Source organism: Glycine max, chromosome 16 (genome assembly GCF_000004515.6).
Source record: "Glycine max cultivar Williams 82 chromosome 16, Glycine_max_v4.0, whole genome shotgun sequence".
NCBI lineage: Eukaryota > Viridiplantae > Streptophyta > Magnoliopsida > Fabales > Fabaceae > Glycine > Glycine max.
In genome coordinates, this window is record NC_038252.2 from 13,108,373 (window position 1) to 13,180,461 (window position 72,089).

At 35.4% G+C, this 72,089-nt stretch overlaps 2 protein-coding genes, 3 long non-coding RNA genes and 3 pseudogenes across 6 annotated transcripts; 5 read left to right on the plus strand and 3 right to left on the minus strand.

The window, feature by feature from the left end:
• Nucleotides 1-13,423: 13,423 nt before the first annotated feature.
• Nucleotides 13,424-22,593, minus strand: LOC102668327 (uncharacterized). Of its 2 annotated transcripts, none has more exons than XR_005889004.1 (8): nucleotides 22,286-22,593; nucleotides 21,940-21,991; nucleotides 21,665-21,743; nucleotides 21,475-21,520; nucleotides 21,284-21,385; nucleotides 16,648-18,361; nucleotides 15,079-15,159; nucleotides 13,424-13,599 (listed from the first exon to the last, which is right to left on the minus strand). It is a non-coding gene; the product is annotated as an uncharacterized lncRNA (long non-coding RNA). The 2 variants fall into 2 exon arrangements; XR_005889005.1 differs by lacking the exon at nucleotides 22,286-22,593 and adding an exon at nucleotides 22,155-22,193.
• Nucleotides 22,594-23,251: 658 nt separating this feature from the next.
• LOC112999776 (probable 2-oxoglutarate-dependent dioxygenase AOP1.2) lies at nucleotides 23,252-23,922 on the plus strand (annotated as a pseudogene).
• Nucleotides 23,923-24,099: 177 nt separating this feature from the next.
• Nucleotides 24,100-24,518, minus strand: LOC121173718 (uncharacterized). The gene is made up of 3 exons (XR_005889008.1): nucleotides 24,475-24,518; nucleotides 24,275-24,346; nucleotides 24,100-24,196 (listed from the first exon to the last, which is right to left on the minus strand). It is a non-coding gene; the product is annotated as an uncharacterized lncRNA (long non-coding RNA).
• A 5,320-nt stretch (nucleotides 24,519-29,838) lies between these two features.
• Nucleotides 29,839-38,660, plus strand: LOC102667932 (kinesin-like protein KIN-12D; annotated as a pseudogene).
• Nucleotides 38,661-51,230: 12,570 nt separating this feature from the next.
• On the plus strand, nucleotides 51,231-54,199 carry LOC100809595 (ninja-family protein AFP2). The gene is made up of 2 exons (XM_003547743.5): nucleotides 51,231-51,915; nucleotides 53,445-54,199. The coding sequence occupies exons 1-2, from the start codon at nucleotides 51,390-51,392 to the stop codon at nucleotides 53,969-53,971; spliced, it is 1,053 nt and encodes a 350-aa protein (XP_003547791.1). The 5' UTR covers nucleotides 51,231-51,389; the 3' UTR covers nucleotides 53,972-54,199.
• A 1,530-nt stretch (nucleotides 54,200-55,729) lies between these two features.
• LOC106796411 (probable serine/threonine-protein kinase PBL7) lies at nucleotides 55,730-56,570 on the minus strand (annotated as a pseudogene).
• Nucleotides 56,571-56,586: 16 nt separating this feature from the next.
• Nucleotides 56,587-58,176, plus strand: LOC121173714 (peroxisomal (S)-2-hydroxy-acid oxidase GLO5). Its single transcript, XM_041010421.1, has 5 exons — nucleotides 56,587-57,103; nucleotides 57,221-57,287; nucleotides 57,373-57,435; nucleotides 57,859-57,928; nucleotides 58,014-58,176. Exons 1-5 carry the CDS (start codon nucleotides 56,991-56,993, stop codon nucleotides 58,106-58,108), a joined length of 408 nt encoding a protein of 135 aa, XP_040866355.1. The 5' UTR covers nucleotides 56,587-56,990; the 3' UTR covers nucleotides 58,109-58,176.
• Nucleotides 58,177-59,163: 987 nt separating this feature from the next.
• On the plus strand, nucleotides 59,164-59,839 carry LOC121173717 (uncharacterized). Its single transcript, XR_005889007.1, has 2 exons — nucleotides 59,164-59,429; nucleotides 59,517-59,839. It is a non-coding gene; the product is annotated as an uncharacterized lncRNA (long non-coding RNA).
• Nucleotides 59,840-72,089: the final 12,250 nt, after the last annotated feature.

Consider the following 72,089-nt stretch of genomic DNA (forward strand, 5'->3'; position numbering starts at 1 on the left):
CCATGTGTGGCATCTCTTGTCAATGTCAGGATTTACACGCGATTTTCCTCAAATTTCAGCCAGCCCGCATCAATTAGACCTTGCACCTTACGCTTCAGAGCCCTACAATGCTCAATGGAATGCCTCGGGGCTTCTCCGTGACAAGCACACGTTGCGTTCGAGTTGTATTCTCAGAGAAATGGAGGTTGATGAACCTTGGCTAGGGTTATGGCTACCATTGAATTATCAAGTAGATATGGGAGAAAGTCAGCATAGGACACTGGAATTGGGGTGAATTCTACAGGCTTTCTCACTGCAAAATTCATTTCTTGGTTGGTGTTTTTGGTTTGTGCTAAAGGTGGTGTTCGTCATTGGAAGTGCGGTAGACAGACTTTGTGGTTGATTTAGGGATTGCCTTTGTGGATAACTGGGCAGTGGGTAAGGAGAAGGTTTGTTATTGGCTGAGTAATGACATTGTTGGGTTGGTAGGGGATTTTCTATTTAGGAACGACAGTCGCAGCATGGGTTTCTCCTTCATTCTCACCCTCTTCCTTTGCCCCAGTTTTCTCATTCGTCTAAGCAGGATGATTAAATTTGCCTCTTTTCAAACCCGCTTTGATCCTTTACCCGGCGAAGACCAAATCCGCAAAGCTTGAAGGTGTGTAGCCCACCATCTTTTCATAGTAGAATACTGGTAATGTGTCTACTATCATTGTCCTCATTTTTTTTTCCGTCATTGAGGGTGCCACTTGGGCTGCCAGGTCTCTCCACCTTTGGGCGTATTCTTTGAAATATCCGTGCCCCTTTTTGCACATGTTCTGTAGTTGCATCCTATCCGGAACCATATCAAAATTGTACTGATACTGCCTAATGAAGGCAACCATTAGGTCCTTCCAAGAATGGACTCGGGAAGGCTCCAAGTTAGCGTACCAGGTAACAGCTACCCCAGTAAGACTTTCTTGGAAGAAATGTATCAGCAGTTCCTCATCTTTTGCGTATGCCCCCATCTTCCGACAATACTTCTTTAGATGGTTCTTGGGGCAAGTAGTCCCCTTGTACTTCTCAAAGTCCGGCACCTTGAACTTGGGAGGGGTGATGATAATGGGGACTAGGTACAACTCTTCTAGGTTAGCAAAGGCATAATCTTCACCTCTTCAATGGCCTTGAGCCTTTCCTCTAGATGATCCAACTTTCCCATTTTTGCCATAGCATGAGGGTTTTTACTTGTTGTGGAATGCAAGAGGTGTTGCTGGGGATGATACTGAGGGCCCTCTAAAGGGTTCTGTAGGGGTATACCACCAACTGCTTGCCTTTCAGTGGCATATCCGAGGCAAGGCTCGAAGTCGGCTAGATTGTGGTGGGGAATTTCATGTGTCTCCCCCACGGTTTAAGAGGCATGTGCATGATCATTTTGGGGTTGTGGGCTCTCAATGGGTATAGGAGTGGAGTTATTGACATCCTCATTGGGAGTGTACGCCACATTGGGTGGTGTATAGTTGGGAGGCAGGCCATATGGCGGGAAGGCGTGCTTGTTTTGATTTTGCACATCATGGGGGCCGTCCCTACTTCCCAAATCTTTGCCTACCATATCTAAGGTTGGATGATTCATTTGGTTGAGGCCAGATGGGGGCATCGGGTTCACCTTAGCAGCAGTGCTGGTAGCGGCAATTGTAACTGCATTGGCTTCCATTATCTTCTTCATGCTCATCATGGCCTCCATCATTGTGGCCATTTTCTCTTTCATGGCCTCCATGTCGGCCTTCACCTTCTCTTGCACCTCCTCTGCTTTACCCATTACTCTAGCTCTAGCACAGGTTCGGTAAGGGCGCCGTAAAGCGGGTTCTTTTCTTTTTTATAACAATGATTAAGTTCTCTTCTTTTTTTTAAGGAAAGAATGCAATGAACAATGCAACCAATGAAAAGCATGGATGTATGCGAATGATGCACAGTTGAAGTATTATGAATTTTTACACAGGATATGGGGTTGAATAAATTTAGATTTTCAACATGGTCCATGACATCTTCGTCAAGGTGAAACTGGAAGTAACAAGGACATCGACAGCCCTAAATGTGTTTGGCAGTAGACGAAGTAGCGATGTAACACGATCCATCTTTTGCCCCAAATTTTTTGCAAGATGGTTACGTCCATACGTCAACTTGACTCGATGAACCTTTTCGTAAAAGCACGAGCTTGGTTCAACCCCATAACCCAGGGAATGACAATTTTGATCGCCAATACTTCATCAACATTTCATAGGGATGAAAGACTCGGGAATACGCATGCTATGCATGGAAAATGTAATTATGAGATTGAGATGCCGGAAGAAACATCCTTTCTTAGTTAACCATGCATTAGGTACCATGTTCAATCATTTTGTTTTTAAGTGAAATGGGTTTATGATCCCAACATGGTTGGCTCATGGTACCGAATATATGCAACTAAGAATGCAGCTGGAATTTTCGCGCTTTCTTTTTTGTTTTTGTCTTGCAGGGGAAAACGCAAGGGTCACGCATGAGCAAACATGTAGAACAAAAAGTATGTTGAACGCATATGCATGATGATGCAATGATTCATGCAAAATGTGAGGCTGGAATGTGATAACGGACAAATGCAGAAACGATATGTTCATTATGATGCTGAAGAAATGTTTAGGCGATGCATGATATGAATACATTTACGGACACGAGAGCCCGGAAAATCATCTCTCCTTACTTGCGCATTTGGGGGCGTAGTACCCCATGTGTGCAGTTAAGAAGATGATATGGATCTTCCGACTTCCCACGACAAAAGACGAGACCTACATACAACGCATGTGTGACGGCATGATGTAGATGTGCAACAGGGCGATTTACACAGCATGGCAATATCCTCAAATAATCATACAACAAAGGCGTACATGACATTTAGGTTATATGCATGACAGTGTTTAAAAGGCACGCAGCGTGTTCGCTTCGTGCCCCTATTTTAGGGACCTATAGGATAATATCTAGGGGTCTCTAATAACTACTCCCAATGATCCATATCTCACATGGCTGTTTTCTAGAGGTATCATCACTCAAGATAATAATATTGCGGCAGTATGGAATACCAGCGAAAACACATTATAAAGAGAGAAAGCTCTAGACGAGGTTTCACTATTATCAAGCAAGTCGGAGACCTAGCATGACCATAGATTCACCTCCACTCCTTAAATTCCCATGGACCCGGGTATAGGGCCCCTTTTTTTTTTACTCAAACCCGTGGGTGCTTAGAATGCGGTGTAAAAATGTGGAAAAGACAGCATTTATTATATTTACACAGTTCAAAAATGCACACACAAAGTTTCACAATTCCACAATTTCCTAAAATAGGCCTAACTCACAAAAACAGTCCCTAGTGGAGTCGCCAACTGTCGCAACAGTGCCCTTTTGCGGGCGAGCGAGGCGAGGCTCACGGGTGCGCTTTCCAAAGGAGGAAAGATGCGCGGAGTCGCCACCAACGTTTATTTGTGGAAAAAATTGGAAAAACCGAAGGAAACCGGTCAAAAAGAATATTCCAAGTTTGGGAGTTGTATTTAAGTTTGAGGAAGGTATTAGCACCTTTCACGTTTGTCTCAAAGGACAACAGCCTATTTTTTAGAATTGTGTGAATTTGTGTTACCTTAACTTTTATTTACTTTTTTATTTTTGAGGTCAACAAAAGCGGGGCTCTTGCTCCTACGTACCCTTCATCGAAGAGGAAATCAGACCTACGTAGTTCTTTTTAAGGGTGAATCATGCGATTCTTTTTACTTGGAAGGTGATCATTTTAAGCCGTTGGACCTTAAAAATGATCCATTTACTTGGTAAGAAAAACTGAGATATTGAACTTTCAAATCCTTTTTAGCGATTTTTTGTGGACGAGCTTGACTTTGCGAATTGATTTTAGCCTTAGTTTCACTTTAGTTATTAGTCAATTCAATTAAGAAAGAGAAATCCCAAAGAGAAACGTCTGATTGATTTTTTCGCTTTATTTTACTAAAAGGTATTTTTTGATTATTATATTATTATTTTACCTCTTTTTTTATTTTCAATGTGGTTACGGCATGACCGAACGGTCGGATTTCATTTTAACAGAAATTAACGGATATTACAAATCAAATGATCAGTGGAAATTTATTTTATTTTTTGATTAGGCGAGAAATGGCTTAAATAAATGACTAAAGCACGTGAAAAGGGGGTACGGAAAGTAAATGAAACGAGAATAAAAAATACACAAAACAAATGGGGACCACCACGGGTACATAGAATGAATTGAAAAGCTCGATTAGGGGTACTTACCGGTTGAAGACCGAAGAAAAATGAAGAACGAACGATGAATGTCGAAGAACGGTTGAAAATCTTCACGTAATTACCCACGGAAACGTTACGAAAATGTTACGGAAGCGCCTCGGCTTGGATTTTCTTCACGGAAACAATTTTCCTTAGCAATCTTAAGTGAATACGAAGTGCCAAGAAGGTTGAACCCCTTTCCTCTTTACTCCTCCCCCTATTTATAGCAAAATAGGGGAGGAGCATGCCACCCAGCTCGCTCAGGCGAGCCAAGTTGCTTCCTCCAGAAGCAACCGCCTTCTGGAGAAAGAATCTAGAAGGCCCAAGTGGGCCTGGTTACTATTTGCACCCCTTTTTTTACTAAATACACCCCCTTTACTTTTTTTGGTGATTCTTTTTCTATAACGTTACGAAACATTACGAATTTCGTAACAATACTTATTTTCTTTCCGTAAGGTTATGGAACCTTACGGATCATGTATTTATTCTTTTTTAGCTTTTGAAAAAGTTACGGAAACTCACGGATTGCGGAACAATACTTCCTTTTGGTTTCCGTCACATTACGGAATTTCACAGATTGCGTAACCACGCTTCCTTTTGATTTCCGGCACGTCTCGGGACTTCACATATTGTGCAAAAAAGGGTGCCAAGTACCTCGAAGCGGTCAATCAAAGGTTGTATGCCATCAAGCAATAGTCCCCGGACGAAATTAGGGTATGACACCATGTACAACTGTGTCTTTTTTGTGCAGGATTCCTGATGTAAGCTCCATTGGAGCTTGTAGGCCTAGGATCTTCTTCAGCAATGGATTCCTTTGCTTCTTGGAAGATGAATGGCAGTGGAATGGAGAAGGAAGAGAGAGAGGAGACGCCACTTCAAGGAAAAGATGAGTCTAGAAGAAGCTCACCACCATAGGAGGCCATGGATAAGAGCTTGGAGGAATAAGAAGATGAATTGAGGGAGAGGAAGAGAAGAGCACGAAATTTTGTGCTCTAAAAGAGCTATGAAATCTGAAGTTTAATTTTCAAATGATCAAAGTTCAAAAAACGCACACAGATGGCCTCTATTTATAGCCTAAGGGTCACACAAAATTGGAGGAAAATTTGAATTTCTATTCAAATTTTACTTGAATTTGAAATTGAATTTGTGGAGCCAAATTTTGGAGCCAAAATTTCACTAATTGTGATTAGTGAATTTTAGCTATGGTTCAGCCCACTAATCCAAGATCAAGTCCAAGATTCTCCACTAAGTGTGCTTAGGTGTCATGAGACATGTAAAGCATGAAGGACATGCACAAAGTGTGACTATATGATGTGGCAATGGAGTGTAGCAAGCAAATACTCACCTCCCCCTCTAAAATTTAATTGTATTGGGCTTCTCCCAATTCAATTAAATTTATTTCCAACCACACATATCAAATATTCACTTAATGCATGTGAAATTACAAAACTACCCCTAATACAAAAAACTAGTCAAGGTGCCCTAAAATACAAGGGCTGAAAAATCTTACATTTCTAGGGTTCCTTACCTATATTATGGAACCCTAAATACAAGGCCCAAAAATAATGAAGCCTTAATCTAATATGTACAAAGATAAGCGGGCTCATACTTAGTCCATGGGCCCGAAATCTACCCTAAGGCTCTTGAGAACCCTAGGGCCTTCTCTTGCATCTTTGGCCCTATCTTCTTGGAGTCTTCTATCCAATGCCCTTGCGGGGTAGAATTGCATCATTCCCTCCCCCTTGAAAAGGATTTGACCTCAAATCCCGAGGTTCTTGAAACTCTGGACTTTTTTCCTCAACACCTGTAAAAAGAACAAAAACATATGAATTAGTGGTGTTTGGTATGTTGAAGTAAGGTAAGGTCCGAAAACCCATTTCCTGGGCATCTTCCCATGAAGGAACATGGTTCCTCACCAACTCAATGAGTGGTGCTACAACTATAGAAAAATATGGGACAAACCTTTTGTAAAAGTTTGCTAATTTATGGAAGCCCCAAATTTTTCTTCCACTTGGTAGAGTGGGCCACTCAGGAATGACCTTTATTCTCTTAGGGTTCATGGGAACCCCTTGATCACTATTTAAAAACTTAAGAAAAGTAATGCAATAAAACATACCTTTTTCTGTATTTTCATGTTGATTATTCCTACCAAAAACTATGACAAACCTAAGGTGTCTCATATGAGTACCTAAGTTTGTATTGAAACTAAAAATAAGAACAAACCTACCTAATGAGTCCCTATGTACACAAATCATTAAGATGTTGGGTGCACCAGTGATTTTACAAAAGATTTTTGCACCACTCAAAGCATTCATCATACCACCTATTTTAGGGAGTTGGTGCCTAATAATACCTATTTTGGGCCCCTCATAATCATGGTTTTCTTGGTGGGGCATTGAGAAGTAATGTGCCCTTTTCCAAGACATTTAAAGCACTTTATGGAGCTAGTCTTCTCTTGCATACTAGCCTTAAGGGGTTGCTTTTCTACTGTCTTCCCCTTATCATCTTTGGGCTTAGAAGGTGTCACCCCTAAGATGTCTTGACCTTGGTCTTTCTTTGGATAAGAGTGAGAGCCATAAGATTTTGAAGTAGACTTCCTTTTAAGTTGTTGCTCTACCGTTATTTCCCAATCTAAGTTAGCCTCTACATTGTCCTTCCCATGGAAGTATAGGAGGTTAATGTTAGCCTCTTGAGGCTTTTTTTCCTTTTCTCTCCAATGGGAGTGAGGTCTAGGATGTGCCCTATGCCTTCCTTCATAATAGTCACGAAGTTCTTCACTTAGGCTCTTGCAAGAGTTATGACTACTATAGGAGGCATCTTTTTCTTTTCTTAACTCTTTTAGTATTTTCCTTCTTTCTTCTTCCCTTAATTTCTCTTTTTCATCTTGACTTATTTCTTCCACTCTTTTTTTCCTTTTTCTTTTCTCTCTTGTTTTTCTTTCCACAACTTAAGGAATCTCAACTCATCCAATATCTTATACAAGGGGTCCTTAGGAGTAGAACCCTCACCATTAACACTAGATGAAGAATGAAGACTCATGTTGGTTCCTAAGTTATGGTTCTTTCTTGTTGGGGGTTTGAAAACAAAAGGTAAAAGAAACTATGGTTGAAAATAGCCAAAATAAACACTAAAAGAGGTGTGAAAGATAAGGTAAAAAATAATTGGTAAAAGGCAAGCTATCTAGGCGGATTGACAATGGAGGGTAAAGGAAATAAGCTATGAAAGTAAGCAAAAAATTAAAGTGCAAGAAATGCAAACTAGGCGGATCCTAAGAGTGTTTGGATGACCTCATTTAAGGTTCCTAACAAAATACTAACTATCCTAAGGGAAAATTGCCTAAAATTATTACACACAAATGGAAGTAGGGTGACCTATTTGGAGGCTCCCAACTTACTTCCAATGAAAGGCCTTTTTGTTACAAAATTTGAAAGCAAAGCAAATTGCCAATTACAAAATTACAAAAAAAAATTCCTCAATTGTGGTGGCTATTCTCTCTTTAGTGTTTCACTCAATTTGGAGTACTTCTTAGTCCAATAGCTCTTAAGGTGGTTGGCCCCATGCTTCTTGACTCAAATTCTTCAAGGTATGGCACCAATCCTCCTTTCCAATTCCCTATATGGCAACTCACAAGCAAGGAAACAAAGAGACAAGCAATAACCAAAGACCAAAAAAAATGAAATTAAAGCTAAACCAATAGAGTTTCAACAAGACAAATTTTCAAGGATTATTCAAAAATTAAAGCAATGAAAAGCACACAAAATCAAGCTAAGACTCAAAGAGAAACTTAGAATGGCTCTAGAGTAGAGTAAAAAAAACTAAAAAAAAAAGAATCAAGAAACCTCTAGTTTTGGCACTTGTTTTCACAATAATTTTCAATTGAAATTTCATAACTAGGATTGGTATAAAATAGGCACCAATTATAGAACAAATTTTGAGCCAAAACAACAAGCACACTTCCCTTTCACTTTTTTTTCCTGGACACTGATTTTTCAGCCAACTTGTGTGATTTTTCTTATTTTTTACTTTAATCCAAATCGCTTGGTTCTTTTTTTATAATTTGGGTCCAGATGTCTATAAAATTCAGTAAAAATTTCAGCTCAAAACACGTAGTGACCAATTCCCAGTAATTTATACAAGTTCGTATGTTAAAGCTGCTAGCACCAATGATTTCAACCTAGAAATCAAGAGTAGTGTTTATGTTGCTTAAGGTTTGGATAGTTACAATTTGTGTTTTCTTATGCTGAATTTTCTTGAATAACACAATTCAAGAGAGCTTAAGACTTATTTGATTCACAAATCCAGCCACAACTCAGCACCACAACTCAACTTCATCATAGGCATCATGTAGGAATCTTAGGAAACAAAAAATAGTTCAACAACAAGACTACTTCTAGGAATTGATTTAGAACATGTTATGAACTAAATAACATGCATTAATTAGACTCAAAATTCAAAAGATAGGCTAAGAATGACAATAATACATGAACAAATGTATCTAGAATTCAATAGACAAAATAAAAATTCAACACAAACTTAGAGCATAATGTGACAATTACTATGACTAAACATGACTCTAAGACAACACGGATTAAGTGATTTACACTTAGATTTTTGTGTTTTTTTTCTAATCAATATTTTGGAAGAAAATTTAGATCTAAAGGTTCAGCACAAGAATATTATGAATGAAAATTGATAGAACCTAAAATCAACACAAAAACAAGATTCAAGAGTAGATCTACAAAATTTGAGCCATAGAAATGCTAGAACAAGTGTAAATCTAAGATTTAATCGGTTAATTTTTTTTAATATACTCTAAACAGCACCAAATGACAAGACAATGGAGGATATACATGGAGAATAAGATAAAGAACAAGGAATTAAAGAGAATTCACCGAACAAAAAGATAGAGGAAGCAAAAAAACATCACCTAGATGAAGATGTTTTCGATACCACATGATGTAAGCTCCATTGGAGCTTGTAGGCCTAGGATCTTCTTCATCAATGGATTCCTTTGCTTCTTGGAAGATGAATGGCAGTGGAATGGAGAAGGAAGAGAGATAGGAGACGCCACTTCAAGGAGAAGATGAGTCTAAAAGAAACTCACCACCATAGGAGGCCATGGATAAGAGCTTGGAGGAAGAAGGAGATGAATGAAGGGAGAGGAAGAGAAGAGCATGAAACTTTGTGCACTAAAAGAGCTCTGAAATCTGAAGTTTAATTTTCAAATGATCAAAGTTCAAAAAATGCACACACATGACCTCTATTTATAGCCTAAGTGTCACACAAAATTGGAGGGAAATTTGAATTTCTATTCAAATTTTACTTGAATTTGAAATTGAATTTGTGGAGCCAAAATTTCACTAATTGTGATTAGTGAATTTTAGCTATGGTTCAGCCCACTAATCCAAGATCAAGTCCAAGATTCTCCACTAAGTGTGCTTAGGTGTCATGAGCCATGTAAAGCATGAAGGACATGCACAAAGTGTGACTATATGATGTGGCAATGGGGTGTAGCAAGCAAATACTCACCTCCCCCTCTAAAATTTAATTGGATTGGGCTTCTCCCAATTTAATTAAATTTATTTCCAACCACACACATCAAATATTCACTTAATGCATGTGAAATTACAAAACTACCCCTAATACAAAAAACTAGTCTAGGTGCCCTAAAATACAAGGGCTGAAAAATCTTACATTTCTAGGGTACCTTACCTATATTATGGAGCCCTAAATACAAGGCCCAAAAATAATGAAACCTTAATCTAATATGTACAAAGATAAGCGGGCTCATACTTAGCCCATGGGCCCGAAATCTATCCTAAGGCTCATGAGAATCCTAGGGCCTTCTCTTGTATCTCTGGCTCAATCTTCTAGGAGTCTTCTATCCAATGCCCTTGCAGGGTAGGATTGCATCAATTCCTTTGAGGAGCAGGCGACACAGGGATCCTTCGTCCCCCATGTACGTCAGGATGTTCTCACCGCTGCTATTGGACGTCCAGAGCACCCTGGACGTGTCCGTGCTACTGAAGCCGATTTCACCATCAAGCAATATTTTGGATCGGCTCCATGGACGTCCCGTAGCTCTTCCTCCCTGCCTCCTGAAGAATTGCAGCAGTTGACCGAGCAAATCAGGGACTAGCTAGAGGAGTCGATCACAGAAAAAGTGACTCGGCAGCTCATGGCATCGTTCACACCTTCCTTGCTTGGCCAACACATCTGGTCAAATCTTTATCACTGCAGGTACTTTACTCTTACTATATGTTTCTTTTTTTTAATTAATTCATTCATCGTTCCTCAAATTAGGCCATTTAACTTTGTTTCATGAACAGGCAGCTATGTCTACGGCAAAGCCACCTCAATAGCCAGATCCGGAGGTCACTGATTCGCTTTATCTGATGACATTGACTATCCCAAAGCTTTTCTTAAGGCCTTACCAGGTTACATGGGATGCTACCAAGTTTTGGGTCTTTAATCCAGACTTCCTGCTCTACATAAAGCACAAAGACCTCTCCGAAATCGCACACGGTGCTCAATGTCTCAGCATATCAGTGTTACAGTTGTGGATTCTGTAAGTCATTTTAGATTACTTTTAATTACCTAAGTTATTGCTTTCAATTCATAAATATTTAACTTTGACTTAACATAAATAGGCATCTGACTGAAACAAGTATGCGATGTAGAAGCAAAGCTTCATGATGAATCAAGATTGATTCAAAGATGTTTTGATGATAACAAAGATGATGACAAAGGTGATGACAAAAAGCTCAAAGGTCAATCAAAGAATGAGTTCAAGATGTTCAAGATAGAATCAAGAACACTTCAAGATTCAAGAGGAAAGTTGATTTCAAGAATCAAGAATCAAGATTCAAGGATCAAGCTTTCAAGAATCAAGATCAAGATTCAAGACTCAAGATTCAAGAATCAAGAAATCAAGATAAGTATGAAAAGGTTTTTTTCAAAAACTGAGTAGCACATGGATTTTTCTCAAAACATGTTTACCAAAGAGTTTTTACTCTCTGGTAATCGATTACCAGATTATTGTAATCGATTACCAGTAGCAAAATGGATTTGAAAAAGTTTTCAAATGAATTTACAACGTTCCAATTGATTTCAAAAAGTTGTAATCTATTACAATGTTTTGGTAATCGATTACCAATGCCTTTGAACGTTGAAATTAAAATTCAAATGTGAAGAGTCACATCCTTTCACATAAAAGCTTTGTGTAATCGATTACACTGATTTGGTAATCGATTACCAGTGATTGTTTCTGAATAAATCAAAAAGATGTAACTCTTCAGATGGTTTTTGACTTTTTCAAATTGGTTTTAAGTTTTTCTAAAAGTCATAACTCTTCTAAATGGTTCTCTTGACCAGACATGAAGAGTCTATAAAAGCAAGGCTTTGTTTTGCATTTTCAATCAATCTTTCTATCAATCCAATCAATTTTATACAATCCTTTACAAGCCTTGAATCTCTTTGAACTTCTTCTTCTTCTTTGTGCCAAAAGCATTCCAAAGTTTTCTGGTTTTCTAAACCTTGAAAACTTATGCTATTCATTATTTTCCTCTCTTCTCCCTTTGCCAAAAAGAATTCGCCAAGGACTAACCGCCTGAATTCTTTTTGTGTCTCTCTTCTCCCTTTTCCAAAAGAACAAATGACTAACCGCCTGAATTATTTTGTGTCTCCCTTCTCACTTGTCAAAGAATTCAAAACGACACAGTCTGAGAATTCTTTTGATTCTCCCCTTTCCCTTATACAAAAGTGTTCAAAGGACTAACCGCCTAAGAATTCTTTTGTATCCCCATTCACCAAGTATCAAAGGTTTAACTGCGTAAGATCTTTGTCTTAACACATTGGAGGGTACATCTTTTGTGGTACAAGTAGAGGGTACATCTACTTGGGTTGTTGACTGAGAACAAGAGAGGGTACATCTCTTGTGGATCAGTTCTAATGGAGGGTACATCCACTAGGTTCAAAGAGAACAAGGGAGGGTACATCCCTTGTGGATCTTTGCTTGTAAAAGGATTTTTACAAGGTTGAAAGAAATCTCAAGGACCGCAGGTCGCTTGGGGACTGAATGTAGGCACGGGTTGTTGCCGAACCAGTATAAAAACTCTTGTGTGTTTGTCTCCTTCTTCCTACTCTTTTACTTTCCGCTGTGCACTTTAATTTCCACTTTTACCTTTGGTTAAGTTTCTCTTCTACTCCTTATTCTCTTAACAACATAGTAAAAGCCTTTGAAGAGTAAATTTTTAATTAGTAGAGGTTTAGGAATAATTAATTCAACCCCCCCCCCCTTCTTAATTATTCTGAGGCCACTTGATCCAACATGCGAGCGGGGAATTCGGATATCTATGGATTCCTCGAGCCACAGTCCATTCAGAGGTTTGGGCAATCGCAGCTTGAGACTGAAAGTTACATACACTACTAGAAAAATGGCTTTTTACGACGGTTATTAAGTGCATTTAATGACGGTTGTAAATCATCGTTGTATATAACGTCGTTGTAACGCAACTATTTTTTACGACGGTTATTACAATAACCGTCTTTGAAAGTTAAAACAATTCAAAGACGGTTATTATGTAATAACCGTCTTTGAATGCAGTGTCTGGTTCAACATTCAAAGACCGTCTTTGAATGCAGTGTCTCGTTTAACATTCACAGACGGTTATTATGTAATAACCGTCTTTGAATGCAATGTCTGGTTCAACATTCAAAGACGGTTATTATGTAATAACCATCTTTGAATGTCGCGTCTGGTTCAAAATTCAAAGACGGTTATTACATAATAACTGTCTTTGAATGTTACATCTGGTTCCACATTCAAAGTCGGTTAGTACATAATAACCGTCTTTGATTGTTACATCTGGTTCAACATTCAAAGACGGTTATTATGTAATAACCGTCTTTGAATGCAGTGTCTGGTTTGACATTTAAATATGGTTTTTGGATAATTCTGAATTCCCCACATAATCACTAAAATAATCTTTCAATATGTGTTATGACCCATATTTAGAGAGATCCTCAAATCCCATCCCTTCAACGGGCTTCAAAAATTTCTGTTCCATGAAAAGAATAACCAGTAGCCATACTTAAATACTACCAATGAGGAAATAAGAATATATTTCTATTTTACTTTTATACAACAAGCAAAGGCAACAAGTCAAGCTCTTCATATTTCCACTATAAATTTTGAAGATACATATCCTTGAAATCCTTTATAGTAACAGGAAATGTTGTTGAAAACATCAAGGTTTGACAAGTTGTAGGAAGAAAATGAATCAGCTGCTCTATAGAAGATTGAAACTCTGGGGACAGAAGCTTATCGGCCTGACAAACCCAAAAAGCAATCAGAAGCCTCATATTGATAAGTAACTGTTACTACTAAAGACATAAATCTTAATGTTACTACTAAAGCCATAGATCATTGATGTCATTTCTTTTTATGATCAATAATAGTTCACTCGGATAAAAAATTTCAGAGGGCAATCCAACCAGACAAGGAGCCATGCAAAACAAGGTAAAAGTGTCGTGCATTTCAGTTCTGAAAAGAACAGAAGCAGCAGCACATAGAAAGAAGGCCAGCAACACCACAACAGGACCTCACAATCAGGCTAGACAGACAATGGGATCTCTTTGATCTAGAGATGCCAAAAGAAGACAGGTTCCAGCAATACAAGTGTTATCAATGGCATATCACGCAAAATGACAAACCAATAACCCAGTATATCATATAACAGATAGTGTTGCAGGCAAATAGCAGAAGTCTTATTCACATATCGTTTGAAATTCATGATATATCAATTATTATACATGTATTGAAATTTAAGTTGCATGAAAATAAAAATTGGAATAATATTAACTCAAAAAATAAATGAACCAAATTAATAAAGCATTTACTGAAACTTGGAAATTTAAAGTTTGAATCGATTCAAGTCAACACAGCTGGAAAAACACTCAATACTAGTAAAAAGCCAAATAAAAAATTTTAGAACATAAATTGATGAACATAAGCTTTGTAACTCAAGTTTTGAAGAGTGGAGGGGGGACTGAGTAGAAAGTTAAAGGGCTTAGAAAGAATTATTAATTCCCTACATTTAAATTTTGTTAGCAAATAAGTACCTCAAGATCTCCAAAACTTGTATTATTTAGTATCTTCAAGGAACATTCAATCTTTTTTGCACGTAGACACAGTTGTAACTCATGTGATTCAAAATAAAATTATAATACCATGTTCTCGTGAAGCTTTGTAAACATGGTCTGAAACTAGTAAATGGGGCAAAATTAGACAATACACAGACTGAAAATACAAATATCAAGCCAAGTCTAAAGAGTTGTGGTTACTTTTTCGAGAAGGGTGAGGAATAGGATCTGAAATAAAAATAGGTACTATTGGAAGTGCAAATATTCAAGATATATGATGAATAGAAGTCCTTAACACAAAACATCCTAAAACGATATTTTAGACATGATAGGATTTCATGACCCCACCAAAAAAAAAATACACAACAGGATTTGATCTAAGCTACTGGGATTTATTTGTAAAATTCTCTGAAAAGCACAAGAAGCATGGAGACAAATTCTCAATCATCAATAAACAAATTTATCCCAATATAAGAATAACATTATATTTAATACAGTTATTAACTACCAGAACCCAGGCCTTAGTTTTGAAGCTTTTATTTCAGATGCTGATGATGCTTGATGAAATGAATAAAATATACTTGTCAAGACTTGGATTGAACTATTTAAGTCTGCATTATAATAAGTATGTATTGGCAATATAAGATTTGGCAATGCATTTGATACCTCTCAACGAGTCTCTCATTTTTTATCACTTCTAGTGAGGCAATTGCAACTGCACTGGCCATTGGATTTCCACCGAAGGTACTGTGAACAATAACAGAGAAGAAGAAAGCTTCAACATTATTAGTCTTAGCTTTCATACTTTAATAACATTGAATTGTATTGTACTAAATGAAATTATTGGCTAATTACATAAACAAGAAATGAATGCAAAACAAAAAGCAAAATTTCCAGAGTACACAAAGGATGGAATTTTTTTATAAAAAAAAGAAAAGCAATTGAAAGTTCTTAAACGAAGAATTCAGTTTAATAAGAAAACTGAGGGCTCTTGAATAGGTTCGTCAGCCTGGAGACCTTCCATCAAATAGGAAATGATTTTACCATCCTTGAAGGATCAAATATTTTCTTTAAGTGCATTGAAATAAAAATAGCTAACTATTTAATGTGCTGATGATGCTACAGTTCCTGTCCTGAACGTAGGTGCTTACATCCATAATGACTTTGCAATGGAACATTTTTTTTTATCAGCAACAATGGAACATATAAGAATCCTACCACAATAATAATCCCAATATTCTAATAATATTTATCTTTATTTTCAGATACTTCCTACCATTAGAACTTATGAGCACACATAAGTACAATATGAATGACCAAGCCAATGTTTGTAAGTATCATCAGCTACAAACTCCAAAGAATCACTTATGGGAATTTACGGTGCAGTAAATATTCTCATCTCAGTCAATTGTTTCTCTTTTGGAAATATAAATGGTTCTGTTCACAGATAGCTTTTGCAAATGGAGTAGTCTAATTTTGTCCCATGATCCTATCAACTTGAACAGAAGTAACATCCCTAACCCAAAATAAAACAAAGGCTTAAATGCAGTTTTGGTCCCCCTATTTTGCTCAATACGCAATTTTGATCCTTCCATTTTAATAGAGACATTTGGTCCCCCTGTTTTAAAAAATCTGCAATTTTAGTCCCAATATTTCAAAATAAAGACATTTGGTCCTTTTATTTTAGGAAATTCACAATTTTGATCCTCATATTTTTTTTAAAAAAAAATTACCAATTTTGGTACAGTCTTCAATTTTATTTACGTTTTGTTTCATTTATTTCTTACATTATAATTAATTAAATAATTTTTTGATGATATCTTGAATGAATATGTTAGGTCTAGGATTCAATTGCATCAAAATAAAATAAAAACGTAGGCAAAATTGAGAATTTGACTAAAATTAAAAATTTTATAAAATAGGCCGGCCAAATGTTTTTATTTTGAAATAGGGGACTAAAGTTGTGAATTTTTTTATAACAGAGGGACTAAATATCTCTATTTTAAAATAGAGGGACCAAAATTGCATTTAAGCCTAAAACAAACTATATACAATAAGATTCCAAGTTCCAACAGAAAGGAGAGTTGTGTCTCTTCACATGATCTGACAAATAAAGGGCTTTAAGGATGAAAACAGATGCCCGTCATAATCCAGAAGTTTGACAACTACAGACAAGAAAATGCTAAACAAAAGGAGCGAACTAAAATAAATTATAAATTTATAATAAAATGAAACCTTCCATGCTGTCCCGGTTGTATACAAAGCATCACATCTTTGTCTGCAAGAACTGCACTAACTGGTATAACTCCTCCACCCGATGCTTTCCCTAGTATCTGAGTAAAAAGACAGTTAAAACAGTTATGCATGGTGGTATAGAAAGGAGATAGAACCTTAAAAAAGGTGGGGGAAAAAATAGTTTGCACTTTGCAGCAGAGGCAGTAAATTTCTCATTTTCTTGAAAGAAAACACAAAATTGGGTGGCCAAGTCTTTCAAGTGGAAGGTAGTCAAATGCATCTAAATCCAACTGCATACTTGCTAAGTGCAATGGCAATTTCCATTGTCTATGATTCAGGCATGTTCATAAAATATATATTTATGGAGCTTCATCTGTCCATCGTGGCTAATGACTTCTTTTTGCTCCCAACTCCCTACAGTGAAACTGTTCTCCTCAAATTCAGGAACAAATGATGGACTAGTTGTGATATTTTCTATTTTATGCCACTGCAAGAACCATGTACACTTACTTAAATTGCTTTAAAGGTTGTTCTAAAATACAAAGGCAGAAGTTAAAATGGAAGAAAAACTACAAGTTGAAGAGCTCAGCAGCCTGCGATCATAGTCAATATCATGTCCACCCTCTTCTCCGTGTTTTTTTTCAGAAGTAGCTCCCCTTTCACCTTGGAAGATCTAAAGTGAAGTTTCCTTTTCCTCCAAGAAAGGATTCGGTGTTTTGAATTCTGATGCTCAACCTGATCACATGTATTATAATTCTCAACATGTGCACCCCCATAATCAGACTTTTGGCTACTATAGTAGATCCAGCACTCATGTTTACCATTAATAGTTGAACCTGAATATGGTGATCCTCCTGCATAGTTTCCAAAGGCCAGAGTCTCATAACTCAATGAATGTCTCACACAAGAATCCTCCTCATTCACCTCTGACTTAATTGCAGCATCATTATCCAGTGAATCCACGTCCGATGTATACCTATTTTCAAAATCTTCACTTCTGTTGGAGCTCCTACCATCACTTCCTTCATCTTTGGAGCTTGCCTTCTTGGCTCTTCCAGTTGATACATAATCAGCAAAGAATTTTACTCTTCTCAGACATAGTTGATGAAGGAACAACAGAACAGGGTGATGAAGGAACACACATAGTTGATCTATGCACTGCATCCAAATATTCTTGAAGGGCCTCCAGTTTCAGTAAACTAAGAGACAACTGAAAAGAAACACAAATGAAGTTCCATATAATTTCCCTTTTTGGATCAGGGAAGTAGGTTGTGCATCTAATCCAGTTAGACAAGAGAATCATTAAAAGTAATTATAATGAGTAAATAGTGCATACACTAATGGTGTAAAGGTTTTTACACTATCATCTAATCACAAAACATCATGTATGATAAGTTTGCTGATTTTTACATTAACTAAGTTATACCAGCGACGACTTCTTATTGGTTGACAGTGTACAATAACTTACATTGATAGTGCATAAAAATCGAACTCAATTATAATATTCTAATCAATTTCAAAGCATAAAAAGAAAAGGAAGGAGCAAAAAAGAACTTAAAAAAAGTGAGAGATTAGTAATATCATTGGTGCCAAGGACATTCAAATGAACCACAATTTCAGTCTCTTTATCTACAGCTGCAGGAACGTATTCAGCCAAGTTTATTGATGTAACACCAGCTACAGAAGCTCTGGTTTTTTGCCCTTGCTTAAATACCTAATTCAGTACAAAAGAAAGTAAAGAAAATTCAAACTATTATATAAAAGCAAGATGAGGAATTGGATCTTAGTTATTTACTCCAAAAATTAAATTAAATTAAATTTCAGCATAAATAAAATTCTTGGTTGAAATACTGTAAAATGCTAGTCAAACATACAAGAGTATGCAACTGCATTGGTAATAACACTATAAAATAATTTTTTTTTTTAAAAGTGAAAGATAAGAATATTGAACTGAAGGACAAGAACTTTTTCTAAGAAAACAAAACCAAGAAAGATAATAGCTCATGAATGAATACAAGAATCAGATCCCAGAATAATTTTTTAAGAGAGAATTGTCATAACAAATTGTTTTATTAATCCTAAAAGATAAATATTTTTTCATAACAGAACCAAAAAATCAACTAATAAAAAATTGTCTTTCCAAACACAGTGACAATTGATAGCATTTGGTAAAATGGAATGGAACATTTAGGAGTAGGACATGAGGTTAAAAATGATATATATTTTAGTTCCACTAAAAGGGTGAAACCAAAACGGAATAGCACAAGATGCTCCATTTTGTTTCATCCATGTGTGAATAAAAACATTTCATGTGCTTCATGGCCCATCAAATTACTTCATGTTCTACAAGCTCATTTAAGTCATTTGGCCATAAATAGGTGATAGATAGATCAATAACTGATCAGAAAAAGTTCCTGCCAAGAAAATTCTATTAAATCACATTTCCATTCTAAAGGATGTCTTTCTCCTTTTTTGTTCTGCAAGATTTTCTAGTGACAGCTTGAGTCAAGACTAACCCCTCCTCTGCCAGCTATCTTAAGGGCATATTCTCATGTCCAGGTGCATTTATAAGGGAATTACTTCCCTTACGTGTTGGTAAGTTTCACACCCAAGAAATCAAAAGTAAAAGCTTGCCTAATAAACAAGGACACAACAAGAGACAGGAATCTTAAAAATATAAATATAGATACACATGCACGGTAAAAAATTTAAATTATAATAAGAGGTGACAAGATCATTATACAATATATAAAATTAACATAAAAACATAAATGTTTAATTAAAGAAAAAATTAATATTTAATAAATTACTATCATTATTAGTTATTGCTGTTTTCATTTGTGTTTAATTATTTGTATTACTTTTTTTCTATTCAAACTAAACCTATTCATAAGGCAATAAAAATTCTAAAGGGTCAGTCACAGTTTTCTGCAATCTCTGTCTCTTACGTATTTGAAAGTGTGTGTATATATATATATATATATATATGAGATAAACTTCCACCCGTTTTTCATGTCTTAAAAACTCGTGCCTTATTAAAAGAGAAGGGAAGTGCCATTTCAAACACTAAAACTCACGAGTGCTGTTATATCTTTGTATCATAAAGGGAAGAAGCTGACTTCGTATACTTTAAGGTGACCCTCTCTTTCCAGCACTTCTGATATATTTTCAGTTTTCAGTTGGAAAATGCCTTTAATGACTTTTATGAATCACATTGAGAAATAAATATATCATGTGTTTACAAGGTTATGTTATGTTATGTAATTAGTACATATTTACTCCTTTGAGTTATATTGTTACTTTTTTTAATTTAAGGATGGAGTAATTTATCGATGATTCATTTCAGAGGTAGGGATTGGTTTCAAGCAAAATCCTGAAATCATGCTTGACAAATGTGCAAGCAAGGAATGCCTAAAGGGGCATTTCACCATGGTTCCTTCATGTTCTAATTCTACCAGCTACCAAGCGTATCCTAGTCCCCAACCCAAATAAAGTTCAATTATAGCCAATGGCCATCAAAGAACCTTAATTTATGAAACACCTCCAGAACTAAGAAAGGCACTGTAGTCTTGTTACTGCTTAAAAGACCAATGATGACAACCCAAGATTTAATATATATATATATATATATATATATATATATATATATATATGAAGAAATTTCAATATATGCGTAATGCATGGCCAGTTGTGTAACAACCAAAAAAGGAACTAATATTATTATAATTGAAATAAATAAATAGTAGAAAATAAGAAACAAAGTGGATATTATAATTTTAACAAGGAACTCACACTGGAGACTGTTAGCATAAATTTAACAAAGTGGTTCCTTCCACTTAATTTCAACCACCTTGGACTTCACCTCCTCAGCTTTCTCCATACTTGTTGACCCTTCAAGCCTACGCACTATGAAAACTACTTCAAATTTCTTAGATGAGAGAGGTGGCCATGGAGGCCAACTCATCATTGTCACCACCATTATTGGTTCAAAATTGGAAACTTCCAAGTTCAAACCAAGACCAACAGAAGTGGTACTACTGCTGTGGAGAGACCAATGGCAAGGAGATTGTGGGGTGGAAAGGAAAAGACTGTTTTAAAGGGTTACCTGAACCAAAAGTTTGTATCTTTTCAAATGGATTTGAAAAGTAAATATAATCCCAAGTTCATAATTGCAAATATGAAACCCATAATTCACAGAAGGATCCTCTTTTTTAGGTCCCTATTTAGTAATACAACAAAAGACCTGTTGAAACTTGACAATATGCTAAATCAATCAAGAAATTAATCATTCCAAATGTTTTCTTTACATGCTAAGTACTAACTACATGTGGCTGACTCGCTAACAACCCACATTTTTTTCCTGATAGTCTGATAAATCATTGACAACAATCATCCTTGCTGAATCCATCAAAGAAAAGACAGAGCAGGGTATGCTATGCCTAAATTTGAGTCTCAGCTCTCACATCTGAGCATTCTAAGTATATCAAGTTCAAACACATACAAGTAATATCTCAGTAGAAGAGCACAATCAACATCCAAGGACCAAATCCAATACCAAATTGCAAAACAATTGAAATCACAAACAAACAAAGAAAATTACTCCAATAATGTGACCAACTGAGACAAGTTTGCATACCTCAAATTGTTCTAAGGTAGTATAAGAAGATTCATTTCCCAACTTCTTCCTCATAGTGGCAAAGTCCATGGGATGCTTGATCACATCGTGATAATCAGGAAGCTACATGTCAAAAACAGAATTTAAACTTCCAACTCGGGTGTCTTCCAAAAGCAAGATTAACAACTCAAAGGAAAAATAATTTGACATACCTCTTTTGGATCAACAAGGTCTGCAAACACACCATAAGTGTCTTTCCTGCCATCATCGATACCCCCAGTAGTCCCAAGTCAGAAAACAAAACAGTACCCAAAAGGATGCACCGTAATGCAATTACTCATCGCCATAAACAGTTAAACACCAAAACCAAAGAAGAACTTTAAACCAGGAAACAAAACATACTTCTGAAGCTTGTCAAGTATCAATTCCAGAGTCCTCTTATCAGGCAATGGAATCCCAGATTGAAGAATCACCGGAGCTCCTACCAGTAGAAAAAAAAACAATAACAAAAAAACAAATTGATAAGAAAACACACAAAGGACGATGCAGAAACAAAACCACTAGTACCCTTTCAGCAGTCATCACTTCTTCTTTTCAAATTATCTATATATAATATAGAAAGAAAAAAATCACACCCACAACCACAAAACAAGTACCCCAATTAAAATCACACGAACCTGAAACAGGAACAGAGTGGAGCCCTTTCGATTCCACGTTTCTGCCCTTTACCTGTCATCATTAGAAACAAACAAACAAACGCACACACAATTAATAGCGTCCAAAGGCCAAACACTTCACTCATCACATATATTTATATAATAGAGATTGTGATAGAGACACAAACAATACAGAGACAGCTACAGAGAGAGAATATAAGCATAAATATACATACATATGCATAGAGAGAGAGCCTTGAAGCACGGACTCTAACACAACACAACGACATTCTAACTAAAGAAAATATGGATAAATATAACAATATTTAAATTGATAATATTTGTCATTGTTTTGCAAAACTCTTACATGCAGGTTGGCAGAGTACACAGTGGATGTGCGCAAAAAGAAGTAACTATTAAGGGAGATTTCATAGCAAATTGCAATTTCCAGAATGAAACCATTAGCAGCAACACCCTGCAGAGTGCGAACGATCCACCCAAGTCCCTGTCTACTTTTTTAACTCACTCTGACCAACATTAATAAAAAAAAAGGTATATCCTAGTTACGAAGTTTAAATTATAAAGCTCACTCGTGCCGCAAAGAAACACAAGAGGCAACTTAAGCACTCAAATTTATGCTACTTGATACAAGATTAATTCATTTGTTTTATAGACCAGTTTAGCCATTTTTTGTGTAGGGAAACAAAATGCCTTAACTTATTTTCCCTTATATCATCACATGCTCCTAAACACAACCAATTAGAAACTTAAAATAACATTAAAACAACTTCTACAAGGATTTTGTAGGCTTTGGCAATTTATTTTATGTATCTTGAATATTTAATTGGTTGTGTCTAATAGGCGCTAAAATTGCTCTCTTTTCCTATAGGTTTCTTAGAAGTGATAACAAATAGATAAGAGAGGAATTAGAGAGAATGCAGGCAATCAAATTGTAGATTTGCTTTGTTCAGAGATTGAAACTAGTTAATTAGACTTAAGGCAATATATTCTTAGCTTAGTTATTACATATTAGAAAGTAGAAAATAAGAACTGCTCACGGTATAGACTACCATAGAGAACCGATAGTAACCATGATAAAATTGACTAATTGAGATCGTAATCATACGTGAACTTTTTTTTGTTTCTCAAGCTTCAAGGAGTTGTTCAAATTCAAAGAAATCAATGTCAAATTAGACTCAGTAAAATAGATTCAAATTTACTAAAAAAAAATTTATTGCATATATAACTAAAATTTGATACAATCAAATATTATGAGTTACGTAAAATTGAATTAAATTTTTCTGCTCATTCTGCTGTTAACAAACCAAGTTACATGTTGGCACTGCTTATTTTCTGCTCTAAGGATGAAGAAGCTTTCAAAGAGTGTTTAGTTGAGATAATTAATAAGGATGAAGAAGCTTTCAAAGAAGCCATATTTGCTGCACTACAAGAGCTCTTTGATCTCCCTCTACAAACAAAGATACTCAATGTGTCTAAGAAGCCTTATCATGGTTATGTTGGGCAATATCCTATGGTCCCACTTTTTGAAAGTATGGGCATTGATGATGCAAATGTCTATGAAAATGTAGAAAGCATGACAAACATCATGTGGCCTCATGGAAACCCAAGTTTTAGGCATGTACCTATTAAAATTTAAAACACAGTTTTTGTAAACTATTCCATTTTTTCTTTTGCCTCTTTCTTAACTTGTCTTTTAAATTTTGTAGCAAAACTATACAATCCTTCTCTGAGCAGCTATCAGAGTTGGATTAGATTATCAGGAAGATGATTTTGGAGAGTTTGGGTGTTGAAAAGTACTTGGATGAGCACATGAACTCAACCAATTATCTTCTCGAGGTTATGAAATACAAAGGCCCTCAAACTAGTGACACAAAGGTTGGCCTCACAACACACTCAGACAAGAACATAGTGACCATATTGTACCAAAATGAAGTGGAGGGTTTAGAGGTGCTACCTAACAATATAGGTGCAAAATTAAAATAAACACATACTGTAGAAATGGAGATGATAAAATGATCAAATTATTACAGAGTGACTTCTAAATCCTTAATTGCGTCATGATTCAACTAAAATTAGAATGTGTTTTTGTATACTAAAATTAAATAGATAATAATGAGAATGGTAAACAGGTAGATAAAAAAACTAAAGAATATATAGCTAGTTATATACTCTTGATGCAACTTACATGGTTTTCAAACTTTCTATTTCTCCAATGTAGTTTGGAATGGGACCAGTTATTAAGCAATTCCTCAATTCCCTGAGTAACAGAAATATGATAGAAGCCTAAATGAATTATATAGTTCTTCGCGAAAGAGCAGTTAAGGTTTCAACTCACAGTCTTAGCAAAAGTTTCAAATTCTTCAGATTAGGAAATGTCATAGTTGGTCCCTTCAAATCAGATATCCTTCTGATATATAAATGTTTCATCAATGAAAAGAAGATGTTCCACTATAAGAGATTGCATTCCATTACGATTGTAAAATGCACACAAAATGTAATAATTTTGGAATACTCTTAAAAGGACAAAGTGCTCACAATTCTGTCAAATTTGTCAAGTAAGATATGACAGAAGGAATTGGGCCGTCCAAGGATGTGCCCTGCAAATCCCTACAAAAAGTTTTCTTACATAATACAATGCAAGTTAATCATGATATAACTTTGTTTTATTGTTCAACAGAGAAAAGGTCATGGATGAACCAAAATTTAGACTCAATCTATCAAGTTTGGTCCAGTTCCCAATAAAATTGGGTATTTTCCCAGATAAAGTGTTCCCATTTATCCTACTGCATGCAGAAAATGTTGTGTTATTTCACAATTTAACAAACATAAAATAAAGACTAACGGAAAAAAATTGCATCACATTAAATCACTTACAACTGAGTGAGATTCTTTAGATTTCCATATGTTTCTGGTATTATCCCTGTGAAATTATTTGCACAAAGAAGTCTGTAGATTCATTTAGTTAAAGTGAAAAAAAAAAGGAGTTAGGGATGTGTGGAGAAAACAGTATGAAATTGTAGATAATATGGAGACAATTTAATGATTTAAATTGATTATGTAAATCAAATGAAATTAAAAAAATGAAACAAATAGTCTCACAATCTCAGCAAGTTGCTCATTTCTCCAAGGCTCGGGGGAAGAGGTCCCTCAAGTTGATTATCTTCCAAGATCCTGTAAACATGGATTACAAATATAATTATTCCACCTCCAGTTTTAATCAATTAGCATCATAGTTTTCTCAAACGCTTACAGAGGATGATATAACAAATTTGGTGATTCACTGATTTTGGAGTCGTTTGCCTAGGGACAGCTATTCTGCCTACAAAGCAAAAGCCTCAACAAGGAAAAATTAAACTCATTGTATGTGGAGGCAGTCATTGTAGTTTTTACTCTCCTTTGCCTTTTTCCGAATTTCCTGTCATTGACAATATATTATTTGCATTTATTTAATTATTAAAAATGTACATTTCTAAAGAAATTTAAACTAAATTGAACAAACATGTTACCTGCCAATCCGGGGTCTTGCGACTTGCAACAAAATCATCCCAAGTTTGTTTATCCATACCATATTTTACTAAAGGATTTTCTTCCTGTCCGGCTTGTGTGTCAGCATAGACAAATTTAGTGGTTAGCGAAGACTTAAATTGCCTCCATCTAGTGCCCACCGTGGACATTACTTTTTTCTTGACCTTTTCAGCTTCTGGGATATCAAATTTAGCCTGCATTACATATTCATCATGTCAATTTTAGTGCATGTAAACATTTTTTTTGAAAATAAACTCAATGTCTCAATACATCAAACTGTTAACGTGACTTACCAAAATGTCCCCCCATACCATGTCCTTAAGAGTTTCTGGCACATTTTTCCAATTGCTGTGGACAATGGGGATCTTTTCTCGAGCTACAACCCCTAAAAAACTGTGGAACTTTTGCTTCTCTGGGCCTGATGCTCTTCCAGTTGCAGGATCCACATTAACTATTGGTCTAGGCTGATCTAAACTTCTTAAAGTCAGCCTTCTAAGATGTGTGCTTTGTCGTGTCTTCTTAGGTTGTGGCTCCGAATTACCATCTGACTGCGGAGGGGACCTTGGCAGTGTCACCATGACGCTGTCCAAATGAAACAAATTTAGATTAATTTGGTAGGATTAAAAATAGCATGTATGCAACACAAAATAAATATGAACATTACATATAACTCAATAACAAATAAAATAATATTGTAACATTACATTGATACAAGGCGGTTAAGGAGCAATGTTCTCCCATAAACCTTCAGCATGATCATGACGAATCGCATGTACGTCATCCACCTCTGCTTGTTCACATATTGAAGGCATTTTTGTGCAAAAACGAGGAGTCTCACAAATGTCAAGGGATGCATCATGAATTTGTTCCCTAACACCAATTGGCCTTCCTTGTAGAACCACTGATAATCTACGATTATTTGGATCTTGGATGTAAAACACTTGTCTAGCTTGTTCTGCCATAATGAATGGTTCCTCCTTGTAACCTACCTTGTTAAGGTCTACTAAAGTGAATCCCATTTCATCTCTATGAACACCGGTATTTCCATTAACCCATTTACATTTAAATATTGGCACTCTAAATTGATTATAATCAAGCTCCCAGATTTCTTCAATAACACCGAAATAAGGCATTGAGGCTTCAATTGGGTTGTTATCAGATGCTCTAGAAAAGTGCTCAGAATGAGCCTCCACAATCACCCCACTATTCTGCACACTACTTTTATCATCTTGTGACTTTGTATAGAACGAATAATTGTTTATGTCATACCCTTGCCAAGTAGGGACATTTAGATTCGGACCAATAGCCAACAATCTTAATGTTTTGGAAGCATTGTCATCACTCATAATTTTTTCTTTAAACCAGTTCATGAAAGTTCTATTATGCTCTTGCAACAATTTCATCATGTTCAATTTTGGGTTAATAGATGTCAGATATTGTTTGTGAGTTTGTATGTATGGAACGACCTCCTGTGTGTTATTCAAGATATACAAATGCGCTTGTGACACATCTTGTCGACTCATGGTAACAACATTGAAGCCTCGTGTCCCTTGACCTCCTCGTGTTCGGTCATGACGAATTTTCGGTACCCCCACAGCTTCAACTGTTTCCATGTACTGTGAACAAAACTCAATAGCTTCTTCAGCAACATACCTTTCTACAATGGAAGCTTCTGGTCGGTATTGATTTTTGGTATATCCCTTCAACATTTTCATGTAACGTTCAATTGGATACATCCACCGCAAAAAAACCGGACCACATAACCGAATTTCCCTCACAAGATGAACAATTAGGTGAACCATGATGTCAAAAAATGATGGTGGGAAATACATCTCTAACTAACAAATGACAATGGCAGCCTCATTCTCCAAGTCATCCAATTGATGAGGATTAATGACTTTACTACATATGGCATTAAAAAGAAAGCACAAATGGGTTATGGCAACTCTAACTTTGTCAGGCAAGATGCCGCGAATCGCAACAGGCAATAATTGTTGCATTAAGACATGGCAATCATGAGACTTCAAGCCAACCAACTTAAGATGATTGAGGGCGACAAGGCTCTTGATATTTGAATAGTATCCTTATGAAACTTTGACATTCTGCAGACATTGACAAAAACTTTTCTTCTCTGCTGTTGACAGTGTGTGGCATGCTGGGGGTAAATATGTTCGCCGACCTTGTGATATGGGATGCAACTGCTCTCGTATTCCCATGTCAACCAAGTCTTGACAACATTTCAAACCATCCTTTGTCTTCCCTTTAATGTTAAGAAGAGTACCAATTAAACTATCACACACATTTTTCTCCACATGCATAACATCTAGACAGTGACGCACATATAGACCAGACCAGTATGGAAGATCAAAGAATATTGAGCGTTTCTTCCACATGTTATTGGGAGATGACGTCTTCTTCTGGGACTTGCCAAACACGGTTACAATGTCCTTTACGCGATCATGAACTTGGTTTCCAGTTAATGCTTCCGGGGGGCCTTCATTCTCCTGACTTCCATTAAAAGCTTTTTTCAATCGTCGATAAGGGTGAAAAGCTTTTAGAAATCTTCGGTGTCTGGTATATACTGTCTTCTTTCCATGCTTGAGTTGGATGAAGCTTGTGTTTTTCTCACAGATAGGACATGCATGATACCCTTTCACACTGTATCCACTTAAATTTCCATATGCTGGAAAATCATTAATAGTACAAAACACCATTGTGCGTAACCTGAATGTCTGCTGCACATTTGCATCCCACACATCTACCCATTTTTCCCACAATTGTTTCAAGTCCTCGATTAATGGCGTAAGATACAGATCAATATCATTCCCTGGCTGCCTTGGACCCGCGATCATCATACACAGGATAATGTATTTACGCAAAATGCACAACCATGGGGGAAGGTTGTAAATCATCAGTAAAACAGGCCATGAACTGTGGTTGCTGCTTAAGCTACCATAAGGATTCATTCCATCAGAAGCAAGAGCAAGCCTTAGGTTCCTTGGCTCATCCCCAAACTCTGGATACAAACGATCAATTGTCTTCCACTGCGGCGAATCGGCAGGATGTCACAGTAATCCATCAGATTTTCGGTCATCCGAATGCCATGAAAGGTTTTTTGCATCATGTGTATTAGCAAACAATCGCTTAAACCTTGGTATTATTGGAAGATACCAACACACCTTGGCAGGACGACAATTTTTGGTTCCTGCATCATCAGTTAATTCATCATGTTGCACTTTGTATCATGATACCCCACACGTGGGGCATTGCCGTAGTTCTGCATACTCATTTCTATACAATATGCAATCATTAGGGCATGCATGGATCTTCTTGTACTCCATTCCCACTGGACACAAAATCTTTTTGGCCTCGTAGTGATTTTTCGGAAAAGTGTTTTGTTCAGGAAGCATGTTCTTCAATAAGACCAGCAATTCAGTGAAGCTTTTATCACTCCACCCAAATCTTGCCTTCAAGTTTACCAAAGCTAACACTGCTGACAACCGCGTGAAAGATGTGCACCCCTGATACAATGGTGTGTTGGAATCACGTTCTATTGTATCATACAAAGGTGCATGCACTTGCTCAAAAGTCTCTTGTCCAAGATCACGGATCATTTCCTCTATACGCTCTCTGTTGTCTTCGTGAACCGCCTGAGACTGAGAAACAGTTGGAATGTCGGTCGATTCCCCATGCCATATCCATTTTGTGTAATTCGGAATGATGTCGTAACATATCAGATGTGATCGGATTTCATCAACTGACTGTCGTCTACCATTAAGACATTTAACACATGGGAAAAAATAATTGTCCCTCAAACTTTCAGCATTAAGTTGCGTAAACTGTAGAAATTGTTCCACCTCGTTCTCATACTCATCACTGATGCGTTTTGCTTTCATCCAACTTCGATCCATGTTTCATCTTTGCTATTCATGACAATCAATAAGTTATCTGTGATGCATGCTAAACTCACTTTTGAGTGATTTGATGAAATTTTGGCAGCATTTCGCATTGGTCTTCAAGTACACAAGATGAAAGCGGTGAATGTGTGAACAATCACCGCGATCAAATATGCACCCGAAGAACAATGTCAAATGCAGTATACCGAAATTTCTTCAAATCATTCAAAAGATAATTTACCTCTACGTATGATTCAACTATAAAAATATGTCATCCCAAACTGTCCAAACGAACAATTCAAGAATCAATACATCGATTAATTCAAACTATCCGTATTAATCGATGTATCGAATCTCGAACGGGCAACTAAGGTTCACTCATAATGCAACTAACTAGTAACATGAAACAATACCGATATTTGAACAACGACATGTTACAATCATACCACTTTTTAAAAATAGAGACATACCTCGAAAGATGCTCAGTGTCAACGACAACGAGTGCAGGGATGCAGTTATAGGGAAAACACTAACACAAATGTTGTAATGACGACATATAATATGTACCATCAATGGGGGAAACTATCAGCTGGATCAATCATACTCAAATAACAATGCATCATGTTTGAGGTTTATAAAATAGTACAACCAGTAAAGAGGTTTATTTTAAGTGAAATAAGGATAATTTAAATATTTTGTCAAATTGAAACAAATTAAGTTTTGGCTAACATCTTAACTTGACCAGAACAGGGAAAAGCATACTCGTGTAAGCTATGCTTCCCCCTTTAACAGCTTCAAAATTCTATAAGCAGCACACTACTGTAATTTCAGTTCACTCATGTTAGGTGACATCCCTAAATTGGGAATCTATAGCCTGGCCATGCTTAAATGCTTATAATTTTCTAGATGTTCCAGCTTAAATGTTTTGACTGTTCTCAGCATGAGAATTTACTTCTCACAGTGGTCAAACAAGTGTGCTGGGTACAACTATAAAGATCTGAGTCAATGAGGTTGTTAGGCAAGCTTGTCTCTGGACCCTCTCTTTAAATTTGACCGTTTCACTTTTTCAGCTGCGCTGCTGAAACATTGAATACACTTAAATTTGCTCAGAGAGCAAAACTTATTCAAAATAATGTGAGTGCCATTCTATGATCAGTCTGAATTTCTTTCAAAGGAATGAATCTCATCAACCTATCACTATACATTCCATATATTGTTCTTGTAGGCTGTGGTGAACGAAGATTCTACTGGGGATGTAATTGCTTTACAACATCAAATTCGACTTTTGAAGGTGGTATCAGTTATTTCTTGTAGTATAAGTTTTATGTGAGTTGCTAATTTAACTAAAATGATAAATTTTTGGGCCAAGAAAAGCTTTCTATCCTCAAACGACGTCAGAATGTCTCTAGGTCTTTGTCATTTTCTTTGTCATTATTAGTGCAGATTAATTTAGGGGCATTTTTAAAAAATATGTGTACAATACTATAGCATAGCATGGGACCATTCATGTCATATAGTATGGTCCTCATCAATTTTTCTTCTCTCAAACGTTCTTTTGCTCTCTCTGTCTAACATTATCTTCCTGATTTCATGTTCATCATTCCCTATATTTTAAAAATTGTGCACATGCGAATTCAGTTTATTTACATAGTAAGAGGTATTGTTTCCTGTTGAGTGTTGACTAGTGTTTGTGCCCACCTCAGGTTAAGCTAGATTCTTTGTTTTTTGGATATCTGGAATTTTGGATGGGTATGTGTGTTAACCGATTTTGGTTGGTTTATCTGATAAACCCTATCAACTTAAACTGTACTGCACGTTGTTTGTCTGAGCTATTACAAAATTGTTTGAGAGTTTGAGGATAGCATAGCATAATTTTGATTCCTTCACATCCTAAGATTTTGATTCTCCTAGATAAATCTTCATTATTTCGGAGATTCTTGTTAATTTTTTTCTTTTGAATTACGTGGTTCATTTTAATATGGAAAAAAGATTTTTGGTTGAGAATATTCTGCAGACGCTGCAGCATAATTTTTCCTTAAGTTGAATACAGTTATAAGCTTAGGTTTTGACCGTTCTTAATTACTTCTTTGTGGATAACTAGCTGCTTTCCTGAATCATGAGTATGTAGATGTTGGAAAAGAAACACCATTATGTTGGTTACTGTTTCTACTCTTTTTTTTTTGTGTGATTGCTTCCTCTCCCTTTCTATTAGAAATAGCTGTTTCTAGCTGCTATTGATGTCATATATTGGATGGGGACTAACATGCTTGATATTGTGATTCTTGTAGGCAACATCAATTTGTTATTGAAAAAGTTAATTACCAATCAAACATAGTATTTGCCTATCTCTTTTTTGGCAAACATAGGCTTTGTTGCCACTTAAAACAAATCAACACCGTATTCATGCAGTGCCTAATTAATGGAAATTCACTTCTCATACTCCTGTTATACTACTACATAAAATCAAACGATGTTAATCAACCTCAACAGTGGCTTCTTATGGCAATGGTCCTTCCTACAGTTGTGAAGGTTAACAATTCTATTATTTTCCCTTTTCAATCGAATTTTATTGGATAGTAGAGATTAATAAGCCAGGGAGCCCATTTATTTCCTCAATTAGTGTTGTTAAGGTTTTCAAAACAAAATTTTAATGCAATTTTTTTAAAAAAAAATATCTTAGTTCTATATTTGTGGCATTATATGTTGGTTTGTATGGACTTTTGTAATTATTATAATTGTCAGAAGCCGTCATCTTTATAATGCCACAAAGATTTTGTAGTTTTTAGTTTCAAATAGGGATTCAAAGTTTCTAATTTCTATATGTTTATTTATTAGCCTTATAATTTATTTTTCTGGAGTTTTATCTGTAAAATTTGTACCACCTATCCTTTTTCACATTTATTTTTGGCTTTCTTTTGATGGAGACAATATATGCACCCCCATTGGCGAAAAGACAACTTAGAATTGGTGGATGTATTAGGAGTACGTGGCGGATATGCTTGCAATTTTATTATTTTTCCCTAGAATTCTTTAGCTTCAATTGTATTTATATTCTATGATCTGAAGAATATGTTCCATAATTTTCTATATATGACTAAAATGAGGACAAAATTTTAATGTTACCTTTGAATTTCTGTATTCGTCAGAAGTTTCATGTGGCTAACAGTTTTAGCCCACTGAACCATCAACAATAAAATATAGTTTTCTTTGTGTGTGTGTAATTACCTGATATGGTTTTCACATGTATAAATATGAATAAGATTTACTTTTCGGTTATATTAATTTGAAAACGATTTTTGGTTGTCAAATTGAATCAGAGATATTTATAAGTCCAGGTCTTTAAAATGCATCTACTTCACAATATTTTCAAGTCTGGTATCCACTGTACTTGTTTATAAATGTGTGGTCAATGGATTTCCTTTGACACTCTTACTTTTTGTCTTTCAATTTGGTTTGTGATTCTGAAAATAAAAAAGTAAAGCCTTTTGTGGAAAAAGAAATAATGAATATATGGTGATGGGTTATTGTAAGTATTTGTTATTATGCAATAATCAGAACCATAATCATATGCCGTATGGATTATTGATTTATAGTAGTTTGCTACATATTTCCCCCATGATTCATTAATTGAAAAACATTTCATTCATATATAGAAGATTCTATTGTTATTGTGGGTTACAGGTTGCTACTCAGCATCTAATGATTTTTGTCTTGGTATTACTGTACACACTGTAATTGTTCCCTACCTAGGTCAGAAAATCAAAGTTTTACTGCCACCCTAGCAGAGTCATAGCATCCTTTTAATTAGATTCGATTAATGATAAGTGTACACCCCATTTTTTGGGTGTATGAATGGAAAGAAGAGAAAAGGAAAATAATATATGTGAATTAGGAAAAGAGAGATGGGAAGAAAAATAAGGTGGAAATGAGATGGAAGACAAAGTGAGCAAATGTTAAGTATTTTTCCTTTAGATTCTATGACTTCTGTCCCTAGTGAAAATTGATTTAAACGGTTTGATTCCATGGCTTGCGTTTTGTATAAAAAAGCAGAAAATTTATACTGTAGAATTTAAGATTGCACATATATGGAACTGTGTAAATTCAACAAAGAATTAAGAGGCTATTTGTTTTGAGAAAACATTTTCTGTTTACACTTTTAATTACAAGCCTACATTTTAGTTAATAGGGTTCATTTTCATTTCAAATCGAGTTAAGTTATAACTTTGTATTGTGTTTTGATTTTTCAAAGAGTTTCACTTGAAATTGTGTTATTTTTTCTTTTCAATCCCTGTCCTGGCTTACAAAATGATTATTTTAATTATGTGTCCAGTTATATATGTTTTCTTTTGTACTTTATCATAATTGGAGACTATGTACCTGCTTTCTCTATATATGCTAAATCTTATCTAATCTTAGCAGGTCATATTGAATATTTCATCATTGTGAACCACTTCTTTTGATAAGACATTCAAATAATGATTGATATGGCTATATTTTTAAATTTGATTGTCCAATTGTTCTGTCTACAAATTTTTAGGCAAATGATTTAGCATCTTAACTTTTGTCTGCTAAAGAAATTTCTAGTGCACAAAAGTTACTTAACTTTACAGTGAAACTAATCAAACTAATTCAAGTTTTTTTAGGAAACATTACAATTTAGGATGTATTTGTATTTGTGGTGATTAACCATTTTCAAGTGACATTTTGGAGCTCAGTAATTAAGCATCAAACGGAAGTTGGGGACAATAGCTTAATTCATGGTGACATAACAAAATCTAACAAAGTGTGGTCAAAGGTTCCAGCAAAACCGGTAATTATGAATGTGTTATCTAATTGATACTTCCCAACCCCCCCCCCCCCCCCCCCCCTCAAAAGTCAAGTATTATCGTTTCAGAATTGACAATCACTTCCATCAACACTTACAAGCACAATTTTTATTCTTTAATTTCTTGTTTGCTCTCATCATCTTCTTTGTTGTCCTCAGTAGGTATTTGCATTCAACTTACCAATTATTATTAATATTGATTCATGTATTATTAATATTTGATTTGTTCCAAGTTTTAGCTGTGGAAGAAAACCTCTCTTATAGCGATGCAATGTAAATTTGGCCCTCCCAATATCCCATGATGGTGAATTCTTGTGCACGGGTCTGCTTGTGGCTAAACTAACATAATCTACCACTAGTCTCCTAAAAGCAACTTATATAATTGTTAGCATCTCCATGAAGTGACCATATAGTTTTTTTCCTTCAAATATTTATATATTCAAAATCATTTGTGTCTCAGTTGCATTCATTGGATACAACTCTTGCGGGTGCTTTGAGAAGGGAACAAATAAGTATGTCCACCATACCATACTATAGTACTATGTGAATTAATGTAAGGGTAGCTTATGAAGATAGGATGGTATTAACATCTCTACCAGAAAAAGCATGGCGACTAATTAACAGGTCACTATTTCAACCAAACCAGGACAGGATAAAGAGGGGGATTTTGACGAAAAGCTAATAATTTCATTTGAAATTTATTAAATGCAATTATTTTTGAATTAATTCCCAGAGTAGGAATTTTTATGACTTTTAGGTATGAAGTCATAAAAAAACTGATGTTTTTTTATAGTAAAATGGTAAAAAATCCAATGATTTTAGTTTTTCTTTTAATATTTATATAAAGCTGTAAAATTTTCACCACTTCAAAGTCGTGATTAATTTTGAATGATTTTAAATTTATTTTAATTATAATTTTATGTTTTGATTCTACTACTCTATTTTTCTATCATGCATCGTGTATGTTAAATTTGTTGTATAAGTTTATTTTTCTCTCTCTTTTTTCTTTTAACATACATATTTTTAATATGTTAATCAATCAATATAAAAAAATGTATTTACATAAATAATGAACATTGTTTCTTTTCTTTTATATTTTTATATCTGATATTATTGTGTTTCTACTACTCTGTTTTTGAAGATAAGTATATGATACAACTGGTTTTATTTAATATTTTTTGTAAATTATTATTTGTTAAATTTAGAAACGAAAAGGAACCTAAATAATTAAAATTAATTCTTTGTCCATTTTATCTAATTATTATTGATTAAGAAAATATTAATTAAAAAATAATTAATGGTTAGGAATAAGAAATAAAAGTCGATGGATTATAAAAGAATTAATCATTTTAATTATAATTATTATTTCAACGAGTTTAAAGTCATAAATTATAAAAAAAATACTAATTATAATTACTTTTAATTTTAAAATAATTGAAAAAATAATCATTAAATATAAAATTATTTAAAATTGTTAAAAATTATTTTAAAAATAAAAATATTAATCACAACTTTAATAATTAAAAAAATAAAATTATTTATTTTTTTACGACTTTACTATTATAAAAAAATGAAATAGTAAATTTTTATTATTATTTTATATTCAAAAGTTATAAAAATTATAAAAATTCCTACGACTTATACTTATTTAAAAATTAGTTAAAAAAATACTCTTATTTAACAAATTCGTACGACTTATATATTTTAACCTTTTTTTCCCCTCTCAAAATAGTGATGTGTGAGTGCTTCTGTTCATGGATTGCAACTAAGAAACACCCTTGATGAGTTACAGGAATGTAGGCGCAATTTAAATTATTGCTTAGAGGAGAATGCAAAACTCAATAGGTATTATTTTTGTACTCCTTTTGAAGTCCATTTGGTTGTATGCAAGCAGATTGGAGCTCCAAATTTTGGCTGTAAAAATTCTAATGTTTTTATCGCATATTTATACAGGGAAGTAGACTCTCTTCACTCAATGTTAAGCAGCACAAATAGTACAAAGGTAGTCTTGTTATTCTGGTTTAACATCTGTACATTTTGTCCTTTACTATATTGTACAAATAAATAGGAGGAGGAGCATGTGAATGTTTGTGTGGAAAGGCTTATGATGAACTCAATCATGTGAATTCTTTTGGAGTTGGACCTTATTTCATACACATTATGGTCTTTATCTTCAAATTTATTGTTTCTTTACCCCTTATTATGTATGATAATTCTGTGTCATGTGAAATAATATTTATTTTTTTCCGTTAATGTTTTCAGGTTTCTACCAAAGGACCATTTATTGAAGCTTGGGCAGTTCCAAGGATGGGGGTTAAGCATGAAACTCATCTGTCACAACACACAGATGATATTTTAAATCTGCAGTTGGATTTACATATAATAAATGTCATTCTGAAGGAAGAGAGGTCTTTCCGTGGCATATTGGAACAGCAAAAAACATGCTTAAATCAGGATTTTATGATGGCAAAAGACAAGCTTGAGCAGAGAAGCAAACAATTAGAAGATGCAAAGGACGAGCTTGGAGAGGCAAAATCTGTCATTGCAGCAAATATTATCTATCAAAGAGATAGAAGAGATGAGGAACAATAACAGCCTTTTTATGGAGCTTATGGGGAAACAAGAGCATGAAATCATGACCTTGAAGAACCAACTTGCATCTAAAGAGTTCAGAGATAATTTGCTTTCAAATAATCCAGAGTTTGAAAACAAGTCCCCCTTACAGGTAAAACTCAGAAGGATGCATGATTGTCTTGAAAAAGCAAAGCAACTGAACATGTCGTACCAAAGTGATCATGCATTCCAGATATCCAATGAGGAAGAGAGGGATGAAATCCGTCGGCAGGCAGAGGCTGAAACTGTTGAGGTAATTGTCTGTATGCAAGAAGAACTTGCCCAGCTCCAGCATCAAGTAAATGATAGTCATTTGAAGGAAACATAAATGAAAGAGAGTATGCTGCATCTGGAAACTGAATTGAAGGACTTGCAGAAAAAAATGCTTACTACTATTGATGATAATAGAAGTTTAAAGGAGGAGCTTGGCCAAAAAGATATAGAACTGACATCACTGGCAGAAGAATGGGAACTGTTAACCTCTGAGATTGAAGAGGTTCTTCTTGATGGATGTGAGGCAATAGTTGATGCCTCTGAAGAACTTGGGAATATAAGGAATTCATTTCCACAGAAAAGGATTAGGATTTTTGAACAAGTTGGCATGATAGTTAGAAAAATTTCTGAGAATGAATTATTAATTGATGAACTTAGAAGATGTTTGGAAGATGCAAGAAATAAAAGAAGTGATATGGAGTGTATGCTGAAGTCCTTAAGAAGTGCAGCGTTAGTCATTACTAAATCTTGCAAGAAGGACTGTGCTGAAAATGAAAAAGAAATTCTCCTATTGACCTCACAATTGAGTGAAAAAACATCTACTGTGACACAACTGAAGGAGCATTTGACTATTTTTATTCAAATCCGCTTTCTGTTGAAGAACATATAGTTGACCTGACTGACTTACAGTTGGTCAAAAGTGGAAATGATACGAAAGACCTAAAATCAAGAAAAGTTGGCAAGAATGTGCTTGAAAGAGATGCTACTATTAGGCTTTTGAGAAAAGAAATCGAATGTGCTCTTGAAAGCTTAAAAGAAGTGCAATATGAGATGGCCAGATTACATGAAGAAAAAAAAGAGATGTCAGTGTCTGAAAAGAAGAGTCGGCAAAGCATAGAGTGCCTCACAAATCACATACTTTTCCTACAAGAAGCTATGTATCACTTTGAGGAGAAATCTAAAGTCAAGATTGATGTACTCAGTCACAAACTTAGAGGCCTGGAGAAACCTCTGAAAGAAGCCAACTCCCATTGGTACCAAAGGAAAGAGGTACAGCGTTGAACCTCTGTTTTCATTTTTCCTCTATTCCATTCTCTAAAATAAGAAATTTGTGTTTGCTTTATGTCATTCTTAGTGTTGATTGTGCATTTACTTGTTTTTTTTATTGTCATTAACTTTCCCCATTCCCCATTGATGTTGATAGACACTTGTTGACTGAATAGTGTTAAGACAATGCTTCTAGGAATATGGCTAGAATACTTTTGGGGGTTGAATTAGGCCCGGTTCATTTATAACAATAGTGTTAAGACATGTTGATAGACACTTGCTGACTGAATAATGTTAAGACAATGCTTTTTTCTTTGCAGTCACTTGAACTTGAAGTTGGAGAGGCAAAGATCATTCAAGCTCAGAAAGCTCAAGAGGCATCTTTTATTCTTGCTAAATTTGAAGAAGCACAAGATACAATGAGAGAAACAGATATTATGATCAATGGATTGGTGATAGCTAATGAGTCAATGAAGATAGATATAGAAAGACTGAAAGACAGAGAAATGACTTTACTCAATGAGAAGGGTACATTAGTCAGCAATATTGAAAGCTTACAAACTACTGAAACAGTTAATGAAAAAGAAAGTAGTGGCCATTGAATGTGAGGCCGAATTTTTTATGGTAGATTGGTATGCCAAAGACTTTGAATCACTTACCATTTGATTCATGTAGCCAATCTCATTTAGTGGAAAAAGGCTTTGGTTTTTGTTGTTATTTATAATCTTTGATGCCATGAGCCACTCTTTGTCTTTCTTGGTGGCATAATAGTTGAAATTCTTTTTACCTTAACCATTATCACTATTTTTAAATAAGGAGTAAATCTGTAAATGGCTATTAATTTATTATTTTTAATTTGAAAACATAAGCTTACTCTTATAGTATAAAAAAGCTTCTATTTCATTTTGATTTGATATAGAATTCTAAACATATAAAGAACCCTTGTCACCTAATTCAATATATTTTTCCTTGGTAAAAGAAAGTGGCCTAGGCCCAACCAAAATTGAATTCTTCTACGGACTTAATTGGCTCAAATATCTCTGTAAATATAGAAGATGATTACAAAGTTAGGAGGATAAGAAATCCTCCTTTATAAGTAAAAAAAAAAATATGAAAACAGAGATCCAAGAATCAATGAAGCTAAGCTACCCAATATCCCAACATATCTGTAAGAAAAACCCTTGTAAAATGGATGTGTACTCCATGTAACTTACTCTTGTTTTTTTTTTTTAAGTATGACATAGAAATCTTGAAGCTATGTAATAAAATAGACAAATTTGAAACAAGGAACAAATAAAATTCCAATAGAAACACAAAAACAAATAGAAGCTATGTAATAAAATTAGTTTCCAAGATTCATTAATGAAATTGCTACTATGACTACCAAGAATATAGACAGTAAACAGGAATATCTACATTTCCATCTATTAATTAACACTAACGAGCAAAGAAAGTTCTACATCCATATCTAGTAATACAGGAAATTCAAAAATCAAGCAAAGTAAGCCCACAGCAGTGGCAGTGGTTGAATAGAAGCTTGCTATACACACTAAGTTTTCAGATCTCCTATGTAAGTATTAGCCCCCCCCCCCCCCCCCCTTCATCCTATTTTCCTTATTTTCTTCAAATTCAGTTTACCAGCATATAAAATTCCAATACTAGATATAAGCTCCACATCAAGCAAGAGAAATTGATTAGAAGCAATCAACTTGGAATTATCAGTCTCAGAATCAAAGAACTGTGACAAGGGTATTTTCTGAACTGAAATGCACTTGTTCCAAACTTCCAGTTTCATTATTTATATTGGAGATGATTTGCCTGAACTATAAAATCAGGTACTTGAATTCTTTTCAGACCAATTCTTATTTTCACATTCAGTTCTTATTGCTGAATGTCACCTAGACCTTAATGCTACAACCACTTGTTATGATCACTATTATGTTTTCAACTAGGAGAGCTTCCACAGTCCACATTACTCATACAAATACAAGCCAACTATGCTATAGTAGCCCATATATTAATGTAGATAAACGTGAAAAATATTACAATAGCATCATTAACATGGGATTCCAATTCTTTCCCATTACACCTTCTATTAGACAACTTCCGAAGAATATGGTACAAAAGCTATATACCTAAAACCAGTTTCAGACAGAAAATAATGTGACACCCTCATAAATTAGTAGTGTGAAGAGCTTTGGCATATTTTTCCTGGATGAAATGAAATTTTATATTATTTGGATGGTTTTATACTGTACACTAGATGGAGTAAATGCTAATATGGCAAACCATGGTTTGTACTTTTAGTATTGTCAGTGAAATTAACTTACAGGGTACTATAGTCTAAGTTGAGGGCCTTAGTTATGATGTTGAGACTCTGTTTTTAAAATATGAAGATAATTGTTAATGAATGATGCTTGTTTTCTTAGTCTTTTGAAAATGATTTTAAAAATCATGGTTTGGTGACCAAAATTATCATGCAGGTATATTTATATCTTTCTGCTATTGGGATGCTTTTGTTGGGAGGAGCATTAGCATGCTATAGTGAGCAACAACTATTCTATTTTTCCATTCTAAGTTTCAGTAGATTTGAATTTAATTCATTTCTTTTGCTTAAATGGATGTACTGCTTTGTTTGTCTTGTGTGTGGAAATGCATCAGTGTTGAGCAATGCACGAACAAGGGAGCGAAATTGAACAAATGGAATGAAGTTGATGACTTCAATCAACCATTTTAATTTAAATTTCACTAAAATTAGGATTCTACACTAACTTCTGGAAGGGATTCAAGACCAACAAATTAAGATTCAACTGTATATGAACAAAGTTGAACATATCAACAAAATATCAAATTTAAAAAAACATAATCAATATATCAATATAAATATAGTTTACTAATAAAACACCATACGAACATCAACCACAGCTTCAATAAGAAATAGCCACTGACCCGTTTGCAGCCCACTCAAAAATGCATCAGCTTCTTCATCAACAAGTCATCAATGACATGCACGTGTCTTCCCTGCAACCACAATTACCAAACATCACCATTAAAAGAAATTACATGGAACCCGCGACCTTTCTTCAACAGTACACGAACCAGTTAACCTAAAACAAGGTTAAAATAAGCTTAACCTAACAAAGTTAGTAACTCACTAACCAATCTCTGTCTTCACAAAACTTCGAGCCGAGAAGTTGGAGCGATGAAGTCGAAGAGGTGAGGTCAATGTCAAAGAAAGGAGCAAGGTGAAAGGTCTAGGGTTGAAAGCAAGGAGAAACGAAGGAGCAAGGTGCAAGGTGAACAAACACGCCAGGGTTCAAACGAAGGAGAAAGCAGAAAGGTCTAGGCTAGGGTTCATAGCAAGGAGAAAGGTAGCAGAAAGGTACAGGTTCGAACGAAGAAGGAGCAATTGCAAGCAGTTTGGCTTTTTTATTTTAAGAATTACGACGATTTTTTTATAAAAACCGGCATAAATTTTTTAAAACATAACATTCTAAGGCGGTTTTCAATAACCGCCTTAGAAAGTGCGTCGTAAAATGCAATTTGTTACACAATAATTACAAAAATGCCACCGCCCACCTTTCTAAAGCGGTTCCTCAAATAACCGTCGTAAATCACGTGTCTTAAAAAGCCATTTTTCTAGTAGTGATAAAGAGTTGGATGCAGAGTTCAGAACGCGATGTCTATCTTGGAGCCTACCTGAATGGGTAAGTCACACAAAATAACTGAATTTAATTAATGTTTACTAATATACTAACCCATATTCATCCCCGTTGCAGCGGACACTGGCAGATGGTGGTCATTGTGCCCAAGGAACACCTAATTGTCTGGTGTCATACCCTAATTTCGTCCGGGGATTATTACTTGTTGACATGCAACCTTTGGTTAGCCGCTTTGAGATACTTGGCGTCCTTTGTTGCACAATAAATGAAGTCCTGAGACGTGTCAGAAATCAAAAGGAAGCAGGCTAGCGCAATCCGTGAAATTCTGTGATGTGGCGGAAATCGAAAAGAGGTGTTTTTGCGTAATCCGTGAGTTTCCGTAACTCCTTCGAAAGCTAAAAAAGAGTAAATATATATTCCGTAAGGATTCGTAACCTTGCGGAAGGAAAATAAGTATCGTTACGAAATTCATAAAGTTTCGTAATGTTACGAAAAAAGAATTACCAAAAAAATAGAAGGGGGGTGCATTTAGTAAAAAAAGGGGGGACAAATAGCAATCTGGCCCACTTGGGCCTTCAGATCCTTCCTCCAGAAGGTTGTTGCTTCTGGAGGAAGCAACCTTGCTCGCCTGGGCGAGCTGGGCGGCAAGCTCCTCCCCTATTTTGCTATAAATAGGGGGAGGAGTGAAGAAGAAAAGGGTTTAGCCTTCTTGGTATTTCGTATTTTCTTAAATTTGCTGAGGAAAATTGTTTCCGTGAAGAAAATCCAAGCCGAGGCGCTTCCGTAACATTTCCGTAACGTTTCCGTGAGTAATTACGCGAAGATTCTCGATCGTTCTTCAAATATTCATCGTTCGTTCTTCGTTTTCTTCAGTCTTCAACGGGTAAGTACTTCAAACCGAGTTTTTCAATTCATTCTATGTACCCGTGGTGGTCCACATTTTGTTTCATGTATTTTTATTCTCGTTTTCATTCGCTTTTTATACCCCCTTTTGACATGCTTAAGCCATTTATTTAAGTCATTTCTCGCCTAATCTAAAAATAAAATAAATTTCCACCGATCATTTGAATTGTAGTATTCGTTAATTTCTGTTAAAATGAATTCCGACCGTTCGGTCGTGCCATAACCACGTTGGAAATAAAAAAAAGAGGTAAAATAATAATATAATAATCAAAAAATACCTTTTAGTAAAATAAAGCGAAAAATCAATCGGACGTTTTCTCTTTGGGATTTCTCATTCTTAATTGAATTGACTAATAAACTAAAGTGAGACTAAGGCGAAAATTAACTCGCCTAGTCAAGCTCGTCCACAAAAAATAGGGTTTTGAAAATTTATCATTTCAGTTTCTTACCAAGTAAAATGGATCATTTTTAAGGTCCAAAGCCTTAAAATGATCACCTTTCAAGTAAAAAGAATCTCTTGATTCACACTTAAGAAAGAACTATGTAGGTCTGATTTCCTCTCCAAAGGAGGGTACGTAGGAGCAAAAGCCCCGCTTTTGTCGACCTCAAAAAATAAAAAGAAATAAAGTTAAGGTAACACAATTTCCACAATTCTAAAAAATAGGTTGTTGTCCTTCGAGACAAACGTAAGAGGTGCTAATACCTTCCTCAAGCGTAAATACAACTCCCAAACTTAGAATTTTCATTTTGACCGGTTTCCTTCGGTTTTCCCGACGTTTTCCACAAATAAACGTTGGTGGCGACTCAACGCATCTTTCCTCCTTTGGAAAGCGCACCCGTGAGCCTCGCCCTCACTCGCCCGCGAAAGGGCATGTTGCGACAGTTGGCGACTCCACTGGGGACTATTTTTGTGAGTTAGGCCTATTTTAAGGAATTGTGGATTTGTGAAACCTTGTGTGTGATTTTGTTGAACTGTGTAAAATATAAATAACTGTTGTCTATTTCGCATTCTTTACACTGCATTCTAAGCACCCACGGGTTTGAGTAAAAAAGGGCCCTATACCCGGGTTCATGGGAATTTAAGGAGTGGAGGTGAATCTATCATCATGCTAGGTCTCCGACTTGCTTGATAATAGTGAAACCTCGTCTAGAGCTTTCTCTCTTTATAATGTGTTGTCGCTGGTATTCCATACCGCCACAATATTATTATCTTGAGTGATGATACCTCTAGATAATGGCCGTGTGAGTTATAAATTGTTGGGAAGTAGTTATTAGAGACCCCTAGATATTGTCCTATAGGTTCCCAAATTGGGGAAAAGAGCAAACACGCTCCTGTGCCATTCTTTCTCATGCATTTTTGGTTTATAGTTTTTGCTAGTGATGTTTGGTTTCTTTAAAGTAATACGTAACCTTTTTAATGCTACGTTGAGGCGCCATCATGTCCAAAACGTAGCATTAAAATTGGGTCTCTACAGTCTCGTATGTATGAATTACCCCTTTTTCTTGTTTTCTTTCCGTTTCATGCATACGCATCGCATCATTCATGTCGGAGTCTTGATCCACCCCTTTTTTAGGTAAATGATGGGGACAAATCAAAACGGCAAAAGGTTTTATCAAGTCAAGGTTAAAAGTCTAGATGTCACTAGCCTCAAAGAATTAGGACGATTGATGGGACCTCTCCAAAGGCAAGCCTTCCGCAAAGTGTACGGGAAGATTCTAGATTTGGCCGCAGCGGAGGTATTTACGGAAGCTGTCATATCCCTCGCCCAATACTATGACCAGCCGTTGAGGTGTTTCACGTTTGGGGACTTCCAAATGGTACCAACTATTGAAGAGTTTGAGGAAATATTAGGATGCCCTCTTGGGGGGAGAAAACCGTATCTTTTCTCCGGCTTTCTTCCTTCCTTGAGCAAGATTGCAGCTGTGGTTGGTGATTCAGCAAAAGAGTTGGATCGCACGAAGCAAACTCGGAACGGCGTAGTGGGCCTGCCTCGGAAATACTTGGAAGGTAAGGCAAGGGATATGGCGAGCCAAGAGAAGTGGGGCCCGTTTGCAGATATTTTAGCTTTGCTGATTTTTGGGGTTGTCCTCTTCCCGAACGTCGACGGTTTGGTAGACTTAGCCGCCATTGATGCTTTCCTCGCATATCACCATAGCAAGGAAAGTCCAGTGGTGGCTATCTTGGCAGATTTGTTTGACACCTTTGACCGGAGGTGTGAGAAAAACAGTGCACGGATTGTCTGTTGTTTACCCGTTCTCTGTGTGTGGTTGATTTCACACCTATTCCAACAAGACACGAGACACCCGTGTCCGCTTCAAAGCTATCGCTCATGCGCCGAAAAAGGAAAAGTCGATTGGGACCAACATTTGGCTGGGATAGGGGGCAGCGCGATCAATTGGTTTCCTCGTTGGAAGGAAGGCAAGGAAGGAGTTCTTTTCTCGTGTGGGGACTACCCTAATATTCCATTGATAGGGACTAGGGGGTGTATTAATTATAATCCTGCACTCGCCATAAGACAACTAGGGTACCCCATGAGGGGAGCGCCAACCGAAGAAAGTCTCTCGCCTTTCCTTGTGAGGAATCTAGGCGCACAAAGTCTCAAGGCGATACAAAGAGTCCACAAGGTGTGGAGAAGTCCGTTGAGGAAAGACAAGGAGCTTAGGGGCATCCGTAATGGCGTCATCGGAGGTTATCATGGATGGCTAAGAATTCACACGCGGGGGTTAGATTGGCTCTCCAAGTTGAAAGTTACCGATGAGGAGGACTTCGAAGCTCCAGAGGAAGATGAAGAAGTCCGAGCTCTAAAATTAGAGTTAGGGAAGGCAAGACTCGTTAAGGAGAAGTTCAAGTCAGCTGCTACACACATCCGGAAGGAGTGCACCGAGTTACAAGAGGAGAACGCGGCCACTGCAAAAGCCCTTGAACAAGAAACCAAAAGGGCCCGCAAGGAGGAATATGGTCGAGAGAAATTCCAAGGAGCATTGTGGGGTAGCAACAATGAGCTCAAGCTCCGAAGAGAGGAGAGAGATTGGCCACGGGTGCATGGCATGATCTTAAAAGAAGAGTTAGTTGCTTGCGCGAGGTCCAAAAGAAGTTTGGCTCAACACTTGGAAGCCACGGAGCAAAGCATGCTAACTATCATAGGGCAATACAAGGAAGAGTTGAACCTGTCTGTGGCCCATGAACAAAAGCTAGTGGAGGATTTTGCACAAGTGTACGCCGAAAAAGAAGCAAGAGGGAGGGTGATTGATGCATTGCATCAAGAAGCGACTATGTGGATGGATAGGTTCGCCTTGACCTTGAATGGAAGTCAAGACCTCCCGCGTCTACTAGCTAAAGCGAAAGTCATGGCCGAAGTGTGTACGGCCCCCGAGGAGATTCATGGGCTAATCAATTACTGTCAACACATGATAGATTTGATGGTCCACATAATTAGAAATCGTTAGGTTCTCTTATAACACCTTTGTATAATCTTGGCTAGATGAAAGCTTTGTTCTTTTTATAAAATGAGAAGTTCTGGACTCATTACGTTACCTAAAAACCTTTGGGTGGATCCAAGTGCACCGATCATTCATTTGCATATTCATGTTTTGGTGGCATACTCACCTTTGTTTATTTCTTTAGGAAATTCATCATAACTAAGAAAACACCAAGGCACCCCTATAACACTTGATCCAGAAAAATGGATAATGAAGAGGGCGTGCAGGAACAGATGAAGGCCGATCTATCGGCCTTAAAAGATCAAATGGCTTCCATCTCGGAGGTCATGTTAAAACTCCAGAAAACCATAGAGGACAAAGCCACAGAAACCGCCTCCAGTACGGTTAGGGAAGCGGAGTCGGTGCTGCAACCCGCTTTAAATCCGGGCCGAGACAGAAACACGGCCGTGTTTGGTCGAAGGTATAGTCCGCAAGCTTATCCTTATGGCTTGCCTCCGGACTTCACTCCTCGTGCCACTCCGGAAGATTTAAGCCAAGCCCCTACTTTTGAGGGGCAACTCCCGCCTTATGACGACTATCCCGGGCAAGATGATGAGGAAGGAGATACCCATCTCGGCCCCTTGCTCCACCTCAAAGATCCGTCCCCACATGAACTACCCCAACCGAACATAGTCCGCCATATCCCAACCTCACCCACACCCGTAAAAGAATCTGTTCCCTTCGCGAAAGATAAGGGAAAGATTGAGACGCTCGAAGAGAGGTTAAAAGCAGTCGAGGGCCTTGGCAATTACCCATTCTCGGATTTAGCGGATTTATGTATCGTGCCCAATATCGTCATTCCTCCCAAGTTCAAAGTACCGGACTTTGATAAGTACAAAGGGACGACATGTCCGAAGGGGCATCTTCGGATGTATTGCCGAAAGATGGGGGTGTATTCTGCGGACGAGAAATTGTTGGTCCATTTCTTTCAAGACAGCTTGGCCGGAGCAGCTGTAGCATGGTATACCAATCTGGAAGCTTCCCAGATCCGATCATGGAAGGACTTGGCAACTGCCTTCATTAGGCAGTACCAGTACAATACGGACATGGCTCCCAATCGGAACCAGCTTCAGAGTATGACTAAGCAAGAGCATGAGTCCATTAAGGAATATGCCCAAAGATGGAGAGATCTCGCAGCCCAAGTCGTACCGCCCATGACGGAAAGGGAGATGATCACAATTATGGTATATACGTTACCCACGTTCTACTATGAAAAGCTGATAGGCTACATGCCAGCTAACTTTGCGGATCTCGTCTTCGCCGGAGAAAGGATTGAATCTGGATTACGGAAAGGCAAGTTCGAATATGCTTCCAACAACAACAGAAGATCCCCAGTAGTGAGCGCGAGGAAAAGAGAAGGAGACGCCCACGCAGTCACCACCGCCCCGACGTGGATGAAACCACCCCAAAATATCCAAAGCTTATACCAGCCCAATCCCCCAAATTTTTTAATCCGAGCCGAGAATTCTCTCCCGACTCAAGTAAAAGGACCACCCGCAGCAGAAAGAGCATCGGCCCAACGCACAACTCCAGCCGCTCCCCGGTCAATTAATAATACAGCCCCTGGCGCAAGCTATAAATATGCACAACACCCGCCCCCGAAAGATAACTTCTCCCTTATTCCCATGGCATACTCCGAGTTATGGCTTTCATTATTGGAGAATCATTTGGTGGTGGTCATACCCGGGAAGGTCTTCCAGCCACTCTACCCCAAGTGGTACGACCCGGGTGCCAAGTGTGTGTACCATAGTGGAGCTCCCGGACACAATATTGACTCTTGCATCCCGTTCAAGTATAAAGTGCAGTACCTGATTAGTGCCGGCTGGCTAGCGTTTCAGGAGGAAGGCCCAAATGTTAAAACCAACCCGCTAGCTAGTCATGGAGGGGCTAGCGTGAACGCCGTTGAAGAGGACGGGCCATCGCGGGCAAAAAGGTTTGGAGAGGTGGTTACTTCTAGACGCTTCATCTATCAATCACTGCAAGCGGCGTGCATGGTCTCCCGAGGTGGAGACGAAAGGGATGAATGTTTGTTTCACCTTGGGGAGTCGCATGACATGGAAACCTGTCCCGTGGTGGAAGAATTGCTTCAGTGGCTCATGGATTGCGGGCAGCTTGAAGTGTCCATAGGAGGGAGGGAAGAACCACAAATTTGCATGCAGTCAAAAGAGAAGAAGGTTCCTCTAACCCCCAAGGCCCTAATGATATGTTTTACTAGGAAGGGGACCGGCTCCACACCCATATACCCCCGAACGGCACCCAAGTCAACACCATTTGCATATCAAAGTAATAAGGCCGTGGAAGTATACCCCTCCCGCATCCAGTGAAAGAGTTGCAACCGAAGTTGGCTCCCTATCAGCTAAGGTAACCAACATCACCGGCCTCAGTGGCGTAACCCGCAGTGGTTGGGTGTTCGCTTCCCCTCACCCGGAGGAATTGCCCTCTAAAGAGAAAGCGCTCATGGTCCAAGAGCCCATGGAATATATTAACATTAGTTTAACCGATGTTAATATATTCTATTAACATCGGTTTTACTAAAAAATCGATGTTAATATATTACATTAACATCGATTTTTATAGAAAATCGATGTCAACGTTCATCATGCATACACTTATTTTGTTGTAGTTCTTTGTATATAACATCGGGTATTTAGAAAATCGATGTTATTGTTTTTATGTTAATATCAGTTTTTCAAAACTGATGTTAACAATAATACATTCAACATCGGTACTTTCAACATCAATTTTAAAACCAATGTAAAATTACGTAAATAACTGATGTTAAAAGTGTATTTTCTAATAATGATTTTTCATGTTAAAAATCTGTGTATCTTGTTGATATTGTAATTAATAATTTAATTGATCATAATTTTAAATTTATAATATACGATGTGTAAGAACTTAAAACTGAAATGATTGAGAGAAACGCAAAACTAAAAATATGTAAGATTATATATATTTAAAACCAGTTAATTAAGAAAAAAACCAATATAAAAGTGATAAAATTCTATATCAATTAAGAAAATAATTCAATGTAGAAAGTGGCCTATCACTCTATCTAGAAAAATCGATGTAACATGTGTCTCAAAACTGATGCAGAAGACCCTATAATTAAAAGGTGAAAATGAAATAAGTTTGAAAACTAACAAAATAGTTAACTTTATTAAAAATTAAATTAAATCTTATAATAAAAACGGCTAAAATCATTCATAACGTAACGATGACTGCCCTCAAAATCAACCTCCATCCATCAGCATCATGCACTTAAAGTAAGAATTGAAAATACGTTCCCTCCACAAGCGGGAATGACAGCTAGAATCACTCTGGCGCTGTGTCACAGCTAGCCATATCCTCCTCACTGATCTGCCACCTTTCGCCATATATATTGCTTCACATAGCCCAAACACCCACCACGTAACCTTCATGCATGCCCCACGCCACGCATTATTTTCTTTACTTTTTCACTCATCATTGATTCTTTCAACTTTGAAATCTACAAACTTAATCAAATTCTCTACCCCTGTCCTGGTCCCACCTTCCCCAACCCTCCCGCGGCATCACATTACTCAACTTGGCGCGAGTGTATTTTAATATATACGTTGCTTTTATAATCAAGGAATGAATGTTGTTACTGTCATAAAAGATAAGAAATACTATAAAAATATAAACCATTACATATTTAAATAATTAAAATTAAAAAATACATATGTTTATTAAAATATTAATGTGACAATTATTAACTAACTTTTATTCTTAATTATTTGTAAATAATTATATATTGAAAATTTATAGTTCTTAATTCAAAACGTAAATAATCCCTTGATAACATGTTTAAAATTTAATTATCTATTAATCATATAAAATTTATAGTTTCTTATAAAATTTGAAACAATAAAATATACCTGGAATTTTTACTTAAAATTAATATCTTATAAAAATTAAACACAGATTCCTTCCTAACACGTGTTAGTATGAGTAGTATTAAATTTGAATTTCTTAACCAAATTTTCGATTTCAACATTTGTGAATAGAAAAAAATATATATAATTAAGAGAGAAGATCTCGTCAAAAAATGATAAACAAAATTTTCTAGTAGAAATTAATTATTGATAAATTTAATAAATTCTTTTAAACCAATAAGAATAAGATGGTATAAAAACTGAATACCTTAAATTTTTGCTAGTAAATTTTAACGAAACTGCATATATTTGAAGTATTATATTTATATTTTAGTAAAAGTTATTACATTTAAAAATAAAATAATAATTTATTCAAAATACATTAATTGTATAATTTTTAAGCTATTCTTATATTAATATAATTCATTTTTATAATAATTAATTCAAAATTATATATATTAGATTTCAATAGACTGGCAATAATGCAATATAATCTTTTTTAACTATTAAATTAAGCGATTTTATCGACGTAAATCTTTAAAGTTATTTAACAATAGCTAGCAGAAAATAGTAATAAAATAAATATTTAAATTTAAAAATAAATATTTAAATTTAAACATATTTTAAAACTTATAAATAAATTCTATTGCTTTATAATCTTTTTTTAAAAAGAAAAAACACATCATCCCGATACCCCCAACGATAGTCACGTGTCCCTTTCACCAAATAGATCAAATCCTACTTCTACTTTTCTCATCCTGTTTTTTTTAAACTATATCATTTTAAAGGACTAACACGGGAATAGCTTGAAAAGAACAACAAATTCCCTCTAAAAACGTCCACGAGTCCCTCTCCCAAACGAGTCCCACCGCAAGTACACACCAATCACCCTCCCAGAACCCTCGTAAAGTCACCATCACCATAAAAACGCCACCTTCCACGTGTCGCCTTCTCAAACCCCTCAAAAAGTCGCCACGTGTCCCTCCCTCGCAAAGCGGCACCACGCTCTCTCTCTTCTCCTGCGCCTCGAGATTCGCGGGACACCCAAACCACCACACTCGCCCTCACGCCACGTGTCCCCTCCCCTCCCCTAACAACCCGCCACGTGTTTCATCTCCCATCCCCTCATCGGGCGCCACGTGGCTCCCTCCGAACCTTCGATCAAACAGATTCTTCATTCTCCGCTCCTCGATGATAAGAAAGGATTTAGCGGTGCAACCTTCGTTAACGCTTCCCTTTTACGTGTCGCTAACCGCCATCCCCGCCTTCTCGGGTAGCGCCACGTGTCCCTCTGTGGGTTCTTTTTAGAGATCAGAAAAACAAATAAATCACGTTCCACTGTGATACGAAGCTACCTACGTTAACGTTAACATTAACATTAACAACAACGATGGTTGAAGTCGAAGAGATAGAGCTGGATTTGGCGTTGTCCATAGGGGGCAGTTTCGGGAAATACACGGTGGAGAAGCCCGCACCGGATTCCGAAGCGCGTGTTTCAAATTCGGATAGTCGCGATGGAATGCGCGTGGTGATGGAGCCGCGCGAGAAGCGCGAGATTCAGGCGTTTCGGAGAATGGAGGCGAGGAAGAAGAGGGAGCGCTTGAGGGAACCGTCCGAGCCCGAATCGCAATTACGGGATTTTAAGAGGGAGAAAACGGAATGCGGTAACGGCGTTAGTGGCTCGTGGACAGCGGCGACGACGACGCCGTATCGCATGCACCAGTTCGCGACGGTGCAGTACTTGCCGTTGAATAACGGCTTTCCGTTACCGTGCTGGGTCGGAGGGGAAAAGAATGTGGGTGGAGTAGACGGCGTTGACGGCATTAACGGTGGAGGAGATAGGAAAGCCAAGTCTAATGGGTCTTCCAGGTGTAGTTCTTCTGTGGTTTCGGATTATCAAAGCTCTTCTCGTGAAGGTAATTTTTTTTTTTTTTAATTTATGGTTACTATATATATAATTATATATATTCATATCAGCTAATTTTACGATGTTTTTTTAGCTTTTCCGTTCTTCCGAATATTCATTGTTATTTATTTTACGGTATTTACTTTTTTTTTCAAGGTTTTAGCTCTTTTTGTTACCACTCCATTATTTGAATGCAAAATACTAGTGTACAAAATCTGAAATAAAAAAAAAAATTGATTGGCTTATTCCAGTTTGAAAGTTCTATAAAGTATATCTATTTTGTTCATTTATTTCCATATATGGTTTCAAAGGTTGAACATAATCAAGAAAAGAAGAAATTTAATTTGATTATATCTCGCGTGATTTTGGAATTTGGAGTGACATTTTTTAGGATGTGGGTTCCCAGCACATTAAATCGAATAGTCGTTCAATTTTAAACAGTATATTGTCCTGGGTCATGAATTATGGTCTCATGCAGCTTTAAGTTAAATGTAGATCAAACTTATCTGAATTTTTTAATAGTATCAGCGTTTCATATATCGCCTAATAATGTTGCGTCTCTCTCTGCCATTCCTTGTTGAACTATTACTTTTTCATGAATTATGGTCTCATGCAGCTTTAAGTTAAATGTAGATCAACCTTATCTGAATTTTTTAATAGTATCAGCGTTTCATATATCGCCTAATAATGTTGCGTCTCTCTCTGCCATTCCTTGTTGAACTATTACTTTTTCAAATAATGGCTACTTGATTTTTTTTTTCCCAAAGATCTTCGGTGCATAAAAGTTACATTGAACTCCAATTAATTCAAGTTGAGTCAATCAATTCATTTAAATAAAGAGATAAAGTTGTTCATTTTTTTCATATTAATCCTAAAAGGCAAATGTCGTGAAGAAATAACTTTTAATGAATACATTATAACGTGCTCACCATTCCTGTGTCTTGGTTTGTTCTATAATGTTCTTAAATATTCGAATCCAAGCATATGAAAGTGGAGCAAGCATTATCACGTGCTATTTTATTCGTCGATTCTGCTTACCAATTACCATCATCATATTGTCCTACTTTCAAATCAGGCACATTTCGGTTTTCATATTTATCGAAGCCTTTTCTCTTATTTGCCATTTCTTAAAAAGGATTTTGTAATTTTGATTCAAGTAATGACACCTCTGTATACTCTATCGACACTTTGTATCACCTATTCACTTCACCTATTATACGTATACGTCATACTTTTTTTTTCTTCTCTTTTTGTCTCTAGGTGTTGAGTAGATCAGTTTGGTATCCACCAAACATTTTTCATTAGATAATTTTTTTTACATTATTAATTAAAAGTCAAGATATGACTTTTTAAAGTAATTAATCAATGAGTAAATGATGTGTATGCTAATCAATGATAGGATAATAGGGTAAAAAACTTTAAATTGTGGGTGTATTTTAATCAAATTTTTATGTATATGTAATTCTCAACTTGAATCTTGATTATCACCTTCCTCGGGACATATTTTTTAACAAATATTCCAAATTTATCTTTTCTCAGAAGGAGGTAGCACAGACAGTCACAGCCATTCAGTTCATTCCTTGGCAGAACCGGCCCAATTGAACACTTCCAAGGAAATAAGCATCGGAACGTCCCAACCTGAAGAAAGTGCTTCCGCTTCATCTCACCCTATAAGACCCAAACAAGGCAACACCACCATCCAAGAGATAAAAAAGCACATTGCAAAGGAAACGCGACCAAAACCAAACCCCAATTCACCCGAGCCAATTGAAAACAAACCTTTGTCTAACGAAAACTTAACCAAAGTTGAAATAATGGGAAAGCCTCCAAAGCCTCTCTCTCACACCTCTTATTCGCTCCCTCCAATGCCCTATGTGTCTACAAAAGGGGACAATGGGAGAACGGTTAATGGGTTTCTCTACAGATACACAAAATCTGAGGTCAGCATTATTTGTGTTTGCCATGGAAGCACATTTTCACCTGCAGAGTTTGTGCAGCATGCAGGGGGCACAGACACCACGCACCCTCTAAGGCAAATCACAGTTATTCCTTCTGTCTTTGGGTGATCATCCCCTTTTTTGTGTTAATTAGGCCTTTTCTCACTTAGCGTGTTTGGAAATAGTTGAGACGTGAACACGTCTAGACGTAAGGACGTAAGAAATCACGCATGGGATGTGGAAATTATAATTATTAGCTGAAACCTAGCACTCTATCAGATAGAGAAGCAGAAGAATTTGATTCAAGTGTCTATGTTATGTTGTCTTTAGGCAGGGTATATATTTTGGTTACAGGAACAGGAGCTTTTTGTTGACTAAGCTAACTGCATTAACTAACAATTACTCTAATTGATGTTTTCTTGTTTTGGAGTATGGTTTGGCTTCTATTGTATATTATTATTATTATTATTATTATTATTATTATTATTATTATTTTGTTTTTAGTTGTCATAAAATTTCAATTTTATTTTCTTAGTTTCATTTATTTTCCGTCAAACTTTTCCCATGATTTTTTCTCTTATTTTTAGTTTCATTTTTTCATCATTAATATTAGCCTTGAGAGTTAAAACTTTATCTTTTATTTTTACATTTTTAGTCCTCATGGGGAAATGATATTGATGGTAAAAAATAAGGAAAAAGTTGTTAGAGATAAAATAAAAAAATTATGAACTTTCATTAAAAAAGAAATATATTTAACTTTATTTTCATATCTTTATTCGTGTATTGGACGGCCTATATATTGTGCTGGGTTTGATAAACTTGAGAAACTGGCGCAGATGATTTACGTGTTTTGCTTTTATTTTCTGTTTCACATTTAATTTGCTAAAAAAAATTGCTAAAAAAAACTCAGGAAGTTAATGTGAGTTGAGTTACACGATTAAAACATGCACGCATCTGCATGATCTTGTTTGTACTGTCCATTCAAACATGTATCTATTCTTATACTATTGTGTCACTATGGGAAAATGGATTATAGAGTCAGCCTATTGTTTTGAGTCGGAATTTGAGGTTTTACTTTTATTAAATATAAATTTTCATTAAATTATAAAGGTTTAATTACTTTTTGGTTTCTGAATCTTCAACAAACTTTTAATTAGGCTCCCGATGTCAAGTGACTCAATTAAAAAATTGCAAAATAAATAGAAGTTTAGGAATTAAATTAAAATAACACTTTAAGATCTATTTAAAAATGGTAAATAGTTTATTGACTTAATTAAAAAATGGATAAATAGTCACTTTTGTCTTTAAATGTGTAATTTTGCTGACAAATACATCCCTGAAAGATAAAAATATAAAATTTAGTTTTTGAAAGTGTAAAAAATGAGACAAATATATTTTGTTGTTAACTTTCACCCGTCACCGTTAATAATATAGCATACGTGACACGGAGGGACTTTGCTGTTAACTTTCGTCCGTCATCATTAATAATATAGTCTATATGACACGGAGGGACAAATTCATTATTGAAATGATTGCCAACGTGGATTGTCAGCATAAGGACATATTTGTCATAATATTTTTTTGACTTTTCACATTATTACATATATTGCAATTTACGACATAGTAACTACGACGGTTACTGAGAAACGTTGTTGAAGGATACACGGTGGCAGTGCTGTAATTTTAATGATTGCATACAACAACGATTATTAAATAACCGTTTTAAAAAACGAGTATGAATGCTTACAACGACGTGTTGAGAAAGATCGTCGTAGTTATATGAATTTACAAAGACGGGTTTATCCTTTTGACCGTCTTTTAATATTCTACTTTTTAATTTCTCACAAATATTAATTTTTAGCACATCATCCACCACATCCGCAAAAATCACACGCTTCCTTGGCCCCTCCTATCTCTCACATCACATCCAACGCCGCCAACAATCCTAGGGTTTTGGTGACAATGCTCCCCTACGCTTCCATCCCGGAGGTCGCAGCGGCGTTGGGCCGCAACCTTACCTTTGTGGAGACCCTCTAGTTCAACTACTCTGCCGCAAAGTCTGATGACTTCCTCTAGTGCCACAACATTCTGTTCCTCTTCCTTGTCAAGGCCGTGGAGGTAGGAAAGACCATGGGCCACGCCACGGATGATGTTGACGCGTGTGGGCCAGGGAAGTGGGGGGAGGGAGAGAGAGAGAGAGATCGGGCTCGTGGAGCCACTGGTCGAGGTTTCCCATTTCGATGAACTTGTAGACGAGGAGGTGTTTAGGGCCTGAGGCCTAGTAACTGAGGATTTTGACGATGTTTGGGTGGCGGAGGCGACTTAGGGTTTCCATCTTGACGGTGAACTCGCAGAAGCCTTGGAAGGCTTCAGGGGAGAGTTTTTTGACAGCGACGGTGGCGTCACTGGCGAGGTGGGCCTTGTAGACAAGGCCGAAGTTGCCATCACCGACGATGAGGTGAGGGGAGAAGTTGTCGGTGGTGCGGGCGAGCTCATCCTAGGAGATCTTGATGAGGTTGGGGTCGGAGGACCAACTGGCGTCCACGATGGAGAGGGATGAGGAGGCTTCACGGTGGGGGGTGGGGCGGGTTCGGATATGGGAGGAGCGGGTTTGGGTCTTGGTAGAGTTGCGATGGTGCTAGCAAAGGAGGATGGCAGTGGTGAGAAGGAGGGTGACCATGAAGAAGCTACCGATAGAGGTGATGACAGCTTGTAAGGCGTGTTCCATGGGGGGAGGGTTTAGAGAGATGATTGATTGATTGAATGAATTGAGAGAGAAAGTGGAATAGAAAAGAAAGAAAACGGAAGGGAAAATGTGATTGTGATTTCGTGGAAGGTGTTGTGGGAGACCAGTCAACGGATTTGTTTAACTCTCTAACTCTAAACCATTTTTCTCTGTTGTGATTGTGAATTTTTACTGTTTGTTGACTTGAAGGATTAAATTATTAGTGGCTTCAGGCTTGTGACCCAGTGCGTTGGACTTGGAGTTGAACCCGTTCAGAACTTCCGATTCAAATGTGTAGCAATCCTTTCACACAAGGGTGATTGTTATTTCGTGGAAGGTGTTGTGGGAGACCAGGGTGATGTTCATCATGGCATCTTTAGATGGTCAAGCAAGTCTGTTAGAGGCTTCATGTAAGTAATTTGCATGTTTGTGGTTGCTCAACTTGTGAGAAGAGCTGAAAGGGCTAGATTCAAAGCCATTGCCCTTACTGTTGATACCCTAAGACTGGGACGCAAAGAAGCTGATATCAAGAACAGGCATAACTCTCCACTTAAACCTTGTTATACCACTTTCTTAATCGATATGATTAGCTTTTCTTTAAAGTTTCAGCCTTATCCTTGCAATTAAAATTAGTTGTAAAATGTCTATTACAAATTCACACTGCCACCATTTTTGACATTGAAGAACTTTGAAGGATTAGACCTTGGAAAGATGGACAAAGTAAGATGAGTCATCACATAATTATTTACGTAGGTTAATTTTCTTTTCTTTATCACTAATTGAATTCTTGTCATGATCTTTTCAGGCTGATGACTCTGGACTTGCTTCATATGTTGTCGGTCAAATTGATTGTACTCTTAGATGGAAGGTATGTTAGATAATCAAATAAGGAATTTTATTTTTCCTTTGTTGTTATTATCATGTTCCTGTTGTAGGAAAGATTTTATTAAAGTGAAATCAATTTAACAAAGCATTGACAACACAAAGATTTTATACACTATCATATAATCATAGATTGCCGTGTGTGAAACTGAAAGGTTGTTAACTTGTATTATAATTACTTTAAAAGTCATACTCATGATGATTCCTAATTAGTTGACAACTTTTATTTTCCCAATTCATTGATTTGATTCATGATTTGCTTGCAAGCTAATATTCCTGCATCCTTCAGAGGAGTGTCGAGTAATAAGTTCAACTAAATCATAGTTTACATTTTGTTTCTTCATTTATTATGTATACATATTCCACTAAATAGAGTCCACCATCTAAATAATCCTTGTTCATTTTGTAGGATGTGAAGTGGCTTCAAACAATCACCAAACTGCCAATTCTGGTGAAGGGCGTGCTGACTGCTGAGGACAGTAAGAAAAACCAAAGCTGCTTTCAATTTCATCTGTTCTCTCCCTCTTTGAATATTTTACTAATGCCTTCATTCCAATATGGCAGCAAGGATAGCTGTACAAAGTGGTGCAACTGGAATTATAGTGTCCAATCACGGAGCTAGACATTTGTTTATGTGTTGGGTATTTCTGATGTTCTAGATTAGTTACAACTCTGTTGTTGAATGTTTTGTTTGCCTCAGGATAATAGTATTGCCTATTGGAGAAAATTTGTGGCTGAATATTACTCTCCTCGTGCAAAGAAATGATGGTCCTTGTCATTATATAGTAATGATGGGCATCATGCACTTGGTGTTGTCCCCCAAGCAGCTATGGTAAGTTTTTGCACTTGTCATTTATCCTTGTTTTTCTTGCTTCATAAATAGGATGCCTTAATCTTTGCTAATAATTAAATATTTAATTATGCATTCAAAATGTTAGTTAATTTTATTAGCTTATCATTTAATTGTTGACAACTCTTAAAATTGCCTATATACTAGAGTTATGTCTAAAATTATTGCATTTATTTTCTTTGATATTTTAGGTCTACACTAGTTTGCTTTTTTAATCTCTTAGTGCTATTGAATCTTTGATGAGTACATACATTGGCATTGATATTTCTTTGTTCAGGATGCATGACAGTGTGACATATGTGGTTCTAAATCTGGAAGGGGATTTGGTAAGTATATTGGAAATTAAAATATTGAGTCCTATATGGTTTGAGAAAACCTTTTTTTTTTATCTTCATTTCCTGTTCTCATAAATAATTACAGAAATGTCACTTTGTTTCCTGTTTCCAAAGATTTGTGTAAGAAACTATAAATTGGAGATTTTTTGTTTCCACTATTTCCTTTTCAAATTTCTAAAGTGAAAACAAAATGACATTTTTTGAAATCAAGAAATGAAAACAGAAACTGCTTTATCAAACCAAACCAAAGTGGCCATTGTGTTGTTATTCTATAATATGTTATTATGGGAATTTAGTTTCATTGTAAAATTCCAATATGTATTTCATTTTGTTTAACTTTCTGGTTGCTAAGTACCCAATGAAGTCAGTGCTGACCAATGACCACATTCTTAATTTTAAACTTGAAAATTAGACAGAACAAATTCAACAAACTGAGCTTAAATGCGATCAATAATAAGCAAGTCAAATAATTGAGTGATTCTTGTCGTGCTATAGTGGAAGATGCACAATTTTTGCATTGGATGTACCTGTAAGCTAGATAATTAGCATGTTATTTCTTTAAATTTCCAATGTAAATCTTATAATCTAATATTATGTCCATTCTGCATTTTGTTTACAGAGGCAACTTATGAAGTGTTACCTAGGCTTAATGAAATAAAATTTGGCAGTGGAGTAATTGATGAACTTTTGTTTCTGGACTTGCCACGTGAAACAAGACTTGAAGAGAGTGTATATGAGCCACTTCGTGTTGTTCGTGAAGGTCAACTTCACATCATATTCACTCAAGACTTGAAGGTTACAAAATTTTTATTATAGTTAAATATTTTTTCTATTTGAATCTTTTTTATATTCACTTCCTAAAATTCTTGTTATTATGCACAGATCTTATCATGGGAGTTCTGTGCAAGATGCCATGAAGAACTTCTTCCTCAAAGGTTGGTTGCACCACAAGTATGATTTTGCATTCTTTAGAATGCTTTTCACTTTTGCAGCCACTCTTTGTTTTGAATAGATGATGGTGCTATTTGGTAGAATATTTTTGTGAAGTAGATCTTCATTTATTGCCTGGTTTTAATTGAAGTTGGGATTACCCTGGAGTGGTCTACCTTGCATGTTCCAAATATTTCTGTAGAAATCTTTTTGCATATGTACATGATTGTATAATTAACTCCTTGTATTCTTCTATCATATTTCTTGTTACTGTATGCACAAATGAAAATTGGTGAAGGAAACAGTAGTAATATGGACATTTGGGTACATAAATTTGTAGGCACTAGTGAAACTTCCTTTCTTATTTTATAAAGTATAGAACTGTAGATCAAGGAAGTTAAAGGTGAATGGTACCAATTAGGCACTAGGGGGGTTTGAATGCGTCGGAGGCAAAGTACTCTACTGCAAAAGCTAACTATTGAAACTAAGTTTCACTAGTTTGAGCCCACTTTGAGCCCATGCAATGAAAAAAAAGACAAAAAAAATTATTCTATAAAAACCTTTTTTTATGTATAGCCTGTGAAACTTTTGGCTGAAAATATAATATACATAGTAAAAATCACCAAAAAAAGTGACAAAATAAAAAAACGTCAAACTGATATAATAATATAATCTTTAAATAGTATACGTATTTTAGAAACAAGGCCCAATGTTTTTTTTTTATTTTTGTATATTTTACTTCTTAGTTGATGGACCCAGCTGGTTAAAGCAGCCCATTAATTGACTTCTTTTTATTTTTAACTTTTTCTTACTGTCAAATAGTTTGATAACTATTTTTATTTTTAACACATTAGTTGTAGCTTGGTCCCTTATGTACACATTTCAAAATCTTAAGGCTTCTCTTCTTTTTTTGAAAAAAAAAATAAAATAAAAAAGAGATTTGACAAATGGTGATAAGTTAATTGTTTCTTAGCATACGCGTATACATTAATTGTTTCATAGATATTGCATTTGCAAGTGCCTTGGAAACTTTTGGTGGTGGGCATAATTAGTACGTACCGGTTTACATTAATTTTAGATTACTTTTTTTTTCTATTTTCTTAATTAGTATGTACGGGTTTACATTATTTAAGTTAATTAGTTTTTATTTTTCTATTTTCTGACAACTTTTATCTTTCTATTATGAAACATGATTAACAAAAAAATATGATTTATGGCGGTGCTTTAAGTGTTTATTGAGTTCAAGGAAAGCCCAAATCTGTATATAACTCAATTTGGGTTTTTATACTATTTTGAATGCCAGGAGAAATATTTTTATGCTCCTCAACTACCCATTTCTACAGCTTTAGTCTGTCCAAGAATGTGGCCTTTTCTTGTGAAAATAATGTTTTTTTATTTTTTAGAAAATACATTCTAAGATGTCTCCCTTGATGTCTTCCTACCTGGACTACTTTTAGTAACTTTGTAATGCACTCTTATTAGACAACGATGTAGACATTCCTAATAACATCTCTGAAGCATGTGATGGTAAGACTGATGATGCTGATTATGTGGAGCCATCATTTGCTGTTGGGAAATCTCCTAAAAATGTGAATGTTGCTTCTAATGACTTGTGGCTTTGGTCTAATGTATCTTCATCACCTTGTAGACAGGTCTACTTAGTGCTTACATTATTAAAAAGCTGTACATTGGCAGGTACCTTCTTGACATTTTTCCATTTCTATTGTTTGTTCAGTAGTAAATGTGATGATATTCCACTGTTTTGTTTTATATATGCAGTTTATTCATTATGAACTAAACTTGTGGACAATTCTATGATAATAAATAAAGTTCATGCTTCTGCCAATCTCAATTTTTTGTATTTGTTAACTAAACAAAAGTCTACAATTTAAGAAGACTATATTGTATATTGGACTTGCTTTGATTGTTTGAACTTTGAAGTAGCCCGTCTATGTTAACTAAACAAAAATATGGCATTTACAGGAAGGGCAGTGAGACTGAGAAGGAGCAAGGTTCTGTAAAAAAAAAATAAAAGTAGCTCAAACTAAAAAAATAAAAAAGGTATTCTACATCAGTTCTAAGACGATCGATGTAGAATGATAACCGTCTTAGAATGGTTAGCATTCTACATCGGTCGTCTTAGAATCGATGTAGAATGTTCAGCATTGGTTCTCATATGGCCGATGTAGAATGTTCAACATTCTAAGACGATCGTTCTCGACCGTTGTAGAAAAGACTTCCCCTTTTTACGACGTCTCCTACAACGACGGTCGTAAACCGATGTAGAATCCCGCTTTTCTAGTAGTGTCGTCTTCCCACTCCATTGACAAATACGTTTTTAAAAGATGAAAATGCAAAATTTAGTCCCCGAAAGTATAAAAAGTGAGATAAATATATCTGGGCGTTAATAATGAATTGTATAGGAGAGAAGCTATAAAAAAGGGATTAAAAAAATAGTAAAATACAACTTAAGATTTGAACTTTTATACTTTGATTATCTATCTATTTATCCATCTATCAAATTGTTAATTAGTTTTTAATTAATTTATATAACTACTTATTTTCCAAAATAAAATAAAATTCTTTAGTTTTATGATATAAAAAAAATTGAGTTACCATTTAAAAAAATGAAAACCTTTTATTTCTTGAAAATTTTTATTTCTTCAACTAATTATTAATCTTTATTACGTATTCTGCCACAGTATGTCAAATGGAATGTAAGGTCGTTGCAGTCCCTAAATTAGCGAGAGATACAACTCTACGTCCCAAAGACAAAGAATAAACCTCTGTATTAGTTTGAACATTATTGTATTTTTTATTTAAATTTATTTGGGTTTTTTATTTGTTAGTAACTGTTTTCATTTCATTCATATTATTTATAAAAAGTGCGTCTCAAATGGAAGTGCATAAGGTTTATCCAATGGACTCTTTCATATTTGAGGTATATATATATATATATATATATATATATATATATATATATATATATATATATATATATATATATATATATATATATATTATTGATTAAGGAAAAAAACTTATAATTTCACTTTAGTTTTATCTAGTTTAAATTTTGTGAGATTTTTTTTAAAAAAATAGTTGATTAAATTCTTTTTTTAAAATAAATAAATAAATTTGGTCCCACGGATGATTGTGTTTTTTCTACTCAAAACTCTCAACATATTATTTTAAATTTAAATACGAGGGCACTTAAGTTGGAATTGTGATATGGAATAATTTTAAAGATTAAAAGTGAGAAATTTAGTAGAAATTTGATAAAATTATAAGATATAAGATAAATTATTTTTAACAGCAAAGATTAAGGTTTGATAAGGAAATCAAAATAATAAAAATATATATATTAAAAGAAAATTTAAAAAATATATTACATAAGTACTAAACGAATAGGAGCAATAAATTATAAACTAATAATAATAATAATAATAATAATAATAATTAGTCACAATCTATTATTAACGTCTGGATATATTTGTCGCACTTTTTATACTTTCAAGGATTAAATTTTGCATTTTCATCTTTCAGGGACGCATTTGTTAATCGAGTGGGAAGATAAAAAGTCAAAAAAATATTATGACAAATATGCCCCTATGCTGACAATCCATGTTGGCAATCATTTCAGTGATAAATTTGTCCCTCCGTGCCACGTAGACTATTTTATTAACAGTGACGAATGAAAGTTAACGGCAGGACATATCTTTCGCACTTTTTACACTTTTAGGGACTAAATTTTGTATTTTCATCTTTCAGGGACACATTTGTTAGCGAATTACACATTGAGGGGCAAAAATGACTATTTACCCTTAAAAAATTACTAATGACAAATAGTTTATGGACTTAATTAAAAAATTACTAATTACTGCGTGTCAGTATTTTTACTTCTACAAGTCAGTAACTTTTACTTTTGTAGGTTCTAAATACTTAAGTTCTTCAATCAGTTTAGAGAATTTAAAGAGATAAGAGTCTATAAAGATTTATATAGTTTTTTTAATTACATTGATTAACTTTTTTTAAACTTTTAAAGTTAAAATGTTTCTCAAATGTTTATTTTTAGTAAATATATACATATATTTGTCAATAATATTTGTCAAAATTTTTAAATGTGTAGATACTTGCAAATATTAATATCTTAATCTATCAATTATTTTGTAACTCACATCTTCAGTTCTCGGTAGTGGAATTCAAAGTTCATGTTTTTTTTATTATATAATTTAAAAAATCACTACTAGAAAATATAGATTTAACATCAACCCTTTAATGTCGATTTTAGGAGAATCGTTATTTCCCTGAACCTGTGTCATCATCGTCACCACTTGAGCTCCCTTGCACCGCCACTTCTTTCTTCTTCTTCGCATGTTTGGTCTCCTCGCATCTTCGTATGTTTTGCAAAAACAAGTTTACACTATCATGTTCTTATTACGGGATTGAGATTGGGAGGGCTAGGTTTTTGTTTTATTTGTGTATTTGTTTAGGTGTTTCAAGATTGGGAGGGTTTGGGTTCTTGAGATTAGGAGGGTTTTCATTTTTCTGTGTTTTGCAGAGTGGGGAGAACTCTTTGTACATCATGGTGGATCATACTTATGATGTTTTCATTGGTGCTAGTGGCATGGCACGAGATTGAGAGCTACTATTGAACTCTCACTACTACAAAATATAACTTTAACATCGCTAGTTTGACATCGGTTACAAGAAAAACTGATGTTAAGCTACTCGTCGTGACATTTCCGTAAATAAAGACATATTGTTAACATTGGTTTCTTGGAAAACTGATGTTAATATTTGAAATTCAACATCGGGTTATTAGAAGTCAAAATTACCTCAGAGAACCTATGAAAGAAAGGATTGAGGGATTATTCTCCATCGAATCCTTGAGGTGGATTCTAAGGATTCACTAATAGAAAATATAGATTTAACATCGTCAGGTTAACATCGGTTGGTAAAACTGATGTTAACATAAACGCGGTGGCATAATTGTAAATAATGTGCATTAGTTAACATTGGTTTTGAAGAAAATTGATGTTAACGTAAGCTCGTTAACATTGGTTTTCTTCAAAACCAATGTTAACATTTGATGAGTTAACATCGGTTTTTTTCCAAAAAAACCAATGTTAACGTTTACATCGCTTGGTTAACATTGGTTTTGTATTGAAAACTGATGTTGAATCTACATTTAAAAATATTAGAACGTGAGCCTTATTTTTCTCATGCTTTCTTCTTCTCCGTCTAAGGTTCGTGTTTGCGACTCTATCTCAACATCTGCCGCCTTTGTGACAGCGGGCGACTATGACACCTTGCCACCGTGACACCTTGGCACCGTACCCAAGTATTTTTCTCCAACCTTGTTTTTTGCGACTCTTTCAATACCATTGTTGCAAGCTTGTTTTAAATGCAGATTCCAAAGCCTTTTAGTTTCATTTTAACTTTGTTTTCCACTATTCTCTTTATTTTGTGACTGGCTCAATCACTTAGGGCAATTGTAGAAGAGTTTTTTATATTTTAAAGGTATGATTTTTGTTACACTACCTTTTTCATACGTGTGACGATTTATTTGATAGCACTGAAGTTGCAAATCTTGTTTCACTGGTCAACGTGGTAAAGGTTTCATTTGTTGTTGTTAAGGTATTATAATTATTAATAATAATGTCTTGGTTGTTTGCTTTGTTTTTTCAAAATTCAAATTTAGTATTTGTTAGCTCACAACAAAACTAATGATGCCATGTCCCACAAAGGGAAATGTAGAAGCATGTTTTTTTAAACTTAATCTGTGTTTGGGAATGAAGATGGATGATGGGGACTTTCCGGAACATGTTCATGCAAGACAAGATGGGAAGACAAAGGATTTGGCTAATGAAGTTGTCAATGGGACTGCTGCAATGGTCCAGAATGATAGCAACCCTTTCCATTATCACCAAAGTGGATGGTTAATAGGAACAAAAGAATGTTGGGCCAGATTTTGGGGATTATGATTATTATTATTCTTATTTTTCACATAAGTGGATGATCTAATGATTATGATTATTATTCTTATTTTTAACATTGGAATTCACATATTCTCCGATGCATTTTTTTCACCGGTCACAATATTCCTTAGGTGAATGCTTTACAATTGTAAGAGACTGTGAACTTGTTGTGACTAGGGGTGTATGATAACTAGCTGTATTGAGGGTTATATCATAATTTTCACTCGTACAACTATGGTTTGGTTCCTTTTTTTTCGCACATATGTATCTTGGGTCATAATAGTTTTATTGAGTATCCTGGATAAGTGCTTCACTTTTCTTTCAGGGTTAAGTTTCTGATGCTAGTTGTTTATTTTGTTTAGGTTTATTTGACACGAGGGTGTTTTGTGGTTTATCCTGTTCTTCAAGGCAATGGTGACTGATGAAGGAGAAAAAACTTGTCCTCTTTGTGTTGAAGAGATGAATTTGACAGATCAGCAGTTGAAGCTTTGCATATGCGGTTATGAGGTTTGATTCTATGTTTATGCTGTTTGTTAAAATTTTAATTAATTTTCTTCAAGGCAATTATGAGGTTTGATTCTACTTGTTCTTTGGTTTGTATAAAATTTCCCTTTTTTTATCCTTTGAATGTTTATTCCCGTAACTCTGTCAAATAGCATTTGTCTTTTGGATTGAGCGTAACTATTTTCCTTAAAGAAATTTTTTTATTTTTAATCACCATTTATATAGCTCCTTAAGTGAAGAGAGTATTTTGCTCAGTATTGGAAGGTCTTAAAAAGTGTCAATGTCTCGAACAACATCTGGTGTCATTCAACACTCTTCCGAATGATACTTGCAGTGTGTAAGTATATTCTCTTCAACTTTATGGTTTCCGTGATGGTATTATGGGTTTCTGTTAATTATTTGGCCTAAAAGGAATTTATACTGTTTAATCTTGTTGTCATTGATTTGAATTGGATAGCTTTGGATTTTGGGACATTTCTCTTCACACTAGAAGGAAGGAAGCAAATAACTAACAAAAAATAATTTAACCCAATCTTTTCCTTTGATAAAAAAAGAAGGAAAACATGAAAAAGCCATTCTGTACATATTTAAAAAATCTGAGAATGAGTGTATCTTCCCCCTTTCTCCATTTATTTCCTGCTGCTACATTAGCACAAATGATTATCTTTATATGATACATTAATATTAATATATTAATATAAACACTACAGTTCCTAATCAAAGTTTTCCCCCCCAAATATATATAACTTATTCAAAGGAAGAGGAAGCTGTTTGTTGTATTCAAAATGTACATGGATTTGTTTTGGAGGGTAGACCTTTAAGGTAAAAATATTTATTGAAACTTGTCATACATGGTATATTTAGCATTGACTTTAGCATTAGGTATAATCATTTTTGTTGGACCTTTTGCTTCCATTTTGCATATGCATGATTGGGAAAAAGTAGATTAATCATGGCTGAGAAAATTATTTTAATGTTGGGAAAAAGAGAATAAATACAAGGATAAAATCACTTTTCAATCTCTGTTGGCATCTCATGTGTTGATGATTAGCTTGGTTTTTGAATTGCATTGTTTTCCTTGTTATGGATACATAATTATTGAAATATCATGCTACTTTCTAGTCATAGATTACAGAAGAAATAATTTTATTTCTTAGCCATTCTTTAGTTTCACTAAAATTCATTTCACAAATTTTGAGTCTACATTTCATCTAGCATAGGTATAAATTTTTAACTAATAAAATTATTTAGTATAATATAATAAATAAACTTTATCAATTATTTAGTACAATATAATAAAGGTGAACTTGAGGCAGAAAATAAAGCATATAAGGTTAGTTTTGAATTTTATCAATTTATTGTTTGTCATAGGATCTGATTTCATAGATAATTTAGTCATAAGAAGTTGATCAAGTTTAAATTTAGTGTTTACATTTATTTAGTTGGATATATGATTTATATTAGAATAAAATTAATATATTTTTTGTAAATTAGTTTTGGTTGGTTCATTGTAAAAACAAATAAATATTTTTTAAAAATTACAAAAAACAACATCGGTTATGGTGATAACCGATATCGTAAACACATTCAACATCGATTTTTTGAAAAAATCAATGTTGTGTATGACTTTCAACATCAGTTTTTTCATAACTGATGTAGAAAGTGTTTCAAAATACACAATCTAAAAATCGATGTTGTTTTTTGCACCACATCGGGTTTTTCTAAAAACCAATGATGTGAGTGCATTACAACATTGGTTTTTAGCTAAACTGATGTTGGTTTTTGCATATTTTACATTTTTTTGTTTATTTCTTATGATACAACAATGGTTTTCTTAAAAATTGATGTTGTATAGTGTATTTTAACATCGATTTTCATAATCGATGTTAACATTAATACTTTTAACGTCGGTAGTTTCAACATCGGTTTAAAACTTATGTTAAATGTCCAAAATAACTGATGTTAAATGCTCTTTTTCTAGTAGTGATTTCCCTCTGATTAAAATGTTCCTCTCGGTGTGGTGGTTCAGCAACAAGCAACTATGGCTCGTGGTGGTTGTGGGTGGTGGATGAAGAGGTGTTAGGGCTTAGGTGGACGTTTGGATAGAAAAAGAGTAAAAAATTGTGCTTTTCACACTGAAGAACGTATTTATAATTAGTAGATCTCACTAAGCGAGAATCCACTTTTAGCGCCAAGTACGACTTTTTGCATTGAGCGCAATTCCTCTCGGGTTGGGATTTTCACTGAGCATGACATTTCGTGTTGAGTACAACATTTTGCGTTGAGCGCAATTCCTCCTTGGGTTGAAATTAGGCTTAGTGCACTTCTTGCGCTAAGAAAGATGTCAAACAATGATAGTTTACAAATACCAATGGTCAAATTGTGGGGAAGTAGGTTAGGAATGTACAATGCAAATTTGAAAGCGATTCAACGGTTAAAACATCAAGAAAATCTCAATTTCAACCTAAGTCAATAAAACTCCACATAACTCAACATCCACATCAAGAAAGTAACACATGGCTAGTTCACACAACACCTCAACTCATCCAAATAAATGAAATAATCAAATAACATAGGAAATACATTAAACATTGATTTACAGTTAGTGAATTTTCAGGGCATTACATTGTCGCCCATGGAGGTAGGATGTACTGACTGCATCCATTGGGCGACAAGAGCACCTTGGTTGTGTCAGTGTTGCTGAACCAGTATGATGATCAAATAATACTTTGAACCAGTTTGAAGAAGCTCCCGCACATCTAAGTCCATGGATCTTAAAGACCTAGAGCAACTAACACAAAAAATTAGGGACCAGCTAGAGCAGTCGATCACTGAAAAAGTGACTCAACAACTAATGTTGTCCTTTGGCCAGATACAGTCCCAAATGTAGTCCCATATGCAATTGTAGATGCAATCACAGGGACCCGTATTACCTCCTGAGCATGAGGTTGGTCCTTCTTCAGTCGATGTCAGCAAAAAGGAAAGTTGTGTCAATCCCTCGAAGCAGGACCCAAACACTGGTGCATCAGACACGAGTGAGTTGTATGTTGATGAGAACTCTCCCCGCATGGTTGCCCTTGGAAGAGTTTATGAGGGGTCGACGACCGTCCATAATTCCCCTTTGGGAAATGATCAAGTGAAGGTCGATGTTAAGGAAGTTTGAGATGTTGATGCTCGCATTCCCCTTTTACAAATAAAGTATTGACTTTCATTTACTTATGTTTATTAACTGTGTAGGATGAACAGGGACTTGAGGGACCTTCAAAACCTGTAGATAGGCCGGATCCTGATGTCGATCCCTTATACCTGATGATATTGACTATTGCGCAACTTTTCCTCAAGCCTTTGCAGGTGTCGTGGGATGCTACCGTGTTTGGGGTGTATAATGATAACTTTCCCTTATACATAAAGCATGAAGATCTTTCTGAAATAGCACATGGTGGTCAATGTCTCAGTATCTCTATTATACATATGTGGATTCTAAAAGTCATTTTACATTATTGTATATTAGCTAACTAATTGTTTGAAATTCATGCATAATTTACTTTATTTTAACAACAGTAGGCATATGACTGAGACAAGTATGCGAGCGGGGAATGCATATGTGTATGAATTCCTTGAGCTACAGTCCATACAGAGATCAATAAAATTACAATTTGAATCAAAAGATTATATTAAGAAATTGATGCAGAATTCACAAACAAATGTCTACCAAGGAGCCTACTTGAATGGGTAAGTAAAACTGAACAAATCAATTTAAATAATGTATGCACTATAATAACTTAATGTTCTCCAATGCAGTGTACATTGACAAATGGTTATTATATGTCCTAAGGATAATGTTGTCATTTGGTTTTGTTCCTTGCACAATAGGCCCAACATCTACTTGAAAGGAATTATTAATAAGTTATATTTTGAAATACATTTACTTTATCATTTGTATTTGACATCAATATTTTTAATTGTAAAATACGCATGCATGTTTCTCTTAATCAGTGCTTTGAAGGGATTTAATGATAGTCAAAGAAATAAATCAAAGGCTGCTGCTAGATGGATTGAAGTTAAAGTAAGTCATTTAAACAATGTTTGATACCTTAAAAATTACATTTTATTACTATGTACACTAATTTTCAGTTAATTTTGAATATCCGATTCAATTTAGTGTAATAAGAAAAAAGGAAGCACTGAGTGCGGGTACTACGTAATGCATTGGATGTCAATGATAGTCCTAGGGGTTTCAAAGATAATTGGAAAATGATAATTGTGTACTTCAAAACTAATTCAATTTGTGATAATTGTTATTTATACTTATTAACTTATGTTTTCTTATATCATGTATTTTACTGATCCAAGACCATTGGATCTAGAGACAATGAAGGAAATTCGCATTCAGTGGACAAGATATTATCTAAAAGTTAAAAATGAAATACTAGGTGTTTAAGTAATTTTACAATTGTAGAGTTATGCTAATTTAGATTAGGTTACAAATGATTTTATGTATTGACATTATTGTTTTCATTACTTTAAATATTTCTTTTAATTGATAGTAATCATTCAATTATTATGAACAAAATTTGAACATCCTGATAAAAATTGTCTGAAAACTGTCTGGACTAGTTCTGTTTTTCAATTTGTAGGTTTGGGTAATTAAAAAACAAACAAACAGGATATTAAAAAAATAGCAAAAAACAAAATCAATTTTACAAAAAATCGATGTTGATTTTTGCTCAACAACATCAGTTTTTCGTAATACTGATGTTGCTCATTGGTGAGCAACATCCGTTTTACGAAAAACAAATGTTAGTGAACCACAACATCGGGTTTTCTTAGAATCGATGTTGGTTTTTACATATTTTACATTTTTTTATTTCTAATGATACGACATTAGTTTTTATGAAAACCGATGTGTAGTTTAGTTTAACATTGGTTTTCATAACCGATGTTAACGTTGATACTTTTAATGTCGTTAGTTTCAACATTGGTTCATAATCGATGTTGAAAGTCCTTAATAACCAATGTCAAAAGCCTATTTTCTAGTAGTATCTTTGTACAAATTATCAATAGTGCTTGTATTACCAAGCTTTTCCGAACTCGTTCACACACTGTTGTAACTCAAGTATGATATCAGGGCTTTACTAGCTCTGTTACATTGTTATTGTGGCTATTTGTTCTTCTTTATGTTATTCGCCATTAGGTTTTTTGGTTGTTATACTTTGATTAACTAGTGCCCAATGTGTTTGGTGTGACACCCTCAACCCTAACATACATATAAATAAGAAAAACATATAAAATATGGAATTTAATTAAATCATTTTTTTTTCAAATCACGTAAACATATCCACGTAAACAAATCCACGTGGATAAAAGGGTCACAATCGCTTCACTGTTACCAAATAAAACTTATTAAAAACATCTCCATCTCAAAACAAGGTTGTCCAAGTTTACAAAAGGAAATAAGTTAAGTAGCGGAAAAAAATAAAGTAAAAAAACATGTTCAGAACATCATGCAATTGAAACAGAAACTCATGCCCCAATGTTACATCCTATCAGAGCATTGTGTCCCAACGTCCTCTAGTACGAGGTTCTTTAAAGTCATCCACTTAGTCATCTGCTTAGGAGTACATATCAGTGAAAAACAACACTAGGATGCTTAGGAGTACATAATAAGACACGCCACACAATGGGTATGTCAAGTCACTCTCACTAAGTAAAATTATAAGATGACCAGTCAGGATCACTTTGTTTTGCAAGAATGCTCCAACCATATGGGATCAACACGGGCTTAAAGGAGCACTCAAACCGAGTGTATTTACCCCCAAGGCCTAAACTCCGAAGAATCCATTAGGACCTCATCTTCCTGATTCAAGTCCAACCCCTGAAACAACTTTTGCACACAGACACTGCTCATGAATTATACAATACCCACGACCACACACTTGTTTTCAAACACATTTAACACATTATGCTACAATTTAACACTTCAGGTTTCTAACTTGGAATCCTACACTTTCCTTACACACATACGAAACAACGCATAAGA

What these genes read in the sequence shown, in the direction of transcription:
- LOC100809595 (XM_003547743.5), top strand. Translation starts at nt 51,390, where the DNA reads ATGGTTGAAGTCGAAGAGATAGAGCTGGATTTGGCGTTGTCCATAGGG. An exon ending in TCAAAGCTCTTCTCGTGAAG is followed by an intron (nt 51,916 to 53,444) that starts GTAATTTTTTTT and finishes ATCTTTTCTCAG; the next exon opens with AAGGAGGTAGCACAGACAGT.
- LOC121173714 (XM_041010421.1), top strand. Translation starts at nt 56,991, where the DNA reads ATGTTTGTGGTTGCTCAACTTGTGAGAAGAGCTGAAAGGGCTAGATTC. An exon ending in ACCTTGGAAAGATGGACAAA is followed by an intron (nt 57,288 to 57,372) that starts GTAAGATGAGTC and finishes TGATCTTTTCAG; the next exon opens with GCTGATGACTCTGGACTTGC. An exon ending in ATTGTACTCTTAGATGGAAG is followed by an intron (nt 57,436 to 57,858) that starts GTATGTTAGATA and finishes TTCATTTTGTAG; the next exon opens with GATGTGAAGTGGCTTCAAAC.